Raw genomic sequence first — 72,089 nt, 5'->3', positions numbered from 1 at the left:
TGAATACAATTTACAGCAGCAACAGGACAGACAGACTGTACTCAGATGGAATCCGACCCAGGGACTAGGGCGCATCTTCCGGTGATAGCGTGCTGAGAAATCCAGGGGAGTGTGTCCGGATGTGTAGGAAGGAGCACAGCAGATAATCCACACAAGGGCGGCGAGAGAAGAGCACGGACACACGACACAACCTCAGGGAAGTAACAACACAACCTCAGGGAAGTAACAACACAACCTCAGGGAAGTAACAACGATCTGACAACAAGAAACACTGGTTACAGAACATATAAAGGGAAGATAAGTGGTTCCAGCTGGCGCAGACAATCAGGCCGAGATTGGGAACCACGCCCACACAAACACGGGAGAGAGAGAGAGAGAGAGAGAGAGAGAGAGAGAGAGAGAGAGAGAGAGAGAGAGAGAGAGAGAGAGAGAGAGAGAGAGAGAGAGAGAGAGAGAGAGAGAGAGAGAGAGGCAGTGGATTCATGAACTGTGACAATACCCCCCCCCTAGGAACGCCTCTTGGCGTTCCCAGGCGAATTTACCTGTCGATTGAAATCATCGATAAGGGAGTGATCCAGAATGTCCCTAGCAGGTACCCAACTTCTCTCCTCCGGGCCGTAACCCTCCCAGTCCACCAGGTACTGGAATCCGCGTCCCCTCCTTCTAGAGTCCAAAATATGATTGACAGAAAAGGTGAGTTCCCCATCAACAAGTCGTGGCGGCGGAGGAACCGGGACCGGCGGGTTAATGCGTGCCTGAAACACAGGTTTTATTTTAGACACATGAAAGGTAGGATGAATTCTCCTATATGCCGGAGGAAGCTTGAGCCGGACCGCCACCGGAATAATGATCCTGGTGACTTTGAACGGGCCGATAAATTTGGGGGCAAGCTTGTTCGAAATGGATCGGAGTGGAATGTTCTTAGTAGAAAGCCACACTCTTTGGCCAACGATATATACCAGAGGCTTCGACCGGTGGCGATCGGCCTTAGCCTTGGTGCGCGCCCCCACCCGGAGAAGAGTCTCTCGGGCTCTGCTCCATGCGTGACGGCACCTCTGGATGAAAGCGTGAGCGGAGGGAACAGTGACCTCGGACTCCGTACTGGGAAAGATAGGTGGCTGGTAACCTAAACTACACTCAAACGGAGAGAGACCCGTGGCTGCCACTGGCAACGAATTGTGAGCGTACTCAACCATAGAGAGTTGTTGACTCCAGGAAGAGGGATTCTTAGAAACCAAACATCGCAACACTCTCTCCAAATCTTGGTTGGCCCTCTCCGTTTGACCGTTGCTCTGGGGATGAAACCCTGAAGACATGCTGACACTCGCTCCCAGTAACTTACAAAACTCTAGCCAAAACTTGGACACAAATTGGGGCCCCCTGTCAGAAACTACGTCCATCGGCAGGCCATGTAAGTGAAAGACGTGATCCACGACAGTTACCGCTGTCTCCTTGGCAGATGGTAATTTAGGCAAGGGAATAAAATGAGCCGCCTTCGAGAACCGGTCCACCACGGTCAAAACAACCGTCTTGCCCTGGGAGGGTGGAAGGCCGGTAACAAAATCTAGCGCGATGTGGGACCAGGGTCTCGAAGGGACCGACAGTGGTTGGAGTAACCCATCTGGGGGTTGATTAGAAGTCTTCCCAGTGGCACAATCCGAGCAAGCCAAGACGAAACTGTGAATGTCACGAGCCATCAGTGGCCACCAAAAGCGTTGCTTAACCAAAAAGCTAGTGCGGCTGACTCCTGGATGACATGCTACGTTGGAGCAATGCCCCCACCGAATAACATCGGACCGACACCCCTCCGGCACAAACAACCGATTAGGCGGGCAACCGGGCGGAGGCGTTACCCCTTCTAAGGCCATTTTGACCCTCGATTCAACCTCCCATGTGAGTGCGGAGACCACTAAGGTCCCGGGTAGGATGCACTCGGGAGTGGATGGGCGTTCGGAATGGTCAAAAATGCGAGAAAGGGAATCGGGTTTGACATTCTTGGAACCCGGGCGATACGAGAGAGAGAAGTGAAAACGTCCGAAAAAGAGTGCCCACCGCGCCTGCCTGGAGTTGAGTCGCTTGGCGGTTCTGATTTATTCCAAATTCTTGTGATCGGTCCAAACTATAAAAGTTACCCCCGACCCCTCTAACCAATGGCGCCACTCCTCCAGTGCTAACTTCACTGCCAACAACTCTCTGTTGCCAATGTTGTAGTTGCGTTCCGCAGGTGATAACCGATGGGAAAGGAACGCGCAAGGGTGCATCTTGTCGTCAGAAGAGGAACGTTGGGAAAGTACCGCACCTACCCCCACCTCTGAAGCGTCCACCTCCACCACGAACTGACGCGAGGGATCGGGAGCTATGAGGATGGGAGCCGAAACAAAGCGGCTCTTGTGTTTGGCGAATGCAGCCTCGGCTGTATCGGACCACCTGAACGTCACTCTGGGGGAGGTTAAGGCGGTAAGAGGAGCGACTATTTGACTAAAGTTGCGAACGAAACGCCGGTAGAAATTGGCGAATCCCAGAAACCTCTGTAGGGCCTTACGGGAATCTGGGCTTGGCCAATCCACCACAGCCTTAACCTTGTCAGGATCCATGCGAATACCTTCAGTCGAGACGATGTAACCTAGGAATGGAACGGATTGTGCATGAAAAATGCATTTCTCCGCCTTGACAAAAAGTCCATTCTCCAACAACCTCTGAAGCACTCGTCTGACGTGCTGAACGTGTTCCTGGAGAGAAGAAGAAAAAATCAGTATGTCATCCAGGTAAACATATATGAACTGATCAATCATATCTCTCAGCACGTCATTGACGAGTGCCTGGAAAACCGCTGGGGAGTTGGATAGCCCAAAAGGCATGACCAAATTTTCGAAGTGCCCTCTGGGGGTGTTAAACGCGGTCTTCCATTCGCCCCCCCCCCTTATGCGAACCAAATGATATGCATTACGTAAATCCAACTTAGTGAACACGGATGCTCCCTGTAACCTTTCAAAGGCTGAGGACATCAACAGTAAGGGATAGGTATTCTTCACTGTGATGTTATTCAACCCACGGTAATCAACGCAAGGACGCAGAGATCCGTCCTTCTTCCCCACAAAGATGAACCCCGCCCCCCGGGGAAGAGGAAGGACGAATGAATCCAGATGCCAGAGAATCAGAGATGTATCTCTCCATAGCCTCCCTCTCCGGAACAGAGAGTGAATATAACTTGCCTTTAGGCGGAGACTCACCTGGCAATAATTCTATTGCACAGTCATAGGGACGATGCGGAGGAAGAGAAGCAGCACGGGACTTACTGAACACCTCCTTCAGGTCAAGGTATTCAACGAGCACGTTAGACAAATCCACTGCCTCCTCTAGAAACACAGAATCAGACACAGACGAACAAGCAGACACTAAACAGGACTCAAGACACTTGTTACTCCACATGGATATAGAGTTATGAACCCAGTCAACTCTGGGGTTGTGTTGGGTGAGCCAAGGGTTGCCGAGAACTAATGGTGCAAGGGGTGAGTCCATGAGTAGAAATGATAGTGTCTCAGTGTGATTGCCAGAAGTGATGAGTGTGATAGGTTCAGTGGTGTGAGAAATGTTGGGGAGTTCTTGACCATTGAGAGCGTTGACGGATATCTTGTGCGTGAGTGAGTTGATAGGAATCTGGAGTTTGTGAGCGAGCTTGATGTCCATGAAATTACCCTCTGCTCCTGAGTCCAGTAAGGCTTGGGTGTCGTGCGTGTGGGTGGCCCATCTTAGTCTTACCGGGAGGAGAGTAGATGATGAGGTCTTCTCTGTGGTGAGACCACCCGATAGTAGCCTCATGCTTACTACCGGGCCTGATCTTTTACCGGGCAGGAGTGGATAAAGTGGCCCACTCTACCACAGTAGAGACAGAGTCCTTGGGATCTCCGCCTCTCCCTCTCTTCCCGGGAAAGGCGAGCTCTCCCCAGCTGCATGGGTTCGTGAGCGGAGGCTGAACTGGCCGTGTTACCGCCGCTGGCATGCCAGCCCTCCGTGTCGTTATACGGTCTGTTAGGGCATGCTCGGCGGTTCTCGTCGACCCTCAAGGTTAGTTCCACTAGTCCATTTAAACTCTTGGGAAGTTCCAGAACATAAATCTCCTTCTGGATCCGGTCCTCCAGCCCATGCAGGAACATGTCCCACTGCGCCTCCTCGTTCCACTGACACTCTGCGGCCAGAGTGCGGAATTGGATGGAGTATTCCGATACGGAACAGTCTCCTTGGCGAAGGTCAGCGAGTAGTCTGGCCGCCTCTCTACCCGCCACGGCCCGATCGAAAACCCTTCTCATCTCCTCGGAGAGTGTCTGGAAAGAGGTGCAGCATGGGTCCTGGTTCGCCCACACCGCCGTTCCCCAAAGAGCCGCTTTGCCTGATAGCAGTGTGAGTACGAATGCTACCTTAGACTGTTCACGGTTGAAGGTCCGTGGCTGCAACGAGAAATGCATGGAACATCTCGTAAGAAAAGCTCTGCAATAGTCAGGATCACCTGAATAACCCTCTGGTGTCGGTAGCCGTGGCTCTAGCTGGGAATCCGGCTCTGGCGGGCGGGTTGAACTGCCGGTGTAGGTGGCGCAGCGGAACCCTCAGATGTTGTAATTGTTGGGTCAGCTGGGATACCTGCGTCGCAATGGCTTGTACTGCCCGACCTGTGCTGGAGATGTTCTCCTCTTGTTGATCCATTCTTGTGATACTGCGGGAAATGAATTCGGTCAGACTCGTTGAACTCGCTGCATCCATGGTCTGGTCAGATCGTTCTGTGACAATACAGAGGCGGATGCAAGATGCAAGCAACGATGGTTTAATGAATACAATTTACAGCAGCAACAGGACAGACAGACTGTACTCAGATGGAATCCGACCCAGGGACTAGGGCGCATCTTCCGGTGATAGCGTGCTGAGAAATCCAGGGGAGTGTGTCCGGATGTGTAGGAAGGAGCACAGCAGATAATCCACACAAGGGCGGCGAGAGAAGAGCACGGACACACGACACAACCTCAGGGAAGTAACAACACAACCTCAGGGAAGTAACAACACAACCTCAGGGAAGTAACAACGATCTGACAACAAGAAACACTGGTTACAGAACATATAAAGGGAAGATAAGTGGTTCCAGCTGGCGCAGACAATCAGGCCGAGATTGGGAACCACGCCCACACAAACACGGAGAGAGAGAGAGAGAGAGAGAGAGAGAGAGAGAGAGAGAGAGAGAGAGAGAGAGAGAGAGAGAGAGAGAGAGAGAGAGAGAGAGAGAGAGAGAGAGAGAGAGAGAGAGAGAGAGAGAGAGAGAGAGAGAGAGAGAGAGAGAGAGAGAGAGAGAGAGAGAGTGGCATGGATTCATGAACCGTGACAATATCAGCAGATGTACGAAGGGCTATATAAATACATTTGATTTGATTTGATACCTCCAGTGAAGGTCCATGCACCAGGGCCGCCACCAAAGCAAAGGGATCTGCGGGCGGAGGCGGGTCTACGTCCCGCACCGGAGCCGCCGCAGTGAAGAGATGCCCACCCGGACCCTCCCCGGAGTCTGCACCTTTGGGGGGAGGGGGGGGGGGGTACTGTCACGCCCTGGCCATAGAGAGGCTTTTATTCTCTATTTTGGTTAGGCCAGGATGTGACTAGGGTGGCATTCTAGTTTCTTTATTTCTATGTTTTCTATTTCTTTGTTTTTTGCCGAGTGTGGTTCCCAATCAGAGGCAGCTGTTTATCGTTGTCTCTGATTGGGGATCACATATAAGTTGTCATTCTCCTTTTGGTGTTTGTGGGATCTTGTTTCTTGTTAGCTCTGTGAAGCCTGCAGAACGTGACGTTCATTATTCTTTTGTTGTTTTTGTTTGGTGTTCTGAGTAATTAAAGAATCATGACTACCTCTGTCTTCTACGCAAGAATCACTCTGAGAGCCATGAGCTGGCCACTTACGCAATGTAGTCGTTTACACTCATTCCTCAACATAAAGGCGTAAAACTATGTCAAAATGCTGTAGACACCTTGGGGAATACGTAGAAAAAGGAATCTGGTTGATATCCCTTTCAATGGCCAATAGGTGTGCATAGGAAGACAACGGTTTCAAAATAAGAGGCACTTCCACATTGGATTTTCCTCAGGGTTTCGCCTGCAATATCAGTTTTGTTATACTCACAGACAATATTTTCACAGTTTTGGAAACTTTAGAGTGTTGTCTATCCTAAGATGTCAATTATATGCATATTCTAGCATCTGGTCCTGAGAAATAGGCGGTTTACTTTGGGAACGTTATTTTTCCAAAAATAAAAATAGTGCCCCCTAATTTCAAGAGGTTAAAGAATCATGAACAATTACCACGATGCACCTTGGTCTCCTTCCGACGACAAACGTTAAAGCCCTTTGTTTTTCTGTGTGGGCTACAGCCACGGCCGCAAAGCAGCTCACGGCGAATACCTTGAAGATGATATAACACTGTGGCCGCAATTCAAACGTGGTCCTCTAGCGATTGAACCTGAGGAGAGAAAGAGAGAAAGAGAGAGTGCACTTTCAAAGCCTGATGAAACTATAGACAACACAGGCGGCTCGTTTCCGGGCCTGGGATAATGAATTCCATGGCCATCCAGGCCTCTATGTGTAGGAGACTCAGAGCTTAGCTAAATAAACCAACCAGTCTGGAGGATGGTGGAGTGAGTACAGTGTCTTGCAAAATTATTCATCCCCCATGGTGTTTTTCCTATTTTGTTGCATTACAACCTGTAATTTAAATGTAGTTTTCATGATTTCATGTAATGGACATACACAAAATAGTCCAAATTGGTGAAGTGATATGAAAAATAACTTGTTTCAAATAATAAAAAATTTAAAAAAAGGAAAAGTGGTGCATGCATATGTATTCACCCCATTTGCTATGAAGCCCCTAAATAAGATCTGGTGCAACCAATAACCTTCAGAAGTCACATAATTAGTTAAATAAAGCCCACCTGTGTGCAATATAAGTATTGCATGATCTGTCACATGATCTCAGTATAAATAAACCTGTTCTGAAAACCCCACCAAGAGTCTGCAACACCAAAAAAAATAAAATAATAATAAATAAATAAATAAAAATGCCATTTAGCAGACGCTTTTATCCAAAGCGACTTACAGTAATGTGTGCATACATTCTACGTATGGGTGGTCCCGGGAATTGAACCCACTACCCTGGCGTTACAAGCGCCATGCTCTACCAACGGAGCTACAGAAGGACCACACCACTAAGCAAGGGGCACCACCAAGCAAGCGGCACCATGAAGACCAAGGAGCTCTCCAAACAGGTCCGAGACAAAGTTGTGGAGAAATACAAATCAGGATTTTCTTAAGCCATTGCTTAAAGAAAAAAAAATAAGCAAACACGTTCGGTGTTCACCAACAGGCATGGGGGAGACTCCCCAAACATATGGAAGAAGGTACTCTAGTCAGATGAGACTACAATTGAGCTTTTTGGCCATCAGGGAAAACGCTTTGTCTGGTGCAAACACAACACCTCTCATCACCCCAAGAACACATTCTCACAGTGAAGCATGGTGGTGGCAGCATCATGCTGTTGGGATGTTTTTCATCGGCAGGGACTGGGAAACTGGTCAGAATGGAAGGAATGATGGATGGCACTAAATACAGGGAAATTCTTGAGGGAAACCTGTTTCAGTTTTCCAGGGATTTGAGACTGGGATGGAGGCTGGGACCTTCCTGCAGGACAATGACCCTAAGCATACTGCTAAAACAACACTCGAGTGGTTTAAGGGGGGTCAAAAGACAATTTAAATGTCTTGGAACCCATCAAATGATGGAGCAGCAGTTTTTCCTTGAAGAATGGGCAAAAATCCCAGTGGCTAGACCTCAATGCAGCTGTAATTGATGCAAAGGATGGATCTAGAAAGTATTCTTGGGGGGGAATTTATTTATTTATTTATTTATTTATTTATTTGACTTTATTTAACCAAGATTGAGAAAAAGTTCTCATTTACAATTGCGACCTGGAGAAGATAAAGCAAAGAACCCATGACAAGAGTTACACATGGAGTAAAACAAACATACAGTCAATGTATAAACAAGTCTATTTTCAAATGAGGTGAAGAATGCTGGCAAAGTAAATAAATATCAAGTAAAACCAGCAATGGCTAAAATAATGGGGTGTAAAGGAGCAAAATAAATAAATACATTAAATACAGTTGGGAAAGAGGTAGTTGTTTGGGCTAAATTATAGGTGGGCTATGTACAGGTGCAGTAATCTGTGAGCTGCTCTGACAGTTGGTGCTTAAAGCTAGTGAGGGAGATAAGTGTTTCCAGTTTCAGAGATTTTTGTAGTTCGTTCCAGTCATTGGCAGCAGAGAACTGGAAGGAGAGGCAGCCAAATAAATAATTGGTTTTGGGGGTGACTAGAGAGATATACCTGCTGGAGCGTGTGCTACAGGTGGGAGATGCTATGGTGACCAGCGAGCTGAGATAAGGGGGGACTAGTTATGCACACTCAAGTTTTCATTTTTTTGGTCTTATTTCTTGTTTGTTTCACAATAAAAAAGATTTAGCATCTTCAAAGTGGTAGGCATGTTGTGTAAATCAAATGATACAAACACCCCCAAAATCAATTTTAATTCCAGGTTGTAAGGCAACAAAATATGAAAAATGTCAAGGGGGGGGGTGAATACTTACGCAAGCCACTGTAGCCCTCCCTGCTGGTGTCCAGGAGAGAGAAGCCTGGTCACTCACAGATCACTGCATGGCCTAGGCCCAGTCACTGCTACTGACAGGCTCAAAATGCCAACAAGATCTCATAGTTTCCCCTCAAATGTCAATGTATTATGGATTAGGGATTAACATGGGTAACCATGATCCCAGGACTGTCCCAGGAACACTCTTCACATTTCTCCAAAAAATAAAATGACAAGACCAGGGAAATTACAAAACATGTGCAGGATCAGACTAGCAAAAAAATAGCACATTGTCCAAACAGGTCATAGCATAGAACCTTTTAGCCTAGCATATTTTCTTCACACAAAGACAACAAAAATTCAAAGCACAATGTATAATTGACATAATTGACTGCACACACGAACTGAATGTAGTTAATAAACCCTACAGGAAACCCCTACAGTATAGCCTATAATAGAATGTGTGCCTCTTTGAGCTGTCATTGAGACTCTTCAGACAGTCACAAATGTGATAGGCCTATGCACAATTTACTACATAGGCATATCTGTCACAGACATGAAGTCTGTTGACAATCCCAAGAGGCATAAGGGAAAATTATATCTTCTCCTGTCCTAGAGCCTCCGAGGCTATTTTCCTTTCCAGTCCCAATCCCACTGAACCCAAATCCTAACTTTTGTCTCGCATGAAAATTCCTAACTATTCTGTAATCCATAGGTTGTATTATCAAAACATATCAACTATGCATGTCAAAATACCCCTAGTATAACATCTCGTACTTGCCGTCCATATGAGAGCGTTTGTGTGATCAACAAACGGTATGAATAGATATGGATATTTTCCACTCTTCATCTCCCCGTTTTTCATGAGCTGATATGCTATCTGTATAATCATCAACCCGATTTTGCCAAATATAAGAGATATTATGTTATATGTGGATGGAGGTTGTCTAGCAAGTTTAGTGACTTTGGTCATTTGACTTTTGTTTGACTGCCATTACAAAGTTTGTATGATTTTACAATGATATACTCGGGGTGCGCTCTGTGCCAAGATGAAATGCTCTGATTTAGTTGAAGATCATAATGCACAGAACTTATGAACAGCCTGTTTTGCAATTCACAACAATGTAATTGGCGATCAAAGATAGCCTACTCTATCCTTACTTAAATATCAGTTTAATATGCTCTGAAACCTTTACATAGTGGAGCAACCAAGCCGACAAGCGCCCCTCTCATTTGGGGAGTCACGACTTCCACCGAAGGTGGTTCTTCTCCTTGTTCAGGCGGTACTCGGTGGTCGGCGTCGCCGGCCCGGTTTGTTTTGACTTTGGTTCATTCACACCTGGTTTTAATTTGTTTTCATTTCTGTGTGTATATTTACCCGTTTCCCCGCTTAGGTTTGTGCGGAATTATTTTCATGTTGCTTGTTGAGGTGTTTTCCCTCAGTTTATTCACGTGTACCGTGTGTTAAGTATAGTAAGGAGCGTTGTTTTTTCTCCTTCCGTGAGTATCTGTGTATTCCCATGTCTTGGACGTTTATGGACATTGTGCCTGTACCGTTTTGGGACTTGCCTATTAAAGACACTACATTGACATCTCTGCTCTCCTGCTTGACTCCTTTACTACCTTCAGTACGATTACGCAACAGGGAGAACCCAGGCATAGTGACCGTATCTTGGTTGTAAACACTTTAAATGGGCACTTCCTATTTTTGCGGTTTTTCCCAGGGACTCTTGGGATAATGATTAATTACTCACTGTATTGAAACTTGGTAGATTTTCGGGAAATATTCATCCTTATTATGGATGAACGTCTTCTTTCATGCTTGAATTCTGCGTGGTTACATTGTACCTTGTTAATTCCACATGGTTACAACAAAAACAACTCAAAGGTTAACAGTTTTGGTATTAATTCTGAGTGGTTTAGGTTAGGGCTATGGTTTGGTGAAGGCTTAAAATAAAATAATAATAAATTACACGCTTTTACCATCAAGTATTCTCACAACTTGCCAGAGCATTCTGAACTGTGGTGGTGCAGTGGTCATAGCAGTGGGCTTTATCTCCAAAGTGGTGCGGTGGTCATATGAGTGCACTTCAACTCCAAGGTGGCGCTGTGGTCATAGCAGTGCGCTCAAGGTGGTGCTGTGGTCATAGCATTGCACTTCATCTCCAAGCATCACGAGTTCATTCCCAATGCTGAGCAATCTTCTTTTTTTTGCTGAGGAAGGCATATATCGACGTTCTCAGGACTATTTCAAACGTCTGAAATCGAAGTCTATTTCTAGTGATCAGGCTGTATAATGCACTGTAAAAGTTGGCTACTTTTTGTGGATTCAATTTGTGGGATTTTGGCTCAGATTGTGCAGTAAAGTGTCAATAGAATCTGGCAACACTGCTCATTTACCCATGGTGGAATCAACTGTGAGACTCACTAGTGACTACATCACAACTTACACCTCACAGTCATGTAGGATAGAATAGGTTTTCGTTAGTAGGACAAGGGGTATTGTTAATGCCACAGTTTGAGATGACAAATCAACGTCTATAGAGACAGGGTTTATGTGAGATGAGCTGGTGCTGGATCGAGGTGATATGAAAGAGATTTCTGTATTTTTCTCCCCCTGACTAGTATGTGTGGCAGAGTGCTGCTCTGATGTTTTTTAGTGCTTCTCATTAACCATTCACATTTGCACCTTGTGTGCAGATCACCATCACTGCTCAACGTGGGGCCAAGCAGTTCAAAGGGAAGTGTTGCTTTGGAAGTGTACGAGCCACCCCAGGAGGTGCTGAGCCTCGGACGCCTGCAGAGTCGTGGGTGCTGAGAACCAGGGCGTGTTTGGATCAGGGACTGAATTTCCCTCTGAAGATGTGGAAAGGTTTACGGCGCGCTCCCACGAGAGTGGCTCTCTGCTCTTTGAAGCTCCTGTCTTGGTGGCTTCTCTTATCTCAGGAAAGGATTATTTTATCCCCTCCCTTTTTACATCTCTCCCTTTATTTCTCCATTCAGCTTTCTTCTACTCTCTCTCTGTTCCTCTCTCTCTTACTTTCTGATTCTCTCTCACTCTCTCCCTCAGGTTTTGCCCCAGCACTCTTTCACCCCAAGACCATTACACTCCTCTGTCCCGCCTGTTCTGTCTGTTTCTCTCCCTCTGTCCCCAATTTTCCCCTCACACTTTTTACACTCATCTTCAATCCCAATTTTCTCTTTCACAGACTAGTACACTCAGCCTCTTTCCTCACCTCCGCACTCTCTCTCTGCCTTCATCCCCTTCCCCTTCCTCCGTTGCGCGCCACTCCCTTTCTCTTCCTATCCGCTTTTCTCCCCTTCCAGCACATGACAGGCCATGTAATTAATGAGCATCATAAACCTCTTTCTATTAGCTACCCATTAGTAAACCTGGCAAGCCTGTCATTTTGGACAAAAACACACAGCTCCTTCATTTGATCCCCACATCAAAGGGGGATCCCCACTGTTTTCGGCTGAATACACTAATTGTGTCCTCGTTCTGGATGGGGCTACACCCCCACCGCTTCAAAAAGGAACCAAACTCAGTGCCGGGTGCAGAAAATTGTGAAAAAGAAGAGGTATTGATTATAGTAGAGCTAAATTTGGTACAAGGTTTTGTGCCAGAGAGAAAAATGAATACAACCATCTGGAACTGTGACTGAAAGTCTGTGGCAGACAGCGTACGTTAACTTCGTTATTACACACTACACATCATTTACTCCATTACTGTCTTCTATACAGTAGACACATTTAGCATAATTTCTTTTGAGGGCTTAAGGCCCTATTAAGAGTGTTTTTACATGCTGCCTTTATTAGATAAAAAGGAATTTTTAGTGGGACACCAGAGTTTCCACTCTTTTACACTACAAGCCAATAACATAAAGTACTAGATCAGCAGCTAATTAAGATAAGTCTCTTAAAAGAAATAAGCCGGACGATTCTTTATTTGTAAGGTATGCATATATTCTAGTTTAGCAGCACCTTCAGTTTGAATTTTGCCTTCTACTTTCATTAAGTTTTTATTGATATCGCGAAAACTGCATTTAAGCATAAAAGTGTCAGAGTTGGAAAAATGGTCTGCAGCTGGTCACTTCACACACCCCAATACTCTCCTTGAAGAGTTCAATCATGTACATATACATTTAATGTAACGGCCACCGGCAGTGGAATAAGGTGAGGACCAATGTGCAGCGTGGTACGTGTTCATCTTTTTAATAAAGTAAACTGAACACTGAATAACAAAACAACAAAGAAACAACCGGAACAGTTCTGTCTGGTGTAGACACACAAAGCCTGAAAACAACCACCCACGAAACACAATCGAAAACAGGCTACCTAAATATGGTTCTCAATCAGGGACAACGATTGACAGCTGCCTCTGATTGAGAACCATACCAGGCCAAACACAGAAATAGAAAATCATAGAAAAACTAACATAGACAACCCACCCAACTCAAAAAAAGGAACTAAGGTCAGAACGTGACATTTAATTAGGTATGTGTATTACTGTGTTTGGTCAGCCATAGTGGGAATTTGTATATAATACTTGAAGATGCATTATATGATCCACAGTCACTTTAATCTAACACAATGTGGTATCTTGTTATAAGTGTTGATATCTGGCCTAGCCAGAAACATAAAGCAGATGATATGAGATAATGGAAGTGGTAATATGCAGGAGGAGGTATGGTCTGTAGTGATCTTCTAATACATGTGAAAATGTCAGTGTCGCTTTGTGTGACAATGGGATATTTCCGTACACAATGGGATTTCTTCGGTGGGTGAATTGTTTTGGAAAAACTTCTCACACCTAGAATTATGCAAAATATCATTGTCTTGATTTGGTACATGTCTACTGCTATTTTCCATAATAATGATAGGCCTAAATGCTACATAGCAGTGTTACACTCAGACATTAAAACCACTAGATAGTAGTGCTGATGTCATCCACGTATCCCTATGGACAATGCCCGATGGCGCCAGTGGTGTGTATTTATAGATGCCAAAGGAAGCCAGGCTCCCTCAAAAAAATGACCAAGAAAAATGAAATAAACCTATACAATAATGTATATTTAATCTCTTTGTTTTAACATAATTTACCTTGTATCTCACCAGAGAAAGCATCCGAGAGAGCGAAACAGTGGCCCTTTGTCTCTGTAGGCAATCTATCTGAAGCTGTAGCATTGAATGGAAGGTAAGTCAGTAAGCATTTGGCCACCGATTAGTACAATTAAATACAGAACATGTTGGCATGGTGACTCTCTTTGTAAAATCTAACTAAAATTGCAGTAAAGTTAAGTGCGTGTGAGTACCCTTTCTAGTCTATCATATGACCATGATCCTTCCACCTGAAAATAAAAAGGTAATGGGCTACCATCGCATCACAACTCGGTTAGGCAATATTGGATTAACGCATGAGACTATATATAAATTATACATTTATTTTATCTCAATTCTGTATTCTTATATGATTGTAGACTATCATTTGTGCAACTGCATCATTTTGTCATCGTAAAAAATTACCTTAGACATATGATGTAGTTTGGAATTCAAAATGTACTAAATTATAATTGCGTATTACATTCATATTTCAAACATAGTGTGAGCCAATCCTCCATGTCCATCCTCTGTCAGCCCTATAGCCATTGATCAGCCCCTCCATCTCCACTTGACAGGCTCGTTAACTCCGCGCTCTCATCTGGTACTGTAGCACACCACACCAGGTCTGCAAAGAACTTGCAAGAGAGTGTGAGCCTCCTCGTAGCCTGCCGGTCTGTGATTGGTTTGTGTCAGAAAGGATAACTATTTAATTAAATATCTTGATCTGTAGCAAACGTAATAATTCACAGTGAGGACCGAACTTGATCATAATAAACACATTTTAAAGCCCCATACGGTCGTCAATTTTTTTTTTGTTGCCATTCTGGCAATTGTAATTTCCATACAGTATGCTTTCTAGGTGCAGACAGGGGCTTTTGGCACTGCTAGGTTGCTACCATCAGAGCTCGTGACTTCACGCTCCAGACCAGACACTGGGGCCCTGGTTACAATACACTGAGTCCATACATTTTTTGTAGATTAATTCAGCACTGGATGACTATAGGCGGCGTTCTCTATTCTCCATATGGAATGGCATACACACGACAGGCCAGAGCTCCCTTCCCGAAGACCCCTCGCCTGACACATCACACGCTGAGCTCACCACAATCAGCTGAGTCACCACCGCTCCAGGAACCAACACTGTACTTCAATCACGATTGTCTTCTGCCCTTTACAACATCCCCCTCCTTTTGTCCCGCTACAAAAAGGCAACAGTCACATGTTTGTCCTATAAGCGCCCAGCAGCTGCTCAGCTAGAAGCTAGGCCCTTTCTCTATATGCTCCCTCCACACCCCCTCCTCACTGAAGCGGCATCCAGTGTGCACCCCAGGCAGCCTCCCTAACATTGTTACAAGAACATAAACACAGACAAAGCATTAGATCCCCCCGAATCCAGGGAGCTGAATGTCCCCTATTATTCCAGTTGCCAGGGAGAGGACAGGGTGGAATCAACTGGGCTTGGCCACCAAGGTGGTTGGTAGATAGGTTGACAGCCAGGCAGGCGTCCATCTTAAGACCTCAGTCTACACTCCTCTTCCGCTGTGTACTTATACCTCAAAGAGCACCTTCCTTTCACCTCTATGTGACTGTTGTTATCTTGTTTACTCTCTGAAGTCCAAGCCAGACAGATAATACTGCACAGCTCTGTACATGCATATCAAGTTTGTAATTAGAGACACATGAATAAGAAGATGACCCCTTTTGAAATATATTTTTGGTCCATTCCATAGCGGGATGATGGGTAATGGAGCTGAAAGTAGCCCAGTGCACAACAGCAGAATCAATGGGTTTGAGTGGTTGGAGTTTGATTCAGATCCATCCTTGCGATGGAATTCTGGCTTGAAACCCCGTCCACCTCCTCTCCCAGGCATCAAAGCGCCAGGCTCTGAAATCGGGACGCCAAGCCATCTCTCCGTTGGCCTCTTCAAAGAACAGGAAGTGTGTCAGAGGGACAGGCCTTGGTTCCCAGCGAACACAAGCGAGCCGAGCGGCTATAATAACAAGCTCATCTGCGTGTCTTTGGCAGAGGAGTTCAAAGAGCGAGGCCTGATTCCTCTGGTACAACGTGATGATAGACTCAGGATGCGGAAAACCGCTGTTTAGTGGAAATGCACTTGGATGGGGTCTGTTGTGGCTGGTGTCAGGGACAAGCTTGCTGCTTCCACCGTATGTACATTTGAATCCTCCAAGAAACGAAAATCCCCCAGAAAAGTGTGAGGAGATTAGATTATTGAGCATGACCTCCCCTTCAAAAAACATCCCACTTGCTTTAACTTAAATGAAACCACAGTAATGTTTCTCTTAGTGCACTACTTTAGCAGACTTCCTGTGCAGGTAGCTGGTATAGTGCTCAGAGTACCATACCGCCACCACACCACACACTCTGAGACCAGACCTCCCACATGGACCTGCTCCCACGAGTGTTTTCAGGCTTGACTGCATCAGAATACAGATAGAGGGGGAGGGGGAGGGAGAGAGAGAGAGAGAGAGAGAGAGAGAGAGAGAGAGAGAGAGAGAGAGAGAGAGAGAGAGAGAGAGAGAGAGAGAGAGAGAGAGAGAGAGAGAGAGAGAGAGAGAGAGAGAGAGAGAGAGAGAGACCAGAAGTTTCCAGTGAAGGAGAGAGAGAAGGCCCCCTTCCTCTAACACATACTCCACGGTGTCATAACTCACTCGACCAACTCTTATCCAGCCAGATCTACAGACTCCGGTCTGGCTGATTCAGAAACTACACTCTTTGGTCTTGCTGAACCATGTCTGAGAGGCAGGCAGGCAGGCAGGCAGTCGACCTGAGTGGTTTTGCGGCTACTGCCAGCAGTTATGATTTCAGTGGAGGCCCCGGTGCCAGTGATTTTATCCGCTGCTGCAGGGCCCAGGGCCTGTCAGAGGCAGACACTGCTAATGGAGCATGGCCTGGAGCCTTTGGGGCAGAAGTAGCCTGGTGGTTAGAGCGTTGGGCCAGTAACCGACAGGTGGCTGGATCAAATCCCCAAGTTGAAAGAAAATCTGTCATTCTTCCTCTGAACAAGGCAGTAAACCCACACTTCCCTGGTAGGCTGTCATTGTAAATAAAGGTTAAATAAATGTAAAAAAATCAGGGTAGGACCAGCAGAGTGCAAGCCAGGCCTTGAGTCTTGAGCCCCAGGGAAGGACTAGCAGAGAACAGGCTGTGGAGCTGCACACCCAGGCACAGAGTGCAAATTATACTGTTAAATTCGGGGGTCTCTTTTTTTCATGGGACTTCCTATTTGTGCCGTGCACTAAAAATGTAATAGGCCTAATAGTAAAGACATATATTTGAACAGTAAACATGTATTATCTTTTAATGTGGCATGAACAAAAACCAGTCGTGAGATTTTTATCTGATTGTCAAACAAATTATTTCAAAAAGTAGGCTACCTGTGCACATTCGTCCACTCCAAAATAATTCCAGCTTCCAAACAGTGCACTGTGCACCAGCCATTGGGTGAATGGAAAGCGACACATGTTCCAAAACACCATAACGTGTAGCATGATGACCTTCGTAGCATGATGACCTTTGTAGAATGATGAACTTCGTAGCATGATGACCTTCGTAGCATGATGACCTTCGTAGAATGATGACCTTTGTAGCATGATGACCTTTCGGTTATTGTCATCAGATCTACACTCTTGTAGCCTAAATGAATTGATGTGTCTTGCTGACGGATGGATATTGTTTGTAAAAAAAAGAAAGTTGGACTCCTGAAAAGGACCTGATATACAGGATTCAAATACAGCTGTGTCCTGAGCTCATCTGCATGGAAACTGTGACAGGGGGAGTAGAAAGATGAATGTGATTTGAAAGAACCTGAAACAATTGTTACTTGTTTAAACCATAACAGAGGTGTGGGGTGTTGGTTTCATTTGGAATAAACTTTTAACTTCATATATACCACTGTATCAGTACAAAATAGCATTGTAAATAAATAGGAGAACGGTTAAATTAGAGACGCCCCAAAGCTTGACTTTTGTTGCATTTAGGTGAGCTCATGTCTCATTTGGGGGTCTGAGCCCCCTTGTAATTCGCACACTGTCAAGGCATGTGGGTTGGTGGTGCAGGTGGCTGCATGGCTTGGTAGATCTAAACTGCTGCAGGAGGCTGACCAGGCCTGTAAACTTAAACATATCCTTGACTGTTATAGAGGCCTGGGATCATTTAGGGGCCATTACACTTGGGCCACGTGGGAGCCATCCTGTGAAATTGTGCACTTTTTTTGTTAAAGCAATAATTGCCTTTTTTGTAAGAACTTGTACAAGTCTCAAAGCTGTATGGGACTTCATGAGATTTGAAATGTAGCTAGTATTATATACAACAAAAAGGTGATGTGTCTCTAAACTGTGCTGTCAACAGGCTCATACAGTATGTTGTAAAATGTCTGAAGGGGATTTATGGTTTATCAAATGTATGCCTCAAATGAGTTTGTCTTGTGTTTATTTTAGTTTTAAAACTGGGATTATAAAGTGTTCTATAAGTGCCATAAATATTATAAATTGTATTCTATAAATATTAGTTTGTGTTTATTCAGGACTCTCTCCCAAAATGTGAACTATGATTTTTTTTGTAAACAAGTTATTATAGGAATTAACCCAAAGTTTGTATGAGTCATAAAATATTATGTTTGTATGTCTATCAATCAAAGACATGTTTTTAATCGTCCTGCGAAATATCCTTTTAGCCCTATTGCGCTGCTCTTCGACCACTGCGCCTACTTGGCTGGCTGGGAATGGTGGTAGTGGTGACGGGGGCTGCTGCATCGCTGCTCTTTTTATATGTGGAAACTCCGAAAGAATCTCGGCTGGCTCTCATGTGCCGCCTTCGTCCAATAAAACAGAAGAGGGCCTGCCTGCAAATCGACTAATCTTGGGCGAGGTGTCAATCATGTTCATTCAGCGGTTGAAGTGCGGGTTTTGGTAACCGCCTCCTTTACGCTTGGAAGGGAGACGAAGGAGGGAGCTTTCTTCGGATCAAAGGCTGGTGTGGCGCTGTTGCCGTAGGATGTACAGAGTGCAGCCTGCTGCTTTCTTTACGGACGCTTCTTGTATCGTCTGGATATCGCTGATTTCTGGATTATAAATACATTTGATGGTTTTCAATCACAACTCAATGCAGAGAAATGGGTAAACTTCACTCGAAACATGGTAAGATATGATGTTTTACCGAAACATGTCACCCCTAATCGTTGATTTGAATGCTCACTTGCGGTAATACATTCGAGTAATGCTTATCTTTATGTTCTCTGTTTCTCTCGACAATTGTCCCGAAAAGCTGCGATTTGTAAACCGAGGGAAAGTCCGGAGGGTGAGTAGCCCACAGGCCTAGACTTAGGACAGGCTATATATTTGTTGTCTATATTTTATTATATTTGTTGAAAATATACATTGTTAAAAGTATGTCCAGTCTATCATCCCATTTATCCATGCACCAATAATGACCAACTCGTTGATAACATCAGACGAAGTCTGCTATCATTCAAGAAAAGTTAGAAAAAAAACATAATGCTGAAGAAATATGTTACATTGTAACCTAACCGTAACATGTTGTTTACATTGTAATAACACACCCTTTATGTTGATTTCAGGCGACAGTTTTGTAGTTAATGCCTGTTTGGCAAGGAAAGGAATTGACGATTGGCTCGTGAAACAGAAATACTATTGCTCACGTCTTGAGCAACAGGACTGTCACCACACGAATAAATGCGGCTTGTCTACTCGGGTAAGTTAAATACATGTTTCAATAAATTATTATGATTTCAAAAACAAGATTGTTAATCTGTTTGACGTTGATACAATGAAGCCTGTACGGTCCTAACTTTCTTAGTTTCCCATTCGAGGTTTAGCCAAGGCTGCAATTTATTTTTACTGGGATAAATTGTTGTCTAAAGTTTGACTGAATTTATCGGTTGTTTCGAATGAAGTACATTAAAAATAAATACCATAGTACAAAAGTAGATTCTCAGTCGCCTTATTGCAGTACACCAATGGAATGAGAAAAGCCATCAAATCTTCAGATGTTGCCCGCTTAATTTTTCTTCAAATACTCGTAAAGCAAAAAGTCAGCTTCTGACGTAGACCTATTCAATGACATTCTCAAGCAATTTTGCTTATTTATATGTATTCTGTGCATTATGCAGAAGTTGAAAAGAAAACCAGAAATGTTGTAAAAAGAAAGTAGCAGTGTGTTTAGTTATAGGCTTTTTGAGGGAAAGTTATAGGCCAGACTAATAATCTCAATTAAAAAAATTGAAAATAATAATATAAAGCTGACATCATATAGATAGTCAGCATATACACATGTCTTTTTTTGTTTGTTTACATAATCATTATTTGCTTTGTTGGCTAGACAACATAGATAGACATTCTTGACTCTCTCATCCAGACACATGGAAATGATTGAATGCAGTGGCACATTAGAAGTCTCATGCAGGTGTGGCAAGATAAAAGCTGCTATTTCAAATTCCGTGTGCACGAACTTCATCCTCTTCTTTACCTGTGACGTTCTTATCAGTGTGTGCATTTCATTCCCATTGTAAACTGTTAAGGATGTTTTGTGATTCTGGAGAATACAAGTGTGACATGTTATCACAATGACATGGCTGTTGACAGTACACACTTGGCCCCATATACATGATAGACCAAATATTTAAGTGGGGAAACTTTGTAGGCTTGTTGAAACCTCTCTCTATTAACACATTTATTTCCCACAACACTTTTCAGTCTTTCAGCCATGTTTGTTTCAACATACAGTACAAACAGCATATGTTAATGCAACTATTTACAAAAGGAGCCCTGACTTGCTACACACTGCTTGCGTTGGTAACTGTCTAATCATCAGACACTTTTGGTGCATGGGAACAAATGTGTCACACCACCAAGAACAGATGCTGCTAAAGTTTATACTCTAGGCAATAGATCACGGCTGAGTTGAAAGCATTGCAGTCTGACAGACCGGTGACAGGGCTGCATTGTAAGGCTAGGATAGAGGTGGTGGAGGTCATGTCTGTTTCAGATTTGTCATCCCGGTAAACACACAGTGGTTACATCCCAAATGGCACCCGATTTCCTATATAGTGCACTACTTTTAACCAGAGCCCACTGGTCAAAAGTAGTGCACTATATAGGGACTAGGGCTATAATCAAAAGTAGTGCACTATATAGGGACTATGGCTCTAATCAAATGTAGTGCACTATATAGGGAATAGTGTGCCATTTGGGACGTAACCTGTGTTGTTGTCGAGAGGAGAAATCCTTTCTTGGAAAAGCTTCAGAGGAGCCGGGTGTAAGCCTCTTTGGTTAGGGATGCTCACTTCACAAAGGCAGCATTTTTGAGGATTGGGAGCTCATCAAAAAATCCACCAGGACTTTTCCACTTCTCAGCTACTGAGCTCACTCAGCCCACTGGAACAGAGGGAAGCTAATACACTCTGTCCAGCAAAGTGGCCATCATGTTGTGACCACAGACATACCACCATTAGGATGTTTACATGCTACATTTCATGCTGCAGTTGCGTTCAATGAGAATCATGCATTCACTGTCACACTATTTCATGGACATTGCATTTCTAGTGAGCTGCTCATGCTTGTGTGCATGAAAAGCCTTGTGTTAACTGAATAATAGGCGTTTGCTGTTGTTTCTCTGGTTGGATTATCCCAAGCATTTATCACCCCAGCACTTTACAACTTTGGCAATGCACACAAAGGAATGTATCTAAACTGAATCTTTTATGTGATTGCATATGCCTCTTTTTGCTTTGCTTCTTCTGATTTATCATGTCATTATCATAAGGAAGTGACCGATAGCAGCGCATACCAGACCAGTCTGGTTCATTTCATTTAAATGTCTCTGGTATGAGGAAGACACAGGGATATGCTGGTGAGGAGCCAAGTCAAGGACTCCTTCAGGGAGTGACAATCAGCCTCATGCACGCTGGCAACATATCTTGATCAAAGTCCAACCTGTGTCTAAAGTACACAGTTGTTTTCTCTATCCCTGCCGTGAGGTGTTTTTAATAGCATCACATTGGTCGGCGGGCTGTGAAGGTGTGAGGCTCTATTAGCCCAGGGAGGGCTACGAGAAAAGCAGCGGGCTGAGATTTGTATGACTTATGCCCAGTTTGTATTGAAGTGTGAGTGATCAAGTGTAGCACTGAGTGCCGTGATGGGGTCAGCCTCAGGTCTGCTTGTTGCATGCACATGGTGTCAAAGCCACTAAGCCTGACATGCTGTCAGGCCTCTAATAAACATCTTCATATTGTAATCGGACCCTCCTTATGACATCGTCATCGGGGTAGGAAGGGGTTTGGTATTCTGTTCCGTGTAGTGTAGCAGCTCTCTGGGCACAGTTAGGGTATCCATGGGCCCTCTTCAGTTCAGCAGACTCACCAGAGGGCATTGTGGGATACATGTGAAAGGGTGGGATTGTTTTGTGGGGCATTTATTTTATTCGCCAGATGGTGTGAAGTGATATTTGGCCTGGATGGAAAAGGCACCCCACTGAAAAAGTAGGATGGTTTTGAACAATTTGGGCTAGCAGGGTTTTCTGTTATAAATGATTTAATTCTATGTGCCTAATGGCTTTCACAGCGCTGCGGGAAAATGAATAGAATAAGACGAAATGTGTTCCTGACATCAATATTTATTTGGATGCTTTTCCCTTATTTTTTTCCCTTCTGTAGCTCAGTTGGTAGAGCATGGCGCTTGTAACGCCAGGGTAGTGGGTTCGATTCCCGGGACCACCCATACGTAGAATGTATGCACACATGACTGTAAGTCGCTTTGGATAAAAGCGTCTGCTAAATGGCATATATTAACAAAGTGGTCTTTAGAACTTGAATATTTCATTGTAATGTTTTTAATATTTTGTTTGTTTGCTTTGACATGGCATTTCATGTGTTTATTTTAGGGCTTATTTTAGGGACCATCTGGCATTTTAGATTTATTCACAATTTTTTAAAAGATTTTAAAACACTTAAGTATGACAAGGCTTGAAATGAATGAGATATTAACTAGCAAATGTCTTATAAATGATCTATAACTTAACCTTATCATGAAGTGTTAGCATTACGAAACTTGACAGGAAGTTTGTGGAAGTTACTGCTTTTCATAAGTCGTAGTAAATACCCTAACCCCATAGCATTGCCAAATGAAAAGGGGCTAAAACCTTAGCTCTGTGAGAATGCAATGCAAACAACCCTCTTCGCCTTTTAAAAGCAGCCCATGTTGTATAGGATACATATACTTTATAGGCCGTTCTTTTTGCCTCCCGGCTGAACTGGGGTCCCAGAGAATGTGGGTCAGATGGTGGCAGCAGTGGGGAGTCTGAGACTGGAATCCTTTTGATCTGAAACCTCCCAAACCAAACTATCATATTCTTGAAGGGAGAGAGGGGATTACTGCCATAGCCTACCTCCATTAAAATGAAATGCCCATTTATGGAACTTGTTTGTTTTGTAGAGCTTACATTAGCAAGGTTATCATTGGTTGAGGTATATATGCATTGAGTTGTGTTATGTGGTAGGGAGAGGAGAGACTCCAGAGTCAAGAAAAGTTTTCTTGCATATAGATGTAGTGCATATAGAGGATTTTAAACTCACTTGTTCTTATGTATTCAAAATGTAAGTAAGTTAACACTTATTTTATGTGGAACTGAGCAGTAAGGACCGCTGGTATTGTCATGTGAGGTCCACAACAGGTGAGCTGGGTACATGTTCTCTCCAGACTATGGCCCTTTAAAGATATAATCCACATTAGGGGAAACAGCGCCACTTTTTTGCCCCAGTGCCTTTGTTATTGTTTTTGTTTAGTTGACAACTGGAGGTGAGCAGCATCCAAATGAAATGAGCAGTTTGGGGGAAAAATTGCAGTACTTAATCTGTAGTTCTATCGCACGTGCAATAATGTCTGAAGGGGAAAAAACAGTTTGTTCTTCGCAGTAACTTCTTTTTCGGTGTGTTATCTCAAACAGATGTGTCAGTTTCACCACTAAGGTTTCCAGCTTTAATTCTGACTCTTAAGTACATTTTTTGTTTTTTACTATGCTGTGTTTATATCTCCTATACATTTTTGTAATCTATATGATTAAGAAGAAGTAGAGAAGTCAACAGTATATGATTTGGCAGTTCCAATGCCTGTCTGGTTTGTTGGGTCTTAAGAAGTCTCTTAGCCCAGGTGTTGAAGGTCTCCTGCCCTCCCCTGTCTTCTCCCGTCCTCTTCAGGCAGGGTTGTGAGTTGTACCCTAAACCAGTGGTCTGTCTAGGGAATTTGCAATGTGCTGAAAGCAAATTTAAACTTTTTTATTTGATGATTTGTTAACACATTTTCCCCCACACCCTTGCCAGTAACTTTCATCCTCCCTTAAGCCCCCTCCCCCCATCTCAGCTCTCTCCTCTCCACCTCTCCCATTTTCCCTCTCAGGCTCCATCTGTTTCTTGTGTTTACCCTGTGGCCTTGCCTGGTTGTTGCTGATGAAATTAGACTGCATTTGAAGTGGGCCAGGGAGGTGGATATATAGAGGCCCCCTCTGTGAGACCTAACCCTCTGCGTAGTAAAAGGAAGCCCCCAGTGATGCTACTGCTGGAGTCGCCAAACTCCTGCTCTGAGCTGACAATTCCATATTTTTTCAAAACCTTCCATCTAAGGTTTAGGCTCTAAACCCATACAAAACTGGGACAAAATATCTTAAGGTACATCTGACAACTAATAGCATTCCGAAATGAATCACAGAGTATAATTTCTGCCCACATCCCTGTGTTTCTCGCTGGTTGCCAGTGCTCTGATTTTTGAAGTAAAGCTTTTAAATGTGCTACCCTCAGCCTCTGAGTCTGATAAAAGACATGACAGTTCTGGGCTTCTTTTCTTACTTCTTCTCCTGTATTGTTTTTTTATTGTCTTCACAAAAGCACAGGGTCCTTGTCTCAGTGCTGAATGCACCTTTCAAATGCTTACTCCTCTCTTCCTTTCTCTCTCTCGCTTTCTGTCCTCTTTCGCTTTCTGTCCTCTCCCCATGCCTGTGCTGTTCCCACCAGCTGTCCCCCTATGTGCTGTGCGTGACAGTGTGTCATATGCCCCTCTCCCACCAGGCCGTACCCCTCCACAACCCCCTGGGAGGACAGGCCTGTTGTTGGTCTTTGAAGAGGCTGGGAGAAGTTTGGAGTTGTTGTCTAAGAAATGAAAGCGTTTGCGTTTGGGGAGAGGGCTGGGGAGTAGGGGGACATGCACCTGGCTCTGTTATTACAATGAGAATAGAAGAGAGGAGAGGAAGTCTTGGGTTGTCCTTTACGTATCTGGGAGACTGGGAGGGAGAGGAGACACAGGTGGCATTAATGTCACTTCCCGGATCGTGTGTCACATAGGGTGAAATTTCTCCAGCTATGCAATCTATGTGACAATGTGAAGCAGATAACCCTCATTGGGTGTTGTGAATGGGACTGCCGGAAATGGTTTTGGTGAAAGAAGGAGATGATAATGATATACTAAATGAGGTAAAAGTATTGATACGCATACATTAGATCTGTTGGCCCTGTTGTTTACAACTTTCTGTTGTGTGTTGTGATTAGAGGTCGACCGATTATGATTTTTCAACGCCGATACCGATACCGATTATTGGAGGACCAAACAAGCCGGTACCGATTAATCGGCTGATTTAAAAACAAATATATAAATATATTTTTAATAATGACAATTACAACAATACTGAATGAACACTTATTTTAACTTAATATAATACATCAATAAAAATCAATTTAGCCTCAAGTAAATAATGAAACATGTTCAATTTGGTTTAAATAATGCAAAAACAAAGTGTTGGAGAAGAAAGTAAAAGTGCAATATGTGCTATGTAAGAAAGCTAACGTTTCAGTTCCTTGCTCAGAACATGAGAACATATGAAAGCTGGTGGTTCCTTTTAACATGAGTCTTCAATATTCCCAGGTAAGAAGTTTTAGGTTGTAGTTATTATAGGAATTATAGGACTATTTCCCTCTATACCATTTGTATTTCATTAATCTTTTACTATTGGATGTTCTTATAGGCACTTTAGTATTGCCAGTGTAACAGTATAGCTTCCGTCCCTCTCCTCGCTCCTCCCTGGGCTCGAACCAGCAACACAACGACAACAGCCACCATCGAAGCAGCGTTACCCATGCAGAGCAAGGGTAACAACGGCTAGACGTCTCAGAGCGAGTGACGTTTGAAACGCTATTAGCGCGCACTAACTAGCTAGCCATTTTACTTCGGTTACACCAGCCTAATCTCGGGGGTTGACAGGATTGAAGTTATAAACAGAGCAATGCTTGACGCACAACGAAAGCTGCTGGCAAAACGCACAAAAGTGCTGTTTGAATGAATGTTTACGCGCCTGCTTCTGCCTACCACCGCTCAGTCAGATACTTAGATACTTGTATGCTTGTATGCTCAGTCAGATTATATGCAATGCAGGACACGCTAGATAATATCTAGTAATATCATCAACCATGTGTAGTTGACTAGTAATTATGATTGATTGTTTTTTATAAGATAAGTTTAATGCTAGCTAGCAATTTACCTTGGCTTACTGCATTCGCGTAACAGGCAGTCTCCTTGTGGAGTGCAACGAGAGAGAGGCAGGTCATTGTTGCATTGGACTAGTTAACTGTAAGGTTGCAAGATTGGGTGCCCCGAGCTGACAAGGTGAAAATCTGTCATTCTGCCCCTGAACAAGGAAGTTAATCCACCGTTCCTAGGCCATCATTGAAAATAATAATGTGTTCTTATCTGACTATCCTAGTTAAATAAAGGTATACATTTTTTTTTTTTTTTTTTTAATCGGGAAATCGGCACCCAAAAATACAGATTTCCGATTGTTATGAAAACTTTAAAACGGCCCTAATTAATTGGCCATTACGATTACTCGGTCAACTTCTAGTTGTGATACTCTGTGCTACATCTCACACGGTTCTCCTGCATTCATTTTAGGTTGAGTATCTTCACAATATTGTTCCATTGTTGATTTAGTCTCAGTTTATTGTTGGGTTCCATGTCTGTGTGTTGTTTTGATCTGATTATTTTTATTTGTGAATGTGTAAAAATAGTGATTGAGCATGTGAGGTATGGGGGTGTGCAGGGGGACGGCATGAGACGTGTGTGTATGAGGGTGCCGTGTGTCTGGGATGGGCTGTCCGGATGCACTCAGGAGATCAAAGCAGTCACTGGAATGTGCTCTGAATCCCCAGGGATTAGCAGCTGAGATTTGGGCTTTGTTTCCCCAAATATCTGCTCACTGTGTAGCTACAGATCTCCCAGGATCAATTGGAAGTGTTTCTCTTCTCCTCTCTCTTCTTTTCTGATGCTTGGCTTTCAGTAGGAGTTGTTTGTATGCTAGAAGAGCTACTTTTTGTTGTTGTAATTTTAACACTACGGACCACAGATTGATATATTCTCTTTGACTCTCCCTTTGCATTTGTTTTGTGACAGAGTTTATAGTTTCCGATTTTAAGATGGCTTATCGAATTGATGAGCGTGTGCATATTAAGTATCAGTGAAAGGCCTAATTAGCAGATTAACCATCTAAATATAGAGCTAATCACGCTGACATCATCACGCTGAGATGAGATGCTTGCTTCTCTTTATCCTTTTGATGTGTGGATGCATCAGACACAGAACAACAGATTTAGAAAGCAAATACAGATGTAGGATCTTAATTTGAGCCAGTTTCCTACAGCGGGAAAATAATCCTGCAGCAAAATTAAATGTGGATTATAATTAATGGATTTTTTTTTAGGAGTTGATACATTTTTCATTAGGGAAAATCAAATCTGAAATTTCAAATTGGAAATGACAAACTTTAGAAGCATTTTAAAAACTCATACACTACAAGTTTGCACTTCCTGCTTTGCAAAAGAGTGATCAAATTCAGATCCTCTATCGGTAAACTATATCCCCATTTTTTTTTTTACACTGGCTGATTGAAAAGGGATGGTCACAGAGAGTGTTGGTAGTAATGGATGTTATATGGGACAGGAAGACTTTAAAAAAAAGATAAAGATGGTGCGTGTGAGGCAGGACCATGTATAGGCTGATTGGGAGAGAAGGAGAGGGGGAGATTGAGAGGGACAGAAACTCCTGTAGTGGCGTTGGGTTCCGCTGAGCATTCCATGTGAAGCTCAGTGCCCGTTTTAATCACACACTTAAAAGGCTCTGCTGAAGTGGGCGTTTAAACGTTTAAACCCTGAATAATTATCTCTTGTTTGTTTATGTGGTCCCCCAGTGGGTTACGCTCCGGCCCATGTAGCAAGCACTGAATAATTATAATTCTTATAAATAGAACAAGATCATCATATGGGGCGGCAGGTAGCCAAGTGGTTGAGCGTTGGACCAGTAACCTAAAGGTTGCAAGATCAAATCCCCAAGCTGACAATGTAAAAATCTGTTGTTCTGCCCCTGAACAAGGCAGTTAACCCACTGTTCCTAGGCCGTCATTGAAAATAAGAATTTGTTCTTAACTGACTTGCCTAGTTAAATAAAGGTATATATATATATATCGAAAAATGCAATTACACACATAGTCAGGCACACTCTCTCTCAACATATTTATTTACTTGTTGATTTAGCATTAGTAACAGCCAAATACCAATTTAGTCTACTTCCACATTTGTATGTTTTCATTAGTAGGATGACACCAATGATGGTCTCCAGTCTACAACTCTTGGAGTAGTTACTCTCTGCTTCAGACACAGGATGACCACTCGAGGAAGTGGGGCATAGAGAAACATTAAACAGCTCTGGGACCATTGTGGCCTCCTCCTGACATCCAGCGCCTGGAGAGAGGTTGCCTACCTGGGCCTGGATTGTCTGTTAGGGGATGTTTTCGGCATGGGCTGGAGGGAGCTGGCATGGACTGGAGGTTGCTTTGGATTGTCTGTTAGGGGATGTTTTCGGTCTGGGCTGGAGGGAGCTGGCATGGACTGGAGGTTGCTTTGGATTGTCTGTTAGGGGATGTTTTCGGCATGGGCTGGAGGGAGCTGGCATGGACTGGAGGTTGCTTTGGATTGTCTGTTAGGGGATGTTTTCGGCATGGGCTGGAGGGAGCTGGCATGGACTGGAGGTTGCTTTGGATTGTCTGTTAGGGGATGTTTTCGGTTGAGTGAAGCCCAAACACAGGACAGGAGCGGGGGGCCCAGCTGTAAAGGAAGGCACTGCTCTCCGGTGTGTTTATGCTCCACAGGTGCCTGAGTGAGGCCCAAAGAGGAGAGGACTTTACCCCATGTCACAGCCTGTCACTGGGTCAGGACGACCAGGGAGGAGTCCCTGAAGGCCCATTTGGCCTGGCTGTTAACCTTAACTCCATTACTCATGCTAAACACAGGCAGAGGAACCTCAACCGGAAGAGTGCTTGGTCTGTGTGAACTCCGAATGGAACTGAAAGTAAAGTGGCCACAGGCTGTCAAGCGTTTAAGTGTGGCTACTGGTTTGTGGGGGTACGTGGCTGGTTGGTTCTTCATCCGTGACCTCTGATTATATTGTCCAGAGTTGTTTTTGTTGGTTTGTGTCTGCATGTGACTGTGTGGATGATGAGGACAGCTGGGGGAATCTCCTGAGGGCTAATGCCAGTGCTGAGGGGGATGAGTGTGTAGGAACATCCAGGGCCCTGAGCTGTAGGCCTCCCCACCAGGCAGATGTTAACACATGCCTCACTGTCTTGCCTCTGCTACCCCATTTCAACTCTAATAGCACAACTTTAATTACTAAACACTGTAACATCTATGGGTAATTTCCACTCCAGAAGCTTCAGTGTTCTTCTAGCTGACGTCTGCCCAGACATTGGACTGTGGTGGGCCTAGCTTAGGTGTTCCCAGACATTGGACTGTGGTGGGCCTAGCTTAGGTGTTCCCAGACATTGGACTGTGGTGGGCTTAGCTTAGGTGTTCCCAGACATTGGACTGTGGTGGGCCTAGCTTAGGTGTTCCCAGACATTGGACTGTGGTGGGCTTAGCTTAGGTGTTCCCAGGCATTGGACTGTGGTGGGCCTATCTTAGGTGTTCCCAGACATTGGACTGTGGTGGGCTTAGCTTAGGTGTTCCCAGACATTGGACTGTGGTGGGCCGAGCTTAAGTGTACCCAGCCATTGGACTGTGGTGGGCCTAGCTTAGGTGTTCCAAGACATTGGACTGTGGTAGGCTTAGCTTAGGTGTTCCCAGACATTGGACTGTGGTGGGCCTAGCTTAGGTGTTCCCAGACATTGGACTGTGGTGGGCTTAGCTTAGGTGTTCCCAGACATCGGACTGTGGTGGGCCTAGCTTAGGTGTTCCCAGACATCGGACTATGGTGGGCTTAGCTTAGGTGTTCCCAGACATCGGACTGTGGTGGGCTTAGCTTAGGTGTTCCCAGACATCGGACTGTGGTGGGCTTAGCTGATGTTGCATCCCTTTCTGAGGTACACCTGGGGCAGATGGAAATACTGTTTCAAATGCAGTGTGTCGTTCACCTCCTCCTTCTGAGTGAGCTATCTATGTGAAACGGTTCTGCTTTAACTTTCTGCTGCAGTATCAGTGGAACCTCACAGATTTTGAAATCTGTGAGTGAAATACAGGGGTTGCCTGAAGGGGGTGGAAGTGGAACAAACTGACGGTGCCGCTTCATATTTGATGCTTCAAAGCCAATCCGCCTGTATGCCGTCGGTGTGATACTTTCACTTGAGATTATGAAGCCGCTGCTAATGTTACACATTTCCCAAGATCTTTGAAACCAACAAAAGTGAGAGGTTCAATGATGGAGTTCTAGATTCTGTGAGTGGGGTGCTCAGAGATTTGTTTTGGTCCTTCCTGTTTGAGTTCCCGTTTCCTGATTGTTTTATCACTGGTAACCTTTCCTGTGTGTGCGTGTGCGGTAGTGCTCACACGTGCTGTACAGGAAATTGTTTGTGTGTGTGCTTGCAAAGGATTCAGTCAAGCACGAGCGTGAACAACATGCTCCACCAAAGTTCATTATCATGACCAACGGACAGCTAACCCTGACCACTAGTTCTGGTTAGAGCTATGAATAGAAACCCTTAAACCTGCCACTGGCACCAGAGTGCTCTCTGGAGTTGGAAGTGCTTATTTCTGCCCCTGTGTTTATTTGCTAAGTTGAGAAGTTGTCTGTAATTAGACATGTTTGTGTAAAGTTTAAAGCTCAACATGAGAGAGTTACATATGACGTGGACGAGGGAGGGTGTCTGTCTGGACTGGGCTGAAAAAGTCCTCCTATAGGCTCTAATAAAGTCTGTGTGGTCTAAGGTGTGGTGACTGTCTTCCAGGTCTCTGGGTTCCTTCTCATGTCAACCTTAGAAAGTGTTCACCTAAACCTTATTCCACCTGTCCTAGGTTTAAAAACAAGACACCTCTATCTGGAAGTGGCTGTGAATGGTCCCTTTAGATAATGGCTTGGGACATTGAAAGAAGGGCAGTCAGAGCAGATGTAGGCCCATATGTCATTTCCTGACAAGGTAGAGAACAGAGGTGTGTTTAGCTGGATATCTCCCCAGTGCTCTGTCTGTGGTAAGGCTGAAGTGCCTGTCACTTTCTACTTTCCCTGAGGGCTATAGACCCCCTTCCTCCCTCCCACATTCTGAAGCACGTTAGACCTGCATCTGAACCCACACATACCCCTACAGCACCGCCTCCTAAACCAACTCATGATACTTCAACTAATTACCCAGACTTCCTAGACACACTGTGTCAAGCCCTCTGGAACGCATACAGCTCTCGCTCTCTGCTGCTGCTTGGCAGTATAGCTAGATGGTTCCAAAGAGCTCCATCATTTCCTGTGCAGAGGTGAGAGGTATGTGATTGCAGTTTTAACCCCCCAGGCCCTCAGACAGAGATGAGGTGTAACACTGTCTCTGTTGCCTATACGGCTCCTCTCCCCTCATCTCTTCCATTCTTTTGAAATGTGCTTCACTTCACTCTACATTCAAAGACAAGGGCTATAACATAGTGATTTGCTACTCTTGGCAGACTGGGCCACCTGTAAATCAAGGCCAAGTGACAAGCAGTCGCCATTCCTTTCCAATCCCCCTGGGAATGGAGGCTTTCTCCCAGCGAGGGTTCATCATGGATGGGCTGGCTGGCGGAGAATGTGTTCGAGAGTGAAGAACAAACGCAACCCATATTTATGTGAATTTTTTTCCCTTTTGTACTTGAAATATTTTCACATCGTTACAAGACTGTACATAGCCATACTATGACATTTGAATTGTCTCTATTCCTTTTGAGACTTTTGTGTAATGTTTACTGTTCATCTATTTCACTTGCTATGGCAATGTAAACATATGTTTCCAGTGCCAATCAAGCCCTTTGGGGGGGGGGGGGGGGGTGTATGACTGAGACTGACTATTGGCTATACTTAAACTCTTTAACATCATCCTTAGCTCTGGCATCTTCCCCAATATTTGGAACCAAGGACTGATCAACCCAATCCACAACAGTGGAGACAAATTTGACCCCAATAACTACCGTTGGGTATGCATCACAGCATACCTTGGGAAAATCCTCTGCATTAACAGCAGACTTGTACATTTACTCAGTGAAAAAAATGTACTGAGCAAATGTCAAATTGGCTTTTTACCAAATGATCATACGACAGACCATGTGTTCACCTTGCACAACCTAACTGACAAACAAACAAATCAAAACAAAGGCAAAGTCTTCTCATCCTTTGTTGATTTCAAAAAAGCCTTCGACTCAATTTGGCATGAATGTCTGCTATAATTGATGGAAAGTGGTGTTGGGGGGAAAACATACAACATTATAAAATTCATACAAACAACAAGTGTGCGGTTAAAATAGGCAAAAAACACACATTTCAGGGATGGAGCTTAAGCCCCACCCTTTTTAACATATATATCAACGAATTGGCGAGGGCAGTACAACAGTCTGTAGCACCCGGCCACACCCTACTAGAATCTGAAGTTTCTGTCACCAACCAAGGAGGGCCTACAGCAGCACCTAGATCTTCTTCTGTAGCTCAGTTGGTAGAGCATGGCGCTTGTAACGCCAGGGTAGTGGGTTCGATTCCCGGGACCACCCATACGTAGAATGTATGCACACATGACTGTAAGTTGCTTTGGATAAAAGCGTCTGCTAAATGGCATATATTATTATTATTATATTCTGCACAGATTCTGCCAGACCTGGGCCTGTCAGTAAATCTCAGTAAGACCAAAATAATGGTGTTCTAAAAAAGGTCCAGTCACCAGGACCACAAATACAAATTCCATCTAGACACTGTTGGCCTAGAGCACACAAAAACTATACCTTAGCCTAAACATCAACCCCACAGGTAACTTCCACAAAGCTGTGAGCGATCTGAGAGACAAGGCAAGAAGGGCATTCCATGCCATCATGGAACATAAAGGAACATGAAATTTGACATACCAATTAGGATCTGGCTAAAAATACTTGAATCACTTATAGAACCACTCTATGGTTGTGAGGTCTGGGGTCCACTCACCAACCAAGAATTCACAAAATGGGACAAACACCAAATTGAGACTCTGCATGCAGAATTCTGCAAAAATATCCTCTGTGTACAACGTAGAACACCAAATAATGCATGCAGAACAGAATTCGGCCGAGACCCACTAATTATCCAAATCCAGAAAAGAGCCCTTCAATTCTACAACCACCGAAAAGGAAGCGATTCCCAAACATTCCATAACAAAGCCATCACCTACAGAGAGATGAACCTGGAGAAGAGTCCCCTAAGCAAGCTGGTCCTGGGACTCTGTTCACAAGCACACCCCACAGAGCCCCAGGACAGCAGCACAATTAGACCCAATCAAATCATGAGAAAACAACAAGATAATTACTTGACACATTGGAAAGAATAAACAAAAAAACTGAGCAAACTAGAATGCTATATTTGGCCCTAAACAGAGAGTACACAGTGGCAGAATACCTTACCACTGTGACTGACCCAAACTTAAGGAAAGCTTTGACTATGTACAGACTCAGTGAGCATAGCCTTGAAAGGCCGTCGTAGGCAGACCTGGCTCTCAAGAGAAGACAGGCTATGTGCACACTGCCCACAAAATGAGGTGGAAACCGAGTTGCACTTCCTAACCTCCTGCCCAATTTATGACCATATTAGAGACGCATATTACCCTCAGATTACACAGATCCACAAAGAATTCAAAAACAAACCCAATTTTGATAAACTCCCATATCTACTGGGTGAAATACCACAGTGTGCCATCACAGCAGCAAGATTTGTGACCTGTTGCCACAAGAAAAGGTCAACCAGTGAAGAACAAACACCATTGTAAATATAACCCATATTTATGCTTATTTATTTCCCTTTTGTACTTTAACCATTTGTACTTTAACCATTTGTACATCGTTACAACACTGTATATATACTTATGTCATTTGTAATGTTTTTATTATTTTGGATCTTCTGTGAGTGTAGAGTTTACTTTTTTTTTTTTTTTTACATTTTTACTATTTGTTTCACTTTTGTATATTATCTACTTCACTTGCTTTGGCAATGTTAACATGTTTCCCATTCCAATAAAGCCCCTTGAATTGAATTGAATTGAATTGAGAGCAGTCCACCTGGAGTTCATATGGTCTATCTACTGTATCTCCATGAACACCTTCTCTGCTGCTGGGCTGGGAGGAACCAACTGCAGAATAACATGAGCTTTAAAGACCCTTGATCAAGCAGCCATTTTCTCCTCCTCTCTGTGAGACACTCGTTTGATAAACAGCCTGATAAAAGCTAATTGCTGTGGTTACATATTTTTCAAAGCCCTCATAAATACCTTGCTTTATGCCTTGAGAAACAGGCAGGTTACAGTGGTGTGTGTTGCTGAAGGGTTTAGCAAGCTAGCAGAGCTGTAAAAGATTATCTTTGCAGGTGTAAAAGTTTTGTAAATGGGTCATTAAGGCGTTGGCTAACTTCCCACATGAACCACGAAGAGGGAAGGAGGGAGGGAGATTAGCTCAAATCAGCATGTTTCTGAAGCACAGAAATGAGGGCTGTAAATCTCCACTAATATTCTACTGAGCCTTTTAAGGGGCAGCCTTTGATGTGGATGAGGTCATGTGACCAGCAATGTTTGCAATGTTAATCTGGCTTGGTTAAAATGACTGCACACGGCCTGTCCACCAATCAGACTATAAAAGCCAGAGCCAGTCATTAGGGGAGGAGTCTTCTGGGGGGCTGTCAACAGAGCTGGATTCACGCAGACGGGCCCACATGCAAGCAGGCACGGTCATGCACACACGCACACACAATTTTCTCTCTCCAGGCCCATGAGTTAAATCTGGGATCCAAAGGCACAGACACACCAAATGTCACTAAACATACCAGCATTAATCCATGAGGTTGGACACCACAACACCTCCAATCACAGGACTTTTTCCCCCTTCCCAGTGTTGAGAGCTGTCTGTGTGTGACCTGTCCAGTTAACTAGAGATAAGATGGTAAGCCCACTGGCATGCATCCTTCCAGGCCTCTCCATCTCTCCTAACCAGCCCAGCGTAGCCATCACTTATTGTGGTCCTGTAGCTCAGTTGGTAGAGCATGGCGCTTGTAACGCCAGGGAAGTGGGTTCAATCCCCGGGACCACCCATACGTAGAATGTATGCACACATGACTGTAAGTCGCTTTGGATAAAAGCGTCTGCTAAATGGCATATATTACTTAGCCCTGGTGCTGCTCACTGCATACCATACACACCATAAGGCAGCTTCCTCCAACCTGACTGGCTGACTGACTGACTGCTGACGAATCCCCAGCCTGTGGCAATAATTTCCTTCCTGGGTCATAGGCAGGAAGGGAAGACACGTGAGTAAGCAGTGTCAGGCATGGGGCCGCAGAGTCTGCACCGTAACCTCGCCGACTGCAATGAAGGTGTCTGGTCCACTCTGCTCCTTCAGAAGTGTCCAATTAGCCACCGTCATCCTCCGACCATCTGGCATGGTGTTTCAAACGGGCGACCGGGAGTTCAGTCAGTGAGTTGTTGTGGTCCAGTTAGAGTTCAAGGAAACATTCTCTGTTTCCTTGAAGAGGGTTTTATCTGATCAGGCTGGACTTGGCTCACAAGTTGAAAAGAACCTCAAGATCAAACCTTGGATTGCCTTGACATGCTTTGATCTCAGCGAAAACATTCAGTTGATTATCAAATGTGCATCAAATAGCATTGTAAAAGAACAGATATGTCTCTTCTCTTGGCATGTCAAACGACCTCTCATCTGCTTTTACGCAGTTGTGCATAATAAAGATCTATGATGTTGGAGTCCGTCCAAGTATCTATGATTTTGGAGGGAACCCAAGAAATACCTCAAAGTAGCATCAGATGTTTTGGCCCGAGAGGATAGGCTCTTCACAGTTGAACAACAGAACAGGTCTCTCTGGTTCTGGCTCATAGTTCTACATGCTACATGCAGACACCTACATTATGTTTACTCAGTGCACATGCACACAGAGATGGCTGTTGATTTAACAGATGTGTTGCACAATAATTGGCTGTCTGCTTTCTCCACCCTGGTAGATGTGTCTTTCTGTTTCCTGCCAAGTTCACTACAGTATATGATTTTCTGAGATTTTAATTTCATGTGTGCAAACCGACCCTTTTGAAGCCATGCTTAGAGGCAGTGCTCCGTTCACTACCTCACAACAACACTTTCTATCTTGGAACGATCTCAAGGCGTGTTTTGTCAGTACGTGCCGCCTTGTCTGACTGTGGCTGTTAAATGTCAGGTGGAGACGAGTGAGGAGGAGGAGCGGTTCACATGAAGAACTAAAGCTGAGTCTTGGGTCATGTTCATTATGGCAACAGAAAACACATTTGCATTTCTTATTGGACAGATCCATGTAGTTCCACCCCATTTGACTCAGTTTTCAACCTGCTCTCTGGTGTCTGCTGATGCGGTCTGTTTTCGCAAACAGTACCACACAATTAAAAGGGTCACTGCACTTCTAACTCTCTGATCCGGATCCTCCTTACTCAAGGATATAGTCGCAGCACCAGACCCAAACCTTTGAACCAGCCTCCGGAGAGTCTCAGCTTACTCTGTTGGGGGCGGAGAGGGGATGGGCATTTGCTCTCAAGATGTCCTGTTCCATTAACACTACACCTTAAGCTCATTTCCTAAAAGCAATATACCTTTTGTTCTTTTAGTTCTAAGATTTCAACGTCAGCCATTTGTGTGCTGCAACCTATAGTATTGTCATCAAGCCATTTGGAAATGTCTTGGCTTTAAAAACGAGCAGTTTTAGTTGATTTCTTTCATTAAGAATTGAATGTATATATACATTTCAGATGTTAGCAATGGTGTGGTGTGGTTTTCTAGGGTATTCATGACCCTTTCCTTTTTTGAAACCTGGGCTCCCTAGTGGCACAGCTGTCTGAGGCACAGCATAGCATCCCAGTGTTAGAGGTGTCACTACAGACATCCTGGTTCGAATCCAGGCTGTATCACAACTGGCTGTGATTGGGAGTCCCATAGGGCGGTGCACAATTTGCCCAGTGTCGTCCGTGTTTGGCCGGGGTAGGCCATCATTGTAAATACGAATGTGTTCTTAACTGACTTGCCTTGTTAAATAAAGGTTACATTTTCTCTGGCTTCGGGTAAGGCCTATGGGCTGTGATCCTCTATCTCTCTGTCAAAAGGACCCAGCAGGCCTAACAGACAGACAACCAGACAAACATGGCCACCAACCATTCCCTTGTTCTCCCCTCTCTCTTGCCTTCCTCACATTCCCTAAATGGCCTTCCATGTGTTGTTTCCCTCCCTGCTTGGCATCGTGGGCCTGTCTTGCTCCAGCCTAAATGTCAGACCTGAAGGTGTTCTCCAGTTCCAGCACTGCCTGGGAGAGCAGAGCAGAGAGCAGCGGGAGGCTCCCAACCCAACGCTTCACTCTCATAATGAGATTTTTCCTGGGTTTTGAAGGAGTGCTAGTAACACTGCTCCAACCCAACGCTGTTCCTGAGGCCTCCTGTTTGCCTCCACCGAACCCTGCGCCCCGGCTGGCTGGCGCACGATCAGGGGGAGCTGTCGCCGGCCGCCCGAGTAAATTGTCAGCCGCCTGTGTTGGGTGGAGGCAGACAGCGTTGAGACCAGGACCTTGTAGGACTTTCCACAACCCCACACTTACACACGTAAACACACACATGGTAGTTACACACGCACTCATACACTGAATGCACTCACAACCACACAGTCACACACATGTAATTACACACGCACTTATGCACACGTGCACGTACACACACACGGCCCAGTCTGTCTGTGAACACAGTGCCTGGGTTAGGCTGGCGGGCCCCCATGGCAACCTCATGCACTAACTTGCCAAACTTCAGTCAGTCTATGATTTGCTCTTCACCCCAGCAGTCAGTGGCTCTCTTGGCTCACTTAAACTCTCAATATAACCAATGTTAGTTCTTAAATATTATTATTATTTGTAAATACGCAAATCTGGGTTTTCCTTTATTTTTCTTTATTTTCCCTTATTCAAATCCATATTTATGTGTCTCATTGACGTGGGTCCGCCATTTTGATTCAAAGGCCAAATCAAACAACCCTAGTAGACGGAGCGGGCAGCCTGTCCAGTACTGATGTAGCTAGCTGGGATGCTGTAATGCAGCATAGTCACACTGTGTTCCTGTCTTGTGCTGCTCTAGGAATAAATCACTTTCTGTGAAGGGGCTTTAACAACTTTAAAACACACTGGGGCCATACAATCCTCCATCCTCCAAGCCCAGAAGAGAAAACGCTCTGAAGGGTCTGGCTCCTGTTGAAAGCAAAATGCTTTAAACTTTGGTTTCCACAGAACATTAAACATCATGTCTGGAAAATTGTTTTTGGTGGTCCCAAGTGTTGGAGGAAAGAGGCTTGTTCATGTGCTTACAGCATTTCATGATACTCTGAAGCTCTGGAGTAGCACCCAAATACGTTCTGCAGAGCTGGGAAAGTGACACTTCACTGTAGTCTTCATAAAACCTTCATAAACACTCCATTACACCAGTCGTGAACACAGAAAAAAAGCCAAAAGACCTTTACACGTACAGTATCACGCAATGTTCATCATCTGAGCAATTCATTCTCCTCGACCAGTGCTTAACTGAGCAGCTGGGCCTTCACCTTTTTGTTTTGTATAGAGTTAGACCAGGGAAGCACGTTTGATTAGCATATATAGTATGGAAGACGGTTACTGAAGGTATGAACGATACAGGAAGAGGCAGTGTTCATTGAGGTCTACTTGAGATGATCAAAGTGGTGCAGCTCTTGGCCTTGTCCCTGACTCTGTTTGCCCTAAGCTGCAACTCCTATTGTGACCCTTGACCCCACATAGGTCACCAGACAGGCCTGTGATTGGCTCATTGGCCTGACACGACAGGTCAAGATGGATGGCTCTTTTAAGGTCAGCTGATTACCATGCTTATAGCCAGTGGAAAACACGGTCATTGAAGATGAAGAATAAAGGTTGGATGAACAGAATTTGCAATCACTGAAAAACATTTGAACAATAGTATAAATTCTTCTTTAATATAGACACTTGTGTATTTGATCCCACATTGACCCTGAAGCAGAGGATGAAACAACTTTGAAGTGGGAATTTAAAAAAAATCAGTAAGCATCCTGTGTGAAATCTTCCATTTATTGAGCCAGCAAAGAATCCATCAATGAGTCCTAAACATTTTTTAGAACCCCCTTAAAGAGGACAGAGGTCACTAGTCAGTATTCACTAATCCTCAAACCTGGGGGCTGTGGGGTCCCTGTGAGCTCCCCAGGAAGAAAAGAGCAGTCATTCCCACAGTAGAGAGGGGTGCGGGCCTGAGGGTTGCGGGCCTGAGGGGTGCGGGCCTGAGGGGTGCGGGCCTGGGCCAGGTCCTCCATTGATCTAAATGGAGATGTTGAGGTGGCAGGGAGGGGCTGAAGACAATGGAGTGCTCAGTGTGTCACCACCAGAGTCTGAAGTGAGGTTCGGCGGATTAAACTTAATTCTCATAGCGCTGAATAAAGCTGGTCCAGCCCTCTGCCTGCCTGGTGAGGAGGTGAGGACCTGAGCCTCACTGAAAGTGTTATTGTAGCTCCATTAAAGCCTGCTGACTGGGCCACAACAGGCCCTGGAGCTGCTGAACAAAGAGAGTGGCCTGAGTGTTCCTTTGGGACAAGGCCCCGAAAGAAAGAACGAGAGACATTGTCACTTCACTGCTAAGACCAGAGGAATCTTAAGATGGGGAATTTTGGGCAGTTCTGGAATTTTAGGCAGTTCTGGAGTTCAAACTTTGAGTGTGTGTCGAGAGGGGGAGTGAGTGAGAGGAGAGGGGGAGTGAGTGAGAGAGGAGAGGGGGAGTGAGTGAGAGGAAAGGGGGAGTGAGTGAGGAGAGGGGGAGAGAGAGAGAGAGGATAGGGGGGGAGTGAGTGAGAGAGAGGATAGGGGGGGGAGTGAGAGAGAGAGGAGAGGGAGGTAGATTGAGTGAGTGAGTGAGAGGAGAGTGGGAGTGAGTGAGGGAGAGGGGTAGTGAGTGAGAGAGGAGAGTGGGAGTGATGGAGGAGAGAGTGGGGGAGTGAGTTAGTGATTGAGATTGAGTGAGTGAGTGAGTGAGTGAGTGAGTGAGTGAGTGAGTGAGTGAGTGAGTGAGAGAGTGAGTGAGTGAGAGAGAGGAGTGAGTGAGAGAGGAGAGGGGGAGTGAGTGATGGAGAGGGGGAGGGAGTGATGGAGAGAGGGAGGGAGTGATGGGGAGGGAGTGAGGGAGAGAGAAACGAGAAGGGGTGAGAGAGGGAAACGAGAGGGGGCGAGAGAGGGGGAGGGGGAGTGAGAGAGTGAAGGAGAGGAAAGGAGTGAGAGAAAGGAGGGAGTGAGAGCGAAATGAGATGGGGGTGAGGGAGGGAGGGGCAGGAGAGAGGGCATAGGGAGTGAGAGAGAAACGAGAAGGGAGTGAGAGAGAGAAACGAGAGGGAGTGAGAGAGGAACGAGAGAGAAACGAGAGGGGCAGGGGAGAGTGAGTGAGAGAGAAAGGAGAAGGGGGCGAGAAAGGGGTTGAGGTTTTTTTACCGAATGTATAAAAACATTTTCAACATTAAGCAGAGATGCCAAGAGCAGATCCCGGAGTAACCCCAGCATACTAATAATACTGCTGCCATCCATCATCACAGACAACAACCAATTAGCACATTCCTCTTTCCCCTGTTCTCATGTTCTTGGCTAATCCCTCCATTTTGTGTCATTCATCAAAAACAGAAAATGTTTTCGACTCAATACTGAGTGTGAGTGTGAGAGGCTGGAGGAATGTTGATTGAGGGGTGATTTATCTGGGTGTTTATGGAAGGAGGCTGTGGCCTGGGCTGGGTCCTGGGCTGGGGTTACTGTACAGGCCTGGACCTTAATTGTAAAGAGTATTGTAGACCTGGAGCTCTGTGGCTGTGGTGCCAATGCTGGCTGCAGTACTACTGACAATTAAGTTGTCAGCTGGCGCTCCAGAGCCCTCCTCCTCTGACCTGAAGAACTCTGCCTGCCTGCCTGCCTGACCTACAGAGACAGTCCTGACGCCACTCAGGGACAGTCATCTGACTGCAGCTCTCTGTCTCTGTCTCTGTCTCTGTCTCTGTCTCTCTCACACACACACACACACACACACACACACACACACACACACACACACACACACACACACACACACACACACACACACACACACACACACACACACACACACACACACACACACACACACACACACACACACACACACACACACACACACACACACACACACACACACACACACACACACACACACACACACACTACAGCTTAATCTGTGCTACATTCAGAGCCCCCTGCTGAGGATCTTGTAAATACGAGGCATTCAGAAATGCTTTACAGATGTGTGCTGGCAGCAGGATATCAGTAGTGTTGAGACATTCAGGTCCTGAGTGTGTTCTTGTGTTGGCCAGGGACATCTTTTAAAGCATCGTACACATGGAGAGCCTCTCCTGTTACTTACCCTGTCTGCTGCAGGCTGCTCTCCTGGCTGCCTTGCAAAGGCAAAGCAGGGGCTGAGCGCCTAAGCAGCAACACAACACTACTTCATATAACTCTCTCCCCACCGCCCCACCGCCCACTCCCTCCTATCTCCATCTCTACTCTCAATTCTTCCACACAGTCAGTGTCTGATTTTTATCTCCTGGGCTGGCTTCTTTTGGGCCTGACCATATTAGTCTGGGCCTAGTTTAAATAGCAGGCTGGTAAGGTTTCAGCTCCGTGGGAGAGAGAGGAACCTGGCTACATCCTGAGGAGGTTTTAATGATTCAGACAGCCTCAGTCAATCTGTGTCCCAAATGGCACCATACTCCATATTTAGTGCACTATAGTTAGTCAGTCAGTCAGTCAGTGATGTGGTGTATACTCCTCCTGAGGTGCCACCCCACTGGGTACACTGCAGAGCTGCTCTACTAGGCTGACTGGGCTAGGATCACACCAGCTGAACTCTACCTCTCTACTGGATTAAACCCAAAACTCTCCTACATGTTCTCACTGTCATAAATCCACCTCTTTAACACAGAGAGGGGAGAGGGGAGAGAGCTAGTAGCTCCACATAGACTAGATCAAACAGCTCAGGTGTTGTTTTAATGGTTTTTGATTTGATTGCTGGAGTAGGTACTTCACACAAGGGATAGGGTGTACTGTGTTTATAATGTAGTTAGTATGTCTCTGGGTTTATATCTCTGTAGGTTTATGGTGTGAGAGTGTTTTCAGTATTATGTATGTCTATGCCAGAGCGAGAGAGAGAAAGCTTTTCCGATGTGTGTAAAAGAGAACTCTCAGATCAGGGGTGTGTGTGTGAAAGAGAACTCTCAGATCAGGGGTGTGTGTGAAAGAGAACTCTCAGATCAGGGGTGTGTGTGAAAGAGAACTCTCAGATCAGGGGTGTGTGTGAAAGAGAACTCTCAGATCAGGGGTGTGTGTGAAAGAGAACTCTCAGATCAGGGGTGTGTGTGAAAGAGAACTCTCAGATCAGGGGTGTGTGTGTGAAAGAGAACTCTCTGATCAGGGGTGTGTGTGAAAGAGAACTCTCAGATCAGGGGTGTGTGTGAAAGAGAACTCTCAGATCAGGGGTGTGTGTGAAAGAGAACTCTCAGATCAGGGGTGTGTGTGAAAGAGAACTCTCAGATCAGGGGTGTGTGTGAAAGAGAACTCTCAGATCAGGGGTGTGTGTGAAAGAGAACTCTCAGATCAGGGGTGTGTGTGTGAAAGAGAACTCTCAGATCAGGGGTGTGTATGAAAGAGAACTCAGATCAGGGGTGTGTGTGAAAGAGAACTCTCTGATCAGGGGTGTGTGTGAAAGAGAACTCTCAGATCAGGGGTGTGTGTGAAAGAGAACTCTCTGATCAGGGGTGTGTGTGAAAGAGAACTCTCTGATCAGGGGTGTGTGTGAAAGAGAACTCTCAGATCAGGGGTGTGTGTGTGAAAGAGAACTCTCAGATCAGGGGTGTGTATGAAAGAGAACTCAGATCAGGGGTGTGTGTGTGAAAGAGAACTCTCTGATCAGGAGTGTGTATGGAAGAGAACTCTCAGATCAGGGGTGTGTGTATGAAAGAGAACTCTCAGATCAGGGGTGTGTATGAAAGAGAACTCTCAGATCAGGGGTGTGTGTGAAAGAGAACTCTCAGATCAGGGGTGTGTGTGAAAGAGAACTCTCAGATCAGGGGTGTGTGTGAAAGAGAACTCTCAGATCAGGGGTGTGTATGAAAGAGAACTCTCAGATCAGGGGTGTGTATGAAAGAGAACTCTTAGATCAGGGGTGTGTGTGAAAGAGAACTCTCAGATCAGGGGTGTGTGTGAAAGAGAACTCTCAGATCAGGGGTGTGTATGAAAGAGAACTCTCAGATCAGGGGTATGTGAAAGAGAACTCTCAGATCAGGGTTATGTGAAAGAGAACTCTCAGATCAGGGGTGTGTGAAAGAGAACTCTCAGATCAGGGGTGTGTGAAATAGAACTCTCAGATCAGGGGTGTGTGAAAGAGAACTCTCAGATCAGGGGTATGTGAAAGAGAACTCTCAGATCAGGGGTATGTGAAAGAGAACTCTCAAATCAGGGGTATGTGAAAGAGAACTCTCAGATCAGGGGTATGTGAAAGAGAACTCTCAAATCAGGGGTATGTGAAAGAGAACTCTCAAATCAGGGGTAGGTGAAAGAGAACTCTCAGATCAGGGGTGTGTGTGTGAAAGAGAACTCTCAGATCAGGGGTATGTGAAAGAGAACTCTCAGATCAGGGTTATGTGAAAGAGAACTCTCAGATCAGGGGTGTGTGAAAGAGAACTCTCAGATCAGGGGTGTGTGAAATAGAACTCTCAGATCAGGGGTGTGTGAAAGAGAACTCTCAGATCAGGGGTGTGTGAAAGAGAACTCTCAGATCAGGGGTGTGTGTGTGTAATGGTTATTGGGCCAGATGACTGTAATGCCACAGAGACACCTGAGTTGGCATTTTCCATGGTGAAGCCCTGTGCTCACATATCACGCAGTCCCATTGGTATGCACTCACAGACACGGCTGCCAGGAGGGGCTCGGGTCGGGTGGACTGAAAAAACAATCCCACCAGCGTATCGCTACCCCCAATGACGATAGACCCCGTCACAGAAATAACCTAACAGACAACCCACAATTCCCCACAGGAAGAGTGTGATTGTGACCAGTGATTTGAGGCCGTTCTTTGACCAACTCCAGTACTGTGTGTCAGTGACAGTCAGTCATACGCTCACTCTGTTTAGATTCTTCAATTACAGTACTGTCTTCTCTAACTTTATGGTTCTGCTCAGCTTCAACTCACAGTTGTCAAACATATACAGTGTATATAGAGCTGAATACTGTCATTTGGATTTAGCCATGTCAGTATGTATTGGCGGCTCTAATGTAGATCTCCAGTGTCCATCTAGAATAGTTTGTTAATATGGTGACTAGTCTTCCTCTTTACTGTATGTATGACAACAAACATGGAAATAAACTCTGTAGCTACATCTGGTGGAATATATGTGTTGTGCTTGGTCCGTGACAAATACACTAAAATAAATGTGTCTCTGTTTCTCTTTCTCCAGGATGTGTTGGACAAGGCGTGTGCAGAGGGAATCAGTGATGAACATTACCGTTTAGAAGGTATGACCCCCCCCCCCCAAAGCTCCTGAAATGTGCTGATGAGGTGGATGTATGGAACCCCTCCCCCAGCTCCTCTCTCCCCCCTTTACCTACCTTCTCCTTGGCCCTCACCTCCCACTCTGTGCTTTGCAACCCACCTCCATCTATTCTGTTTTCCCCCTGTGTGGTGTGATCTAGGATTAAAGAATCAGGGTGGAAGGCCTCCCCCTTCATCTGAAAAGAGTACCAGAGCTCTGTTGTGCTACCTAACTGGCAGCAGGGGAGACTGGGATGGGACCAGCCCAGAGCTCTGTTGTGCTACCTAACTGGCAGCAGGGGAGACTGGGATGGGACCAGCCCAGAGCTCTGTTGTGCTACCTAACTGGCAGCAGGGGAGACAGGGATGGGACCAGCCCAGAGCTCTGTTGTGCTACCTAACTGGCAGCAGGGGAGAGTAGGATGGGACCAGCCCAGAGCTCTGTTGTGCTACCTAACTGGCAGCAGGGGAGACTGGGATGGGACCAGCCCAGAGCTCTGTTGTGCTACCTAACTGGCAGCAGGGGAGACAGGGATGGGACCAGCCCAGAGCTCTGTTGTGCTACCTAACTGGCAGCAGGGGAGAGTAGGATGGGACCAGCCCAGAGCTCTGTTGTGCTACCTAACTGGCAGCAGGGGAGACAGGGATGGGACCAGCCCAGAGCTCTGTTGTGCTACCTAACTGGCAGCAGGGGAGACTGGGATGGGACCAGCCCAGAGCTCTGTTGTGCTACCTAACTGGCAGCAGGGGAGACAGGGATGGGACCAGCCCAGAGCTCTGTTGTGCTACCTAACTGGCAGCAGGGGAGACTGGGATGGGACCAGCCCAGAGCTCTGTTGTGCTACCTAACTGGCAGCAGGGGAGACTGGGATGGGACCAGCCCAGAGCTCTGTTGTGCTACCTAACTGGCAGCATGGGAGACAGGGATGGGACCAGCCCAGAGCTCTGTTGTGCTACCTAACTGGCAGCAGGGGAGAGTAGGATGGGACCAGCCCAGAGCTCTGTTGTGCTACCTAACTGGCAGCAGGGGAGACTGGGATGGGACCAGCCCAGAGCTCTGTTGTGCTACCTAACTGGCAGCAGGGGAGACAGGGATGGGACCAGCCCAGAGCTCTGTTGTGCTACCTAACTGGCAGCAGGGGAGAGTAGGATGGGACCAGCCCAGAGCTCTGTTGTGCTACCTAACTGGCAGCAGGGGAGACAGGGATGGGACCAGCCCAGAGCTCTGTTGTGCTACCTAACTGGCAGCAGGGGAGACTGGGATGGGACCAGCCCAGAGCTCTGTTGTGCTACCTAACTGGCAGCAGGGGAGACAGGGATGGGACCAGCCCAGAGCTCTGTTGTGCTACCTAACTGGCAGCAGGGGAGACTGGGATGGGACCAGCCCAGAGCTCTGTTGTGCTACCTAACTGGCAGCAGGGGAGACTGGGATGGGACCAGCCCAGAGCTCTGTTGTGCTACTTAACTGGCAGCAGGGGAGAGTGGAATTTTAATGAAGACAGCTTCTCCATCCTGGAGGGCGAAATCAATCATTTCCAGGCCCAGGGACATGTACTAGTCTGTGGCGACCTAAATGCCAGAACCGGACAAGAACCTGACACCCTCAGCACACAGGGGGACAAACATCTGCCTGGAGGTGACAGCATCCCCTCCCACATATGCCCCCCTAGGCACAACTATGACAACATAACCAACAAAAACGGGTCACAACTCCTGCAGCTCTGTCGCACGCTGGGTATGTACATAGTCAACGGTAGGCTTCGAGGGGACTCCTATGGTAGGTACACCTATAGCTCATCTCTTGGCAGTAGTACTGTAGACTACTTTATCACTGACCTCAACCCAGAATCTCTCAGAGCGTTCACAGTCAGCCCACTGACACCCCTATCAGACCACAGCAAAATCACAGTCTACTTAAACAGAGCAATACTTAATAATGAGGCATCAAAGCCAAAGGAACTGAGTCACATTAAGAAATGCTATAGGTGGAAGGAATGCAGTTTGGAAACCTACCAAAAAACAATTAGGCAACAACAAATTCAATCCCTTTTAGACAATTTCCTGGGTAAAACGTTCCACTGTAATAGTGAAGGTGTAAACCTGGCAGTAGAAAATCTTAACAGTATATTTGACCTCTCAGCTTCCCTATCAAATCTAAAAAATCTCAAATAGAAAACCGAAGAAAATTAACAATAATGACAAATGGTTTGATGAAGAATGCAAAAATCTAAGAAAGAAATTGAGAAACCTGTCCAACCAAAAACATAGAGACCCGGAAAACCTGAGTCTACGCCTTCACTATGGTGAATCACTAAAACAATACAGAAATACACTACGGAAAAAGAAGGAACAGCATGTCAGAAATCAGCTCAATGCAATTGAAGAGTGGGGAATGGGGCCAGCCCAGAGCTCTGTTGTGCTACCTAACTGGCAGCAGGGGAGACTGGGATGGGATCAGGCCAGATATGTGGGTCAGGGTGTCTCGGCTGGCTAGTTTTGTCGTTGAGTTGAGCTAGTTCAGGCTGGTTTATTTTAAGGGGTGGGCCAGGTATGCTTTGGTCCTCATCACTGTCTTCTCCTCATAAACGTGCCTAAAGACCTGGTGAAAAGCACTATAAATACAACCTATTATGGAACATGTAGTTATGATAATGTTAGATGACCACACACCAGACCTTGTCCATGTCAAAATCCCTCCGTGTGTCCGTTTCGGAGCCATCTTGGTCCCTTTCTCTTCCCCTCATTCTCAGAAGAGTAGATACACCATGGTTCTCTTACAGACTCTGTAAAAGTACTATTTGTTGTACATTTCAGTCAGAATTTATGAGAGACATCTTATTATCAAAGTACTTCTTGATTTCCATTTGGTACAATTCTTCTTTAGACCCGGGGTTCATTGCTTAAGTCACATTTAAACATGAATGAAAGCCTTTATGGAGCATTCCGGCTTGATTCTTTATAACCCTGGAAAGAAAGTGGTTTGTTGAAGGGGAAAGGGACAGACTTAGAGAGCCAGAGAGAGGTTACGGATGATCGTTAGGCCAAAGCACATATGAAAGCTTGTCTTTCCTCAGGGCTTCAGTAAGCATTTACAAAGAAAGTTTGTGAGGATTAAAAAATAACTTCCTTGCAAAATTTCAAAGGGGGATGAAGCAAAAGGGATCCAAGATGGTAGTGTGTTTTAACTCTTTGGATCTTGCAGTTACTTCCTCTGTGCCTTTTCAAATGTAGTTTTCACAAGGCCATTAACTGAGGCTTAGATAACTCAATCAGCTATATGAACCTGTATCTCTGTGTCTGGTCACACTTGCGTGACTCTCAGCTTTCACTTCTGTGTGGATGGTCTGAGAGTGAGTGACAGCGGTCTTATGTGTGTGTGTGTGTGTGTGTGTGTAATGGCAGGTTCTGTTGGATCAGGCATGATGGCATTTTGAGAGTGCCAGCCCAGTCCCTCCTCCACTCCCATCAGATCACCAGCCAATCCTCTGCCAGCATTTAGTTCCACTCATGAAGAGCAGGCCTACTGTATTTCAGTGACGTCTGAGAGGTCTGAGAGGGAGATAGCAGATTATGTCTACATAGGGGATAGGGTGCCCTCTTGGACATAGCCTACAGTATTCCTCTGGGTCTTTTCATTAGCCTGGAGATAAGCATCACCATCTCCACATTGGGCTTGTTACCCAACAGATTTGCCCCCTCGCATGGCACAATGGTACCATTGAGCATCTGTGATGATCAAAAGACAGGGTTAAATTTTCCTCCTTCAAAAAGTTTTTGCTCCCCAGGACGCAGCCTTTCATTGTGCCTGCAGCCGAGGGGACAGGAGACGGGACAGACATGATTGATCTGCTTAGATATGGAGGAAAGAGAACGAGGCTGTTGTGTCTGTCTGTCTGCTCCTTTGGCGACCACAACAAACGCTGTTTCAGATTTGACTTGGCTTAATTAATTAGTGATTCTGTTTTACAGCCGTCTGGTCTGATCCTCGGCCAAAAGGTTTGAGAATGGAACTTCAAAGTGCAACAGGGGGGAGGGGGTTGGGGTGTGTGTGTGTGTGTGTGTGTGTGTGTGTGTGTGTGTGTGTGTGTGTGTGTGTGTGTGTGTGTGTGTGTGTGTGTGTGTGTGTGTGTGTGTGTGTGTGTGTGTGTGTGTGTGTGTGTGTGTGTGTGTGTGTGTGTGTGCGCGCATGCGCGCATGCGCAGTAACCCAGCCATCTCCTGATCTTGATTGGTCAGGCAAGAGCACAAGCAAAACCAAATGGCCACCAACTGCGTCCCAATGAAATGTCACCCTATTCCGTAAATAGTGCACTACTTGGACCCATGGAGTGACTCTGTGTATTCATGGTCTCTGCCCTTGGCCTATCAGTCTCTTTTTCATTTGTAGTACCCAGGTCTGAAACATCTGAGGTTTTAGTTGGATTCGGATGTGATGAGAGGACATGAAAGGACTGTGACATGTTACAGTAGGAGATGTTGGTGGGCTGACATACACTATACAGGTTTGATACTGTAGTTGGGGCCTACTGTTGATGAGGATGTGATGAGAGGACATGAAAGGACTGTGACATGTTACAGTAGGAGATGTTGGTGGGCTGACATACACTATACAGGTTTGATACTGTAGTTGGGGCCTACTGTTGATGAGGATGTGATGAGAGGATATGAAAGGACTGTGACATGTTACAGTAGGAGATGTTGGTGGGCTGACATACACTATACAGGTTTGATACTGTAGTTGGGGCCTACTGTTGATGAGGATGTGCGTAGCGGTGGAATAGGATGTGTGTGTGACAGACGAGGTGAGGCCTCCCTATGGACGCTGTCTGTCTGGGCTATATGTCTGGAAGCTATAATACTCAGTGAAACATCCAGCATTATGAGCTCAGCTACAGTGGGCACAGAGACCAAGGCAGGGCTCCCACAGGGTTCTTTGATGTTCAGATCAGATGATGTTCCCACTTTAGAATGTAATATCTTAAGCCACATTATACAGTAGCATCATGTCCTGTTGTTGGCATGTAGGGCATGTTATGTCTGTTCAGTTCCATGTTCTATTCCTCCACCTCCTCTCCCATTCCTGGGGCTATGCTAGCACTTTCCCATGGCAATGATGTGCATCCAAGCCCCGGAGTATTTTGTGTCTGTGCCTTATGCTTATTTATACACTGGATTCTTGATGTAGCTTACTGTAATATATCTACTGCTGTGCATATCTACTGCTGTGCATATCTACTGCTGTACATATCTACTGTTGTGCATATCTACTGCTGTACATATATACTGCTGTACATATATACTGTTGTACATATCTACTGCTGTACATATCTACTGTTGTACATATCTACTGCTGTACATATCTACTGTTGTGCATATCTACTGCTGTACATATCTACTGCTGTACATATCTACTGTTGTACATATCTACTGTTGTACATATCTACTGTTGTGCATATCTACTGCTGTACATATCTACTGCAATATATATACTGCAGTACATATCTACTGTTGTGCATATCTACTGTTGTACATATCTACTTTTGTGCATATCTACTGTTGTGCATATCTACTGCTGTACATATCTAATGTAATATATATACTGCTGTACATATCTACTGTTGTGCATATCTACTGTTGTGCATATCTACTGTTGTACATATCTACTGTTGTACATATCTACTGTTGTACATATCTACTGTTGTGCATATCTACTGTTGTTCATATCTACTGTTGTACATATCTACTGTTGTGCATATCTACTGTTGTACATATCTACTGTTGTTCATATCTACTGTTGTTCATATCTACTGTTGTATATATCTACTGTTGTGCATATCTACTGTTGTACATATCTACTGTTGTGCATATCTACTGTTGTTCATATCTACTGTTGTATATATCTACTGTTGTGCATATCTACTGTTGTGCATATCTACTGTTGTTCATATCTACTGTTGTATATATCTACTGTTGTACATATCTACTGTTGTATATATCTACTGTTGTACATATCTACTGTTGTACATATCTACTGCTGTGCATATCTACTGTTGTACATATCTACTGCTGTGCATATCTACTGTTGTACATATCTACTGTTGTTCATATCTACTGTTGTATATATCTACTGTTGTACATATCTACTGTTGTACATATCTACTGCTGTGCATATCTACTGTTGTACATATCTACTGTTGTACATATCTACTGTTGTATATATCTACTGTTGTACATATCTACTGTTGTACATATCTACTGCTGTGCATATCTACTGTTGTACATATCTACTGCTGTGCATATCTACTGTTGTACATATCTACTGTTGTACATATCTACTGTTGTACATATCTACTGTTGTGCATATCTACTGTTGTACATATCTACTGTTGTGCATATCTACTGCTGTACATATCTACTGCTGTACATATCTACTGCTGTGCATATCTACTGTTGTACATATCTACTGTTGTACATATCTACTGTTGTACATATCTACTGCTGTGCATATCTACTGTTGTACATATCTACTGCTGTGCATATCTACTGTTGTACATATCTACTGTTGTGCATATCTACTGCTGTACATATCTACTGCTGTACATGTCTACTGCTGTGCATATATACTGCTGTACATATCATTCTTAGTTGATCTTGTGTACATTCTCCCGGTGTACATACCTATAGTTTGCATTTGATTACTGCTACAGTGCTATTTGGGTTGTTAATCAGATTTGTCCCACAATTGTTGATTTCTTGTCTTTTTTTTCTATTTTCTTTCCTTACATTTTATTTGACATTTTACTGCATTGTTAGGAGCTAGTAACATTAACATTTCACTGCACCTGCTACAACATCTGCTAAACTGTGTACGCGACCAGTAAACTTGTATTTGATCATTTGGTTGCGTGTCTGTTCTTACAGTGGCTCTGCCCCCGGAGAAGACGGTGGACAGTTGCTGTGTGGAGGAGAAGATGCAGGGGAGAGCGAACCAGGCGCCCACAGGCACACAGAAACAGCTCCAGTTGGAAGTGAGTGTGAAGTTGAACTGTGAACCACCAACATGGACCATTTATTAGTGCTTCTGGGAAAAACCAGAGCGACAATATAATACTCTTTCAGGGATGGAAGGATACTTATATTGCAATGCGATTTGTTTCAGGAGCTTGAGTGTGCCGTCTCTGTAGAGGAAGACAACAGACAGGAGTGGACATTCACGCTGTATGATTTTGACAACAATGGCAAGGTCACCAGAGAGGTGAGGGTTCAAACACATTTTATATTCAAACAGACTCTAACACATAACAGGGCACTTTCCTTTACCCGCCCATGATCTGTTCCTCTTTCAAACTAACACATACACACACACACACACACATATATATACACACACACACACACACACACACACACACACACACACACACACACACACACACACACACACACACACACACACACACACACACACACACACACACACACACACACACACATACATACACACACACGCACGCACGCACGCACGCACGCACGCACACACACACACACACACACACACACACACACACACACGTACGTACACACACACACACACGTACACACACACACGTACACACACACACACACACACACACACACACACACACACACACACACACACACACACACACACACACACACACACACACACACACACACACACACACACACACACACACACACACACACACACACACACACACACACACACACACACACACACACACACACACACACACACACACACACACACACACACAGAGACTAAGGGAGACACAACCAGATGAAGTTACATTCATCAATTTCAATAATACAGCCACTAGGAACCAAAGAGACTTTTTCCTTCCCTGCGATAGATACCTAGTGGCTGGCTGCTGCCTTGTAAAGATCTGAGCAGTGCAGTCAGAGAGGCCTGTATTTTTGGAGAGCTGAGTTGAAACGGTGTGAAGAGACTGAAGCCGTCCTCTGTGTGGTGGGATGGTTGGATCTCCAGTTTCTCTGGCATCGCCCATGGCCCCGCGGCACATGAGACGGCAGGCGGCAGCTCACACAAAAAGAAGAAGAAGGAAATAGCTTTCTTCTCCAGCTCCCTTTCTTTATTTCTTCAGACGTATGAAAAAATAGAAAACTAAAAGTGACATAGGAAGCTTTTTTTTATTTACATCTTAGCGTTTGAAACGGTATCTGGAGCCAGTCCCCAAAGAGCTCATAATAGGCCTTTATGTTGCATTGAGAGAGAGGCAAGGCAATAGGAACGCAGGCATTTGGATGTTTTAGAGGAGCGAGAGCAGAAGCTAGGCTATCAGGCCCAAAAAGGTCCCTATTTCTGAGTGGTTTTGTAAGCCCCTTTTCTCAGCAGTGACAGTCCAGGGAACATTAGTAGAAATGCAGTAATTACCTTCAGAGGGAAAATTCTAACAAGACTTGAAATATATATAATTAAACATACTATGCTATTGATCCATCTGTGGATGTTCATGTTGCTCTCTTCCTGAACAGGCTTTTAAAGACTTAAGCGAGTGCAGATTTCAGATGTCTGCTCTATGCTCACTGACTTTGTGTGTGGATGTTATTCAGCCTTTCTACAGGAATCCAACCCTACAGGATGTTCCCTCTTATGTTCTCTCTTTCTTATTCTGTCTATGTCTGACTCTTAGCCCTGAGGCAAAGGTCTGTGCTATGGCCCTCAGCTACTCGACTCATTCAAAGAGCGAGAAAGAGAGAGATATTGAGAGGGAGAATACTTTTAAAAGCTCTTAATTGAACCATTTCCAAAGTTACACAGAAAGCCTACAGAGAGAAAGGGTAATGGAGGCTCTATTAAGAGCAGAGTTGCTATAGAGTGGGTTGTGCATCATTTAATCTTTTAGCACTTCTTCTCCCACCTCCCAGACATATCTTGTCATGCATTTATCCTATATTTGTACTCTCTGTCTGATCACTTTACAGGGAAAATACTGAAATAAAACAACTGACAACAGCATGTACTTCTCTTCATCTCTCCTGTTTGCCTGTAAACATGCTAGACAGACTACAATAACTGAGTTGTTGGCTGTACACTAACAAAGACCATCTCGCGCTCTCCCTCCCCCTCAGGACATCACCAGCCTGCTCCACACCATCTATGAGGTCGTGGACACATCGGTCAACCATTCCCCCAGCAGCAGCAAGACACTGCGGGTCAAGCTGTCTGTGGCCCCCGACTCCAGCCAGCGCTGGCGGAGCTGCACTCAGGGCCCCGCAGGTAACCACCAGGCTGGGGGAGGATCACAGGGCTGGGAAGGGGGAGGGAGGGAGGATGGGGAGACAGAGGGGGAAGAAGAGGTAGGGGAGGGGGGAGAGCGGTGTTCTTTGAGCTCCCCTACTTGACTGTTCTGCTGTCAGCACATCCAGAGTCTTGTTTGTTGTCATGCGGAAAGGCACCTGCTTCAGGCATGTCAGACTCCTCTCTCTCTCTCTCTCTCTCTCTCTCTCTCTATCTCTCTCTCTCTCTCTCTCTCTCTCTCTCTCTCTCTCTCTCTCTCTCTCTCTCTCTCTCTCTCTCTCTCTCTCTCTCTCTCTCTCTCTCTGCCCGTGTCTTCATCCATTGCTCCATCTCTCCGGCACAATGGGGTTCATTTTTAATGATGGGAGTAGTGACAGAGCTGAGAACCCCCCAGTGCCTTCAAATACTCTGAAAGAAACCTTAAGAGATGCACCAACTCCTTTTGATAACCACAACCATTTTATTTTTCTCCAAAGTGTTTCTTCTTCTCCCTCACCTCCCACTTCTCTGAGCTGTCGGTAAAATATAGCTACATTCCATGTAACTTTTCTAACTGACGACTTGGTAAGCAAGTATTGAGATTTTCTTTTAAATTGCTACAAAATATAATGCCCTGTTTGTTTACTTCCTGTTGTTGTGTCTATTTATAACGTCAAGGGATTCAAAAGAAGCAGGCTTTGAAAACGAAACATTAGCTGTCAGTCTTCACGCTAATTTCAGCTGTCTTCATGCTAATTTCAAACCACAACATATTACACTTCATTAATAAACTCTGGGTTATATATACAGTACCAGTCAAAAGTTTGGACACAACTACTCATTCCAGGGTTTTTCTTTATTTTTACTATTTAATAGTGAAGACATCAAGACTATGAAATAACACATATGGAATCATGTAGTAACCAAAGAAGTGTTAAACAAATCAAAATATATTTCATATTTTAGATTCTTCAAAGTAGCCACCCTTTGCCTTGATGACAGCTTTGCACATTCTCTCAACCAGCATCATGAGGTAGTCACCTGGAATGCTTTTCAGTTAACAGGTGTGCCTTGTTAAAAGTTCATTTGTGGAATTTCTTTCCTTCTTAATGCGTTTGAGCCAATCAGTTGTGTTGTGACAAGTTAGGTGTAGTATACAGAAGATAGGCCTATTTGGTAAAAGAACAGCTCAAATAAGCAAAGAGAAACGACAGTCCATCATTACTTTAAGACATGAAGGTCAGACAATCCGGGAAAATTTGAAGAACTTTGAAAGTTGCTTTAAGTGCAGTCCCAAAAAACATCAAGCGCTATGATGAAACTAGCTCTCATGAGGACCGGAACGAGAAAGGAAGAGTTACCTCTGCTGCAGAGGATACGTTCATTAGAGTTACCAGGCTCAGAAATTGCTTCACAGAGTTCAAGAAACAGACACATTGAAACATCAACTGTTCAGTAGAGACTGTGTGAATCAGGCTTTCATGGTTGAATTGCTGCAAAGAAACCACTACTAAAGGACACCAATAATAAGAAGAGACTTGCTTGGGCCAAGAAACACGAGCAATGGACATTAGACTGGTGGAAACTTGTCCAAATTTGAGATTTTTGGTTCCAACCGCCGTGAGACACAGAGTAGGTGAACGGATGTTCTCTGCGTGTGTGGTTCCCACCCTGAAGCATGGAGGAGGTGGTGTGGAGGTGCTATGCTGGTGACAGTCTGTGATTTATTTTGAATTCAAGGCATACTTAAACAGCATGGCTACCACAGCATTCTGCAGCATTACGCCAGTCCCACTAAGCGCAAACCAGATGTGATATCATTTGTTTTTCAACAGAACAATGACCCAGCACACTTTGACCAAGGAGGGGAGTGATGGAGTGATGCATCAGATGACCTGGCCACCCCAATCACCTGACCTCAACCCAATTGAGATGGTTTGGGATGAGTTGCACTGCAGAGTGAAGGAAAAGCAGCAACAAGTGCTCCACATATACGGGAACTCCTTCAAGACTGTTGGAAAAGCATTCCAGGTGAAGCTGGTTGAGAGAATGCCAGGAATGTGCAAAGCTGCCATCAAGGCAAAAGGGTTGCGACTTTGAAGTACTCAAATATATTGTGATCGTTTTAACACTTTTTTGGTTACCGTAACGTCGTTCTTCGTTTGTCCAAAGAAAGTCGGACCGAAATGCAGCGTGGTGGTTACTCATGACTTTAATGAAAAAAGCGACACATGAAAGAACTATACAAATACAAAACAACAAACGGAACGTGAAACCTAATTACAGCCTATCTGGTGAAACTACACAGAGACAGGAACAATCACCCACAAAATACACAGTGAAACCCAGGCTACCTAAATACGGTTCCCCATCAGAGACAACAAGAATCACCTGACTCTGATTGAGAACCGCCTCAGGCAGCCAAGCCTATACTAGACACACCCCTAATCAACCACAATCCCAATGCCTACAAAAACCCCAATACGACAATACAATAACCCCATGTCACACCCTGGCCTGAACAAATAATTAAAGAAAACACAAAATACTAAGACCAAGGCGTGACAGTTACTACATAATTCCATATGTGTTATTTCATAGTTTTAATGTCTTCACTATTATTCTGCAATGTAGAAAATAGTACAAATAAAGAAAAAACATTGAATGAGTAGATGGGTCCAAACTTTTGACTGGTACTGTATATATTTTTTCTTTGTCTTATATGAGGCCTGGAGTAAATAAATGAAGCATTGTTGTTTTTTCTCTTTTATAGATCTTCAAAGTAAAAGGCTGTGAACAAAGATTTCTTTCTTCTGAGAGAAATAGACATGCGTGCGTGTGGGTGTGTGCGTGTGGCTGCTCTTTTTGATAATGTCCTGCTCACTCTCTCACAGACATGCCCCACCCCAGAACCAAGACTGACAAGTGCATTGAAGACCTTAAAAGTGCAGAGAAGAAGTCTCGAGCCCTCCTCAGGTAACAGATGTTTTACAGCCTGCATCAAGGTTTTACAAGACAATAATGTGTATCTGTGCATTTTTGACACCAATAACAACATTTCTTTTGACACCGACAGAATGTATGTTTTGCAATGCAAAAACTGCTTCAAGCTGTTGTAAAGTCTCATCTCTCTCCCCTCCAGGCGCCATCACAGTGACCACCACACTATCCAGCACCAGGTTTTGACCCAGCAGGGTCAAAGTCAGGGCTGCCAGCGCCGCTGTGTGGATGAGAACCTGGAGCGCAGGAACCACTACCTCGACCTGGCTGGCATCGAGAATTACACATCCCGCTTTGGAGCAGGTGAGCTGGTCTGGGGGGGGTGGTGATGGAGAGATTGGAGACTAGAGGCACTGACCGATCACAGCACCCGGGTACTTTGAAGCTGTGTCCAGATAGAGGGAGGCCTTCATTACCCCAGCACCTGCTTGGAGGGAGACAGGCAGGCAGGTCTGGCCAGTAAAACATCTGGACCCACCGGGGCACAATACGATATGTCTTCAGGGGCCAGGCTTCATCATGAAGTGAATTAAATTCTGTTTAATATGGGGCTGCTTTTGTTTAAATGTCTGTGTTGACGGGGAGTTTTTTGTTTGTTGTGTGACACCCTCTAGTTCAAAGAAGAAAATACTCTTTGTCCCGTGAAAAAAAAGCAGAAAAAATGGGAAAAGTAAAATAGTATTGGAACTGGTAATATTAACGTTTATGAGTTCTCAGTCTTTCAATGAAGTTATTGATGTATCAATTGACCCATCATGGGTTATTTATCCTGACCTGTATTTCTCCCCTCTCCAGCCCCCACCACAGAGCCTGTGAAAGCAGAGCCACAGACCCGACCATCGAACCAGACCAGGTCTCGCTCTCATGAACCAGAGAACGGCCACACCTACTCCCACCACCGTCGCTCACAGGTGGCCATGGAGAGCAGCGCCGCCCCAGGCCCTGACACCCTTTGTCCCCCACGACCGAGTAAAGAGTCAGGTAAACACGCCCTGCGCTCCCCCAAGACCCACAGCCGGACACACCCCACACAGACCACCACAGGCAGGGTGATGAGGAGCAGAGGGGCCCCACCTCCCCCGGCCCTACCCAGCCAGGCCCCCCCTCACCAGTCCTCAGCCCCCTACCGCAGGCACAAGCAGAGGGCCAGGGAGGGCCAGCAGCAGTACCAGGCCCTGGGGGCTCCAGTGGGGCCTGTGGTGGAGAAGGAGCAGGTGAGGGTCCTACCCAGTGTGCTCCTCTATGAAGGAGGGCTGGCCCAGATGGTTCAAAGGCACGAGCATCATCACCACCATGAACACCACCACCACTACCACCACTTCTACCAGTCCTGAGGCAGCCTGCCAGCTCCCTGCCCTGCTGCACCAAAGCACCTTCTCACAGCCCGACCTCAACCTGGCTCCACTGCCAGGCCAGTAGACCCTACAGACAGAGAGACAGGCCCCTCCCACACAGCACAGCAACAGCACAGCCAGAACTGTGTCACTGTTAGGGGGAGTTGGGTCTTGCATGGCCCTGTGGGCTAAGAGGACAGGACATCAAGAGGAGTTGGACAGACAGGGGGAGGTGCAGGGTGAAGAGGGTTATTATGGGGTTGTCCAGGCATGAAGAGTCCCTGTGAGGCAGCGGGACAGTGTCTTGGTCTTCAGGTGTGCCAGGAACCAGGAGCAGGACACGGCAGAGGGATGTAACAGGGGAGCCTGAGAGGAACAGAAGGAGAAAAGAGACTTGGCTGTAAATCCTTCAGAGGACTCCTCTCATCCCTCTCTGTCTGTCTGGTTCTCTGAAAGCCTCTACTCTGATGGACTAGGTGACTTTACGAAGCCATACGGGCACTGCCATCCTCACAGACCTCTACGTTTTGGGGAATGAGAGGTGAGGGTCTGGTTTGGAGAGCGAGAGAGATTTGTGTGTATGAATATACAGTGTGTCTGAGAGCATGTGTTACCTGTCTGCTGTGACGCCACTGAAAACCACTTGAAAAGCACTTGTGGGTGCAGTTGCATTGGAGACACTTTGGGCTGTCAGAACAGAGGGCTGACAGGCATCGGTTGGATATGATGAAGACAAGATCATCCAGCTCCTGAATCTCACATGCAATACAGGACCCTCCCTGAGAGAACGTTGTTGAAATGTTCAGTGAGAATAGAAGACTGTAATCAGCTGCTACCTCTAGTGTTATTAATGGTGTTATTATTATTGTTAATAATCAGATGCTATTTTTCAGTTACATTTTGTTTTATTTTTTAAAGATGACACAATCTGCAGTAATGTAGTGTTGAAACGCTCCTACATTTTTTACCTACATATTGTATATATTATCAACATTATAATCTTTATTTATAATGTGACGTTTGTATCAACAATCTACATTGATTTCTCACTCAACCCCATTTTCCCGATGTACCCTATTGAAAGACCACTATCTATTCAATTTAGACCATCAAAGATACAACTCTGACTCCCCCTAATATCACCACCTAATATCACCACACCCAGTTCTTTCACACAAATGGTCAGTGTACACCTTCTCAAGTACATCTCTGCCTTCTGAACAGTGTCTGTCTAATCGTTGTGGTTAGCAGTTCACAGTAAGGCTCTTTCTCAATAGCTGAATCATAAGTATGTAGTGGTTGACAATCCACAGCAGTCCCATGATCCTCCAGCTCTGATCATAACACATGACCCTAACCGCTGTCCCCTCATGAGGCATCCCCCTGTCCCCCGCTGTCAGCACCTGTTTCACCAGGCCGCCCTCACGCCATGTGTCCCCAGCACTCAGGCAACAAGGCTCTGTTTATGACGCTGGCTGGACTGTGAAGGAGGCTCTCAGCTGTCTGTCTCATTCCTCTGGTGCGAGGTGACACCAGGCCCTGCCCGCAGGCTCCACCAGGACCATAACTCACCCTGCTGAAGGCCTGCTGTCGGGTAGGCAGCTCCAACCACACAGGACCTCTCAGATCTTCTCCCAGCCTAGGTGAACCATCAGAGCCATACACCACTGTTTAGGACAGGTCACTATGGTATGCCTGCATCTGGGTCCAGGAGCTCCTGACTGAGTATCATCTGGTCAGGGTAAAGAGGAAAATACTGTAATCAGCAATGTTCCCTCTATTTTATTTCATCACTGAGCAAATTTCAGGCCTGCTGAGCAAACTTGTACATTGTGAAAATTCGGTGCAACTTACGAAGCACGTTTAATGTGAACACTGAGGCTGTACCCGATTAGAGTACACCTTTAACAGTGGTCAAGTAGGCTACTGTGGCTTTTTGATAATAATGTAGGCCTACTTGACTGGCCAACCATCAAAAACAATGGAGACAATTCACCCCATAATATGTTAACATGGAATAGCTGTTCTATCATTCAGCCTACAGTAGCAGACAGTGTGTGGTGTTCAATGTAGGCTACATTCTATGAGACTATTGAATACTACATGCAGGGCTTGACATTAACCTGTTTATCCACTTGTCCTTCAGACAAGGAGGTGATTGAAAATGTTGTGTTTGATGCAAGAATCCACTTTATAAAATGAAAAGCATCATTATTCACATACCATTATTACAGAGAATCAGGCAAAAATATTCTACCCTCTGCCTATTGGCTACACTGCCCCTTTAAGATAAATAAGCAATTTACCTGACTTGCTTTTCAAATGCACATGTTTTGTGCTCTTGTTGGTAAGCAATCACTCCCCCATCGCTGACTAAAAATGATCTATAACTGGGCTAATAACTCACTAACTAGCGAAGGATATGACCACAGGTACACATGTTGCTACATGCAGCTCTGGCTTTGATCTCATAACAAATTCATCTACTCACCACCACTCATGCTGTATAAACAGTTCAAAGTAAATGGCACAGATCCATATATGGCAATGGTCTATTTGCATATAGGCCTACTGCTCTGATTGGTTATGGTCCACCCGTCTGTGTAGAGTATGGCCTATGTTGTGCCTGTCAATGCAATAAAATCCTACTCCGATGTGTTCTGCCTACAACACATCTCTTGCATGATTTTGTTTCGGTATGTTGCATTGAAAGTGCCTAATATTGCATTGATTCGATCACAATTCCCACAGTAAACGGAAACGTTGATCGTGTTAACTAATGGGGGAGAACTCTAGACAGTTTGCTTCTCTTTGCGGGCTGATATTTCTTCTGCACGGCAGTCCTGGGGGAGCTGCATGCCTGCTCTCTCGCGCATCTGAGAGGGAACATTGGTAGTCGGTATGAGCTAATAGACCTTGCTACTGGCTATGCGTTGTGAGTAGGTGTGAAGAGTTCACTAATTCCCCTACACCAGGTGTGTGGACATCAAAGCCAGCTTTCCACTCTGGGTCATGTCTAGGTTTTGAGCTTTTACTACAAGTTTCCGTTAGTGTGTGTTTTGGGTCATTTGGGGGAATCTGGTGCATTCCAGGCTTGTCCTGAGCTCCAGTGCTGCACTCCCTCACACAGCTGCAGGCTGTGCATTTAGCAGAGGCACCAGTCAGGCTGGCCTCACCATGGGACACAGTCACCCCCAAGGGGAACGCAGCTGCACCCCATTCCACAGCCCCTCTCTCCCCTAGAATGCTGCCGCTCTGCGATCTGTTTGGCACTAGCATCTGTCTGGATTAGCATGGCAGCACCCCATCTGACAGGGCCCATCGCAATACTGTAACTCACGTTGTTGTCTTCACACCATGACAACACCACAGCTAAACAGTACAGGTGTTGATACTAGCACCTGCCCATGGGATAGACATGCTTCAGGTGGAAATGGCTTGTGGCTGCATTGGGGACTATATCAAGCCAGTGAGAGGCAGAGGGCTTGCGTCTCCCTTCATGGTGGTCCTCATTAGGTGTGTGTGTGTGTGTGTGTGTGTGTGTGTGTGTGTGTGTGTGTGTGTGTGTGTGTGTGTGTGTGTGTGTGTGTGTGTGTGTGTGTGTGTGTGTGTGTGTGTGTGTGTGTGTGTGTGTGTGTGTGTGTGTGTGTGTGTGTGTGTGTGTGTGAAGGTGTCTGCAGTGATCCCCTCAGACAGACACCATGGCTAATAGGCAGGGATCTGCTTGGTTTCTCATCCTCAGTTAAACTTACAATCCCTCCGCCATCTTCCCCCAACACTACAGACACTAGATGAATGGTGCCATGTGCCTCTAGAGTACTGTGGTATTAGTGGGGCAGCCGCTGGAACAGATATCTCTGTGGTGCTTTTGAAATGCAGCCCTATTCCCTATATGATGTACAACTTCTGAACAGGGCCCAGGGTCTGGTCAAAAGTAGTGCACTGTGCCTCTTTAAAGGGACACTCCAGCTTCACCGGCATCTAAAGTTCTGCTCCAGAATGCTAAACTGTATCTTCTCCATCTGTAAATGATTTCAATTTTGGTATTTACAGACAAGACTGAATTGAATTTTCTCACTGTATTCCACCACTAAGTTAAGTTTTGTAAAATTAATGTATCTCCATGTTAAACTAATGTAAATAGTATATGGACTGCAGAAAGGTTATACCAGTATCGTGTAGAAGGAATAAACGTATTTATAATAATTGAATGACTGAGCAGATATACAGTATTTTTGCCAAGCTATCACACTTGCCTACTATATTGTCACTTCTCTACAGTATCCGCTGTGCCAATCAGTGCTATCAGGGAAGGGTAGTTGTCTCTCTCTCTCTCACTTCCTTCACTTCTTCTTGGTGATTGTTGTAAATGAAACATGTCTAACACTTGCTGTTCAGTTGCTCAATAGCAGACCAGACCCTTTCTCTCTTTTCTCTAATGGCTTTTTCACGACTTTGTTTAGTTTATATAGACGGTTTTTGATTAATTGCTTTATTTATTTGATAACAGAACTGTGCCAAGGGAGAAACCCTTTCATTAAAGTATGAACCTGTTCCCTAGAATACGTCTGCTGACTCCTTTATGTGGCTTTGTACTGTGCGTATTTGTGTTGGATGAATATGGATGAGGGAGGGAGTGTGTATGTGTGATCTAAACCACCGCAGGTCGCCTATCTGTCTTGGAATCTGTTTCTGCTGGACCTCTGTGCCCGTGGTGTTTTTTCTGCATACATTTCCTCATTGTGGTGTTTGTGCATTTGGGTTTATTTCGGGCTGTTTTATCTGCTTGTGTGTGCGTTAGTCTGTGTGTGTGTGTGTGCGTTAGTCTGTGTGTGTGTTTGATGTGGCTGAATGTGGGAACATGTGGAGATTAGGGAGTCGGAGGACAGGGGATTGGGGAAGGAGGGGGGATGATCCTTTCCATCCCACCCCATGGAGCCTCGGTGGGCTCCCAAATCTGGCTGGCAACAGCTGTCCTCCGTGCCACGCTCTCTACATGCACACCCTTTGATATGCAGCTTAAGCTCTTATCTCTCATTGGGACGAGCACAGAGTGTCCACGGCAACGTGTCTCTCGGCAACGTGACCTGCCATTCTCTCCCAAATACAGCCCATTTAAATCAACCACGTTTGTGTGTCTGGAGAAGTCGGCATCATGATAAACAGTATCTATCCCTCCGACACTGACACATCAAACCATTTCCAAAGCTCCCTTTCTTCATTTCATCTTTTAGTACATCAATCGTATCCCCAGCCCACTGCAGGGTCTACATGGAGATGTGTTAGCCAGGAGTGGGTATAGAAAACACAGCAATATCTAAGATCAGTCTTTCCAAGTCATTTGGATTCTTGGACTTGTTTGACTTTGACATGTCTTTTTGAACTCTGGTATTATGTTTATTAACTAACTGTACTGTAAGTATTTGCTCTGCTGAATTTCTGTTCTCCTTTTTGCCGTCTAATGCATGTGTCATCTCCTGTTAATCCTCTCAGAGCAAAGCAGAGTAGAGCAGGCAGGTTGGTTTAGCATGATGAGCACAAGAGAGATATCACCACAGGAATAATTAGACTGACCTCAGATCAATATCTGGCTCAGTTGCTTGCTTTGGCTCTCTCTCTCTCTCTCTCTCTCTCTCTCTCTCTCTCTCTCTCTCTCTCTCTCTCTCTCTCTCTCTCTCTCTCTCTCTCTCTCTCTCTCTCTCTCTCTCTCTCTCTCTCTCTCTCTCTCTCTCTCTCTCTCTCTCTCTCTCTCTCTCTCTCTCTCTGTGTGTGTGTTTGGTGCTCTGTGTGTGAGCATTCAGATGAACCCAGGTCAAAGGGTTATTATAGAGCCCTGATCATTTACAGACCACTGTAATACAGCCATTACTCTGTGATGGCCCCTGAGAGACATGGGGAGAACACGTTGGAAAGAAGGCAGTTAGGATGGTGCTCTGTTCACTCAGCTGAGGAAGAGCTCCATTCCCATCACACAGTGGATATTTAAAGCTACAATATCAAATCATTACTCATTCATACAGTTGAAATCAGAAGTTTACATACACTTTAGCAAAATACATTTAAACTCAATTTTTCACAATTCCTGACATCTAATCCTAGTAAAAATTCCCTGTTTTAGGGGAATTAAAAATTCCCTGTCAGTTAAGATCATTACTTTATTTTAAGAATGTGAATTGGCAGAATAATAGAGAGAATTATTGCTTTATTTCATCTTTTATTTCTTTCATCACATTCCCAGTGGGTCTGAAGTTTACATACACTCAATTAGTATTTGATAGCATTGCCTTTAAATTGTTTAACTTGGGTCAAATGTTTTGGGTAGCCTTCCACAAGCTTCCCACAATAATTTGGGTGAATTTTGGCCCATTCCTCCTGACAGAGCTGTAACTGAGTCAGGTTTGTAGGCCTCCTTGCTCGCACACGTTTGTTCAGTTCTGCCCTCAAATGTTCTATAAGATTGAGGTTAGGGCTTTGTGATGGCCACTACAATACTTTGACTTTGCTGTCCTTAAGCCATTTTTCCACAACTTTGGAAGTATGCTTGGGGTCATTGTCCATTTCAAAGACCCATTTGCGACCAAGCTTTAACTTCCTGAATGATGTCTTGTGACGTTGCTTCAATATATCCACGTAATTTTCCCCAATGAAGGCCTCTATTTTGTGAAGTGCACCACTCCCTCCTCTAGCAAAGCACCCCCACAACATGATGCTGCCACCCCCGTGCTTCACGGTTGGGATGGTGTTCTTCGGCTTGCAAGCCTCCCCCTTTTTCCTCCAAACATAACGATGGTCATTATGGCCAAACAGTTCTATATTTGTTTCATCAGACCAGAGGACATTTCTCCAAAAAGTATGATCTTTGTCCCCATGTGCAGTTGCAAACCGTAGTCTGGCTTTTTCATGGTGGTTTTGGAGCAGTGGCTTCTTCCTTGCTGAGCGGCCTTTCAAGTTGTGTCGATATAGGACTCGTTTTTGTCATGCAGGTGAAAGAGGACCCAAAAGCGACTTAACAGAAACAGAGTTTATTAAAGTCCAAAACGGAATAACAGAAATCCTCTAGACTTGTAGAGGGGAAACAACTGGAGAAGCGGCCACAGACTGCAGGTCGCTTCGGGTAGGCGCAGGCCGTAGTCGACTGAGACACCTGCTCACACGCAGCATCTGATGAAGGCACAAAACACGACAGGACAGGGTGATACACAATCACGGCAAAAACACGACAGGACAGGGCGAAACGCAATCACAGCATGGTGAATACAATACAAGGAACCGACGGGACAGGAACGGATCACAAAGGAATAAATAGGGACTCTAATCAGGGGAAAGGATCGGGAACAGGTGTGGGAAGACTAAATGATGATTAGGGGAATAGGAACAGCTGGGAGCAGGAACGGAACGACAGAGAGAAGAGAGAGCGAGAGAGTGAGAGAGGGAGGGGGAGAGAGAGGGATAGAAGGAGGGAAAGAACCAAACAAGACCAGCAGAGGGAAACGAATAGCATGGGGAGCACAGGGACAAGACATGACAATAAATGACAAACATGACAGTACCCCCCACTCACCGAGCGCCTCCTGGCGCACTCGAGGAGGAATCCTGGCGGCAACGGAGGAAATCATCGATGAGCGAACGGTCCAGCACGTCCCGAGACGGAACCCAACTCCTCTCCTCAGGACCGTAACCCTCCCAATCCACTAGGTATTGGTGACCCCGTCCCCGAGAACGCATGTCCATAATCTTATGTACCTTGTAAATAGGTGCGCTCTCGACAAGGACGGGAGGGGGAGGGAAGACGAACGGGGGTGCGAAGAAAGGGCTTAACACAGGAGACATGGAAGACAGGATGGACGCGACGAAGATGTCGCGGAAGAAGCAGTCGCACAGTGACAGGATTGACGACCTGGGAGACACGGAACGGACCAATGAACCGCGGAGTCAACTTACGAGAAGCTGTCGTAAGAGGAAGGTTGCGAGTGGAAAGCCACACTCTCTGGCCGCAACAATACCTTGGACTCTTAATCCTGCGTTTATTGGCGGCTCTCACCGTCTGTGCCCTGTAACGGCAAAGTGCAGACCTCACCCTCCTCCAGGTGCGCTCACAACGTTGGACAAACGCTTGAGCGGAGGGAACGCTGGACTCGGCAAGCTGGGATGAGAACAGAGGAGGCTGGTAACCCAGACTACTCTGAAACGGAGATAACCCGGTAGCAGACGAAGGAAGCGAATTGTGAGCGTATTCTGCCCAGGGGAGCTGTTCTGCCCAAGACGCAGGGTTTCTGAAAGAAAGGCTGCGTAGTATGCGACCAATCGTCTGATTGGCCCTCTCTGCTTGACCGTTAGACTGGGGATGAAACCCGGAAGAGAGACTGACGGACGCACCAATCAAACGACAGAACTCCCTCCAAAACTGTGACGTGAATTGCGGGCCTCTGTCTGAAACGGCGTCTAACGGGAGGCCATGAATTCTGAATACATTCTCAATAATGATTTGTGCCGTCTCCTTAGCGGAAGGAAGTTTAGCGAGGGGAATGAAATGTGCCGCCTTAGAGAACCTATCGACAACCGTCAGAATCACAGTCTTCCCCGCAGACAAAGGCAGACCGGTAATGAAGTCTAAGGCAATGTGAGACCATGGTCGAGAAGGAATGGGGAGCGGTCTGAGACGACCGGCAGGAGGAGAGTTACCCGACTTAGTCTGCGCGCAGTCCGAACAAGCAGCCACGAAACGGCGCGTGTCACGCTCCTGAGTCGGCCACCAAAAGCGCTGGCGAATAGACGCAAGAGTGCCTCGAACACCGGGATGACCAGCTAACTTGGCAGAGTGAGCCCACTGAAGAACAGCCAGACGAGTGGAAACAGGAACGAAAAGGAGGTTACTAGGACAAGCGCGGCGACGCAGTGTGCGTGAGTGCTTGCTTAACCTGTCTTTCAATTCCCCAGACTGTTAACCCGACAACACGCCCATAAGGAAGAATCCCCTCGGGATCAGTAGAAGCCACAGAAGAACTAAACAGACGGGATAAGGCATCAGGCTTGGTGTTCTTGCTACCCGGACGGTAAGAAATCACAAACTCGAAACGAGCGAAAAACAACGCCCAACGAGCTTGACGGGCATTAAGTCGTTTGGCAGAACGGATGTACTCAAGGTTCTTATGGTCTGTCCAAACGACAAAAGGAACGGTCGCCCCTCCAACCACTGTCGCCATTCGCCTAGGGCTAAGCGGATGGCGAGCAGTTCACGGTTACCCACATCATAGTTGCGCTCAGATGGCGACAGGCGATGAGAAAAATAAGCGCAAGGATGAACCTTATCGTCAGACTGGAAGCGCTGGGATAGGATGGCTCCCACGCCTACCTCTGAAGCGTCAACCTCGACAATGAATTGTCTAGTGACGTCAGGAGTAACGAGGATAGGAGCGGACGTAAAACGTTCTTTAAGAAGATCAAAAGCTCCCTGGGCGGAACCGGACCACTTAAAACACGTCTTGACAGAAGTAAGAGCTGTGAGAGGGGCAGCAACTTGACCGAAATTACGAATGAAACGCCGATAGAAATTAGCGAAACCTAAAAAGCGCTGCAACTCGACACGTGACCTTGGAACGGGCCAATCACTGACAGCTTGGACCTTAGCGGAATCCATCTGAATGCCTTCAGCGGAAATAACGGAACCGAGAAAAGTAACGGAGGAGACATGAAAAGAGCACTTCTCAGCCTTTACGTAGAGACAATTCTCTAAAAGGCGCTGTAGAACACGTCGAACGTGCTGAACATGAATCTCGAGTGACGGAGAAAAAATCAGGATATCGTCAAGATAGACAAAAACAAAAATGTTCAGCATGTCTCTCAGAACATCATTAACTAATGCCTGAAAAACAGCTGGCGCATTGGCGAGACCGAACGGCAGAACCCGGTACTCAAAATGCCCTAACGGAGTGTTAAACGCCGTTTTCCACTCGTCCCCCTCTCTGATGCGCACGAGATGGTAAGCGTTACGAAGGTCCAACTTAGTAAAGCACCTGGCTCCCTGCAGAATCTCGAAGGCTGATGACATAAGGGGAAGCGGATAACGATTCTTAACCGTTATGTCATTCAGCCCTCGATAATCCACGCAGGGGCGCAGAGTACCGTCCTTCTTTTTAACAAAAAGAACCCCGCCCCGGCCGGAGAAGAAGAAGGCACTATGGTACCGGCGTCAAGAGACACAGACAAATAATCCTCGAGAGCCTTACGTTCGGGAGCCGACAGAGAGTATAGTCTACCTCGAGGAGGAGTGGTCCCCGGAAGGAGATCAATACTACAATCATACGACCGGTGAGGAGGAAGGGAGTTGGCTCGGGACCGACTGAAGACCGTGCGCAGATCATGATATTCCTCCGGCACTCCTGTCAAATCGCCAGGTTCCTCCTGAGAAGTAGGGACAGAAGAAATGGGAGGGATGGCAGACATTAAACACTTCACATGACAAGAAACGTTCCAGGATAGGATAGAATTACTAGACCAATTAATAGAAGGATTATGACATACAAGCCAGGGATGACCCAAAACAACAGGTGTAAACGGTGAACGGAAAATCAAAAAAGAAATAGTCTCACTGTGGTTACCAGATACTGTGAGAGTTAAAGGTAGTGTCTCAAATTTGATACTGGGAAGATGACTACCATCTAAGGCAAACATGGGCGTAGGCCTGTCTAACGGTCCGAAAGGAATGTTATGTTTCCGAGCCCATGCTTCGTCCATGAAACAACCCTCAGCCCCAGAGTCAATCAAAGCACTGCATGTAGCACCCGAACCGGTCCAGCGTAGATGGACCGACATAGTAGTACAAGATCTAGATGAAGGGACCTGAGTAGTAGCGCTCACCAGTAGCCCTCCGCTTACTGATGGGCTCTGGCCTCTAACTGGACATGAATTAACAAAATGTCCAGCAACTCCGCAATAGAGGCACAGGCGGTTGGTGATCCTCCTCCGTTCCCTCTCCTTATTCGAGATGCGAATCCCTCCCAGCTGCATGGGCTCAGTCTCAAAGCCAGAGGAGGGAGATGGTTGCGATGCGGAGCAGGGAAACACCGTTGATGCGAGCTCTCTTCCACGAGCCCGGTGACGAAGATCTACCCGTCGTTCTATGCGGATGGCGAGAGCAATCAAAGAGTCCACATCTGAAGGAACCTCCCGGGAGAGAATCTCATCCTTAACCACTGCGTGGAGTCCCTCCAGAAAACGAGCGAGCAGCGCCGGCTCGTTCCACTCACTAGAGGCAGCAAGAGTGCGAAACTCAATGGAATAATCCGTTATGGACCGTTCACCTTGGCATAAGGAAGCCAGGGCCCTAGAAGCCTCCCCACCAAAAACTGAACGGTCAAAAACCCGAATCATCTCCTCTTTAAAGTTCTGGAATCTGTTAGAGCAATCAGCCCTTGCCTCCCAGATAGCTGTGCCCCATTCTCGAGCCCGGCCAGTAAGGAGTGAAATGACGTAAGCAACCCGAGCTCTCTCTAGAGTATGTGTTGGGTTGGAGAGAGAACACAATCTCACACTGCGTGAGAAAGGAGCGGCACTCAGTGGGCTGCCCGGAGTAGCAAGGTGGGTTATTAACCCTAGGTTCTGGAGGCTCGGCAGGCCAGGGAGTAACAGGTGGCACGAGACGTAGACTCTGGAACTGTCCAGAGAGGTCGGAAACCTGAGCGGCCAGGTTCTCCACGGCATGGCGAGCAGCAGACAATTCCTGCTCGTGTCTGCCGAGCATGGCTCCTTGGATCTCGACGGCAGTGTAACGAGCGTCTGAAGTCGCTGGGTCCATTCCTTGGTCGGTTCCTTCTGTCATGCAGGTGAAAGAGGACCCAAAAGCGACTTAACAGAAACAGAGTTTATTAAAGTCCAAAACGGAATAACAGAAATCCTCTAGACTTGTAGAGGGGAAACAACTGGAGAAGCGGCCACAGACTGCAGGTCGCTTCGGGTAGGCGCAGGCCGTAGTCGACTGAGACACCTGCTCACACGCAGCATCTGATGAAGGCACAAAACACGACAGGACAGGGTGATACACAATCACGGCAAAAACACGACAGGACAGGGCGAAACGCAATCACAGCATGGTGAATACAATACAAGGAACCGACGGGACAGGAACGGATCACAAAGGAATAAATAGGGACTCTAATCAGGGGAAAGGATCGGGAACAGGTGTGGGAAGACTAAATGATGATTAGGGGAATAGGAACAGCTGGGAGCAGGAACGGAACGACAGAGAGAAGAGAGAGCGAGAGAGTGAGAGAGGGAGGGGGAGAGAGAGGGATAGAAGGAGGGAAAGAACCAAACAAGACCAGCAGAGGGAAACGAATAGCATGGGGAGCACAGGGACAAGACATGACAATAAATGACAAACATGACAGTTTTACTGAGGATATTGATACTTTTGTACCTGTTTCCTCCAGCATCTTCACAAGGTCCTTTGCTGTTGTTCTGGGATTGATTTGCACTTTTCGCACCACAGTATGTTCATCTCTAGGAGACAGAACGCGTCTCCTTCCTGAGCGGTATGACGGCTGCATGGTCCCATGGTGTTTATACTTGCATACTATTGTTTGTACAGATGAACATGGTACCTTCAGGCGTTTGTAAATTTCTCCCAAGGATGAACCAGACTTGTGGAGGTCTATAATTTTTATTCTGCGGTCTTGGCTGATTTCTTTTGATTTTCCCATGATGTCAAGCAAAGAGGCACTGAGTTTGAAGGTAGGCCTTGAAATATATCCACAAGTACACCTCCAATTGACTCAAATTATGTCAATTAACCTATCAGAAGCTTCTAAAGCTATGACATCATTTTCTGGAATTTTCCAAGCTGTTTAAAGGCACAGTTAACTTAGTGTGTGTAAATATCTGACCCACTGGAATTGTGATACAGTGTATTATAAGTGCAATAATCTGTCTGTAAACAATTGGAAAAATTACTTGTGTCATGCACAAAGTAGATGTCCTAACCGACTTTTTTAACAAGAAATTTGTGGAGTGGTTGAAAAGGGGGTTTTAATGATTCCAACCTGAGTGTATGTAAACTATCGACTTCAACTGTATGTACACCTCTGGTTACTCTAAGGCTGCATTTATACAGGAAGCCCAATTCAAATATTTTTTTGACCAATCAGATTAGCTCTGAAAAAGATCTGAGGAGAAAAGATCTGATGTAATTTGTCAAAATACTAATTAATGGAAAAAATATGATATAATATATTTTTGTGACCTATAATATATTTTTGTGTACTCAGTGCAGTTTGCTTAATTTCTTGTGGATGTGAACATTCCAAAGGAACTCAAACCCCTAACGAACCCCTAACGAAACGAACCGAACTGAGACCATCTTGAGAGGTGGTCTGAGTTCGGTTCGCTTGAATTCCAAGGTTCGGTTCCCTTTAAAGGGCAATGTGAACAAAAAGCTCACCAGGTTTGCTTGTCATTATTACCACACACTAGACTACTGTTACACCATTTCCCCTGCCATAACCCCTCACACTAGACTACTGTTACACCATTTCCCCTGCCATAACCCCTCACACT

The 72,089-nt window shown here is 45.5% G+C and overlaps 1 protein-coding gene across 1 annotated transcript; it reads left to right on the top strand.

Moving 5' to 3' along the window:
• The first annotated feature begins 18,667 nt into the window (after positions 1–18,667).
• LOC124035565 (protein naked cuticle homolog 1-like) lies at positions 18,668–63,101 on the top strand. Its single transcript, XM_046349050.1, has 10 exons — positions 18,668–18,929; positions 19,057–19,089; positions 19,370–19,503; positions 44,849–44,906; positions 51,843–51,949; positions 52,081–52,176; positions 54,057–54,204; positions 57,099–57,180; positions 57,347–57,507; positions 58,000–63,101. Exons 1-10 carry the CDS (start codon positions 18,905–18,907, stop codon positions 58,536–58,538), a joined length of 1,383 nt encoding a protein of 460 aa, XP_046205006.1. The 5' UTR covers positions 18,668–18,904; the 3' UTR covers positions 58,539–63,101.
• Positions 63,102–72,089: the final 8,988 nt, after the last annotated feature.

This window comes from Oncorhynchus gorbuscha, linkage group LG05, assembly GCF_021184085.1.
Source record: "Oncorhynchus gorbuscha isolate QuinsamMale2020 ecotype Even-year linkage group LG05, OgorEven_v1.0, whole genome shotgun sequence".
Taxonomy (NCBI): domain Eukaryota; kingdom Metazoa; phylum Chordata; class Actinopteri; order Salmoniformes; family Salmonidae; genus Oncorhynchus; species Oncorhynchus gorbuscha.
Note: the sequence above shows the minus strand (reverse complement) of the source record. Positions and strands in the feature narration are given on the sequence as shown.

What these genes read in the sequence shown, in the direction of transcription:
- LOC124035565 (XM_046349050.1), top strand. Translation starts at nt 18,905, where the DNA reads ATGGGTAAACTTCACTCGAAACATG. An exon ending in ACCGAGGGAAAGTCCGGAGG is followed by an intron (nt 19,090 to 19,369) that starts GTGAGTAGCCCA and finishes TGTTGATTTCAG; the next exon opens with GCGACAGTTTTGTAGTTAAT. An exon ending in CTGCACTCAGGGCCCCGCAG is followed by an intron (nt 54,205 to 57,098) that starts GTAACCACCAGG and finishes ACTCTCTCACAG; the next exon opens with ACATGCCCCACCCCAGAACC.